Genomic DNA, 71,666 nt, shown 5'->3' with positions numbered 1-71,666 from the left:
AATAAATAAATAACCACAACCACAAGAACAGTCTTTTATTGCAAAGTAAAAAAATGCTTTAATGACTAGAGCATTTAGCACATCGGGGGTTTTCATTGTTTTCAATTATGTGCCATTCTGAAAGGAGAGCACAAATTCTGAGCCTGAATGGAGAATTGTGGGGCTTCGGATTTGTGCTGTTTTAAACATTTGCTTTACTACTTTAAGAAGAGAACTGTAAAATAGAAATAATGATATATTATTACAAGTAAATTACACTGTGGAGTAGCATTAATATTGCAGTTGAAACCTAGAATTTGAAATAAAGATGGAAATATTCATTTGTACATAGTTTTTGTTCTTAGAAAAATGATTTAGCATGAGTCAAGAAGCTTCCTTCTGCGTGTGCACATCCGGCGGGGACTGAGGCTCCCTGGCCCGGGCACCCCTGGACCGCTCTGCCAGGATCCCAGTGGTGAGCCCTGGGGTCCCCACAGGAACCAGGAACCTGGAGTTCTCAGCACCAGGGCTGGCACAGGCTGGGGTCCTTCATGTGACCCCCAGCAAGGGCTTGAAGCCAATCCACTGTGATGCCCCCTCCTCTCTCTTACTTTCTGGCAATCTAGAAATGGAGAAAGGGGCAGAGGGATGGAGAAAGGGGCAGAGGAGACCCAAGAATGGCAGGCATTATAGGGGGACTGATATGGGGGGAAGCAGATCTTTCAAGAAGATCAATCTAGATTGGTATGGGAATTGGATGTTTAGGGTTTCTCTCTCTCTCTGGTCATTTTTTTTTTTTCCAGATTACAGAAGTAATATACATTAGTGGCAAAAAGAAAATTAATGTATTACAGAAACATGTGATTTAGAAAGGGGTAGTCCCTGCAATCTAGTCTAGGGTGGTGGTAAGGGTATTAGGTGCTTGTGGACAGAGGCTGCATAAGGAGATGGTGACAACAGGTGACAGAAGAGCTTTATTCTGCAATCAATACCTCCCTTCTCTCTTTATTTTTTTCTTTGTGTGCCTCTACCTGAAAAATATCACTCTTCTCAAAGGCCGGCCCTATTCTGTCAGGCCTAATCCGCTAGCCAGCCTTCTTCCTCCCCGTCTGGGAAGAAGGTGGTGAGAAAGGCCACAGAAAAATTTAGGGTCCATGGCTTCCTTCTATTTATCCATTCCAGTGTTGTTGTTGTTTTAAACCAGTATAATACAGCTGAGCTCCACCAACTGCATTTTCTTAACCAAACATCAAAGCTTGTCATGGTCAGTAATAAGTGATCTTTGGAAATGCATTTTTTAGTGGCACCCCGTCATTCTAGACAAGGAACTACACTGCTCATGTGGGGCTCAACCCATTTCCTAACCTGGCCCTGCCCACTTCGCCAAACGCCCCCAGTCCAGTCACCTTCCTGACACCTGAACTACCCACTACCTTTGCCCCTGAGGGCCCTCATTGCAGGTTAGGCTCCTCTTCCATCACCTGTGCAGGCCACCAAGCTCACGATCCTAGACTCTGCCCCATAGCCCAGCCTCTATGAAGTCTTGTTGGGCAACTCCTCACTCCTTAACACCCAGCGCTTATCTTTTGTTAGTAAAGAGTAACTTGACTCAGATTTGTATCCCTTGCTCCTTGTAAAGGAATAATAATAAATAGTTAATGAATGGATAAATTGGTGATTTGGGAGGTGGTACAAGGAAAGGAATATGAGGGAAGTACTATTTATTTAGCACATTTAAACAATCCTGCCGAGTAGGCATGATCTCTCTCACTTCACAGTTGAGGAAACTGAGGGTCAGAGAGGATTAATAACTTACCCAAAGTCACACAGCCAGGAAGGGGCAGAGCAAGGATTAGAATCCAGGTATGCTTTGACTCCCTGTGGTTTGAATGTTTGTCTACTAAATTCATGTTGAAATGTAATTGCTAACGATGGGACCTAATGACTAATGCAGTTATAAAAGGGCCAGTTTGGCCCCCTTTTGCCTTTTGCCCTTCTGCTCTCCACCATGTGATGATGCAGCAAGAAGGTGCTCACTGGCTGGTGCCTCGAAGTTGGACTTCCCAGCCCCCAGAACTGTGAGCGAATAAGGTTCTGCTCATTACAAATCACTTAGTCTCAGGTATTCTGTTATAGCACAAACAGACTAAGACATTGCCTTTTCACCTCTCAACATGGAATGAGCACTGGCTCAGAGAATCCCTAGCACGTACACTGGGCACCACCAAGAGACCATGTGTGGACTCCCTGGAATCCTCAAGGCAGGCCAACACATACCAAGGGTCTTTCCCATAGAGATTTGGTTAAATTCCTAAAATTCTCAATATCCACTCCCACCTTCCACCTTGGCAACCTTTTATCTGAAAAACTTTAAACTTAGAAAAATTGAAAAAGCCGGGCGTGGTGGCTCATGCCTGTAATCCCAGCAATTTGGGAGGCTGAGGCGGGTGGATCACCTGAGGTCGGGAGTTCGAGACCAGCCTGACCGACATGGAGAAACCACGTCTCTACTAAAAATACAAAAAAGTAGGTGGGCATGGTGGCACATGCCTGTAATCCCAGCTACTCGGGAGGCTGAAGCAGGAATCGCTTGAACCCAGGAGGCAGGGGTTGCGGTGAGCCGTGATCGTGCCATTGCACTCCAGCCTGGGCAACAAGAGTGAAACTCCGTCTCAAAACAAACCAAACAAACAAACAAACAAACAAAAAGAGTTCAATAAGGAAAAATTGAAAGAACAGGACAATGAATGTGAGTATATCCTTCACATTTCCAAACATATATACACACTTGTATGTGTATTTATATGTTAGAGTCTTTTTGTTTTGGTTTTGCTTTCCTGAACTATTTGAAAATAACTTGCAGATATCGTACACTTGACGCATAAATATTTCAGCATGTTTCTCTTAGAAGAAAGGGATTCTCTTCCATAAGCGTAATATCATTATCACACCCAACAAATTTAACATATACTTAATAGTTTAATATGCAGTCTATATTCAAATTGGTTTGAGAATGTCTTTTATAGCTCTTTTTGTTTTTTGATCCTGAATCTTTTTTTTTCTTTCTTTTTTTGAGATGGAGTTTTGCTCTTGTCACCCAGGCTGGAGTGCAGTGGCACAATCTAGGCGCACTGCAACCTCCGCCTCCCTGGTTCAAGCAATTTTCCTGCCTCAGTCTCCTGAGTAGCTGGGATTAAGGCACCTGCCAGCACGCCCAGCTAATTTTAAAAAATATTTTTAGTAGAGACGGGGTTTCACTGTGTTAGCCAGAATGGTCTTGATCTCCTGACCTCGTGATCCGCCTGCCTCAGCCTTCCAAAGTGCTGGGATTACAGGCATAAGCCACAGCACCCAGTGGATCCTGAATCTTTTTAAGGATCACAAATCTCATGATTTGTCATGTCTCTTTAGTCTTCTGTAACTTACAGCAATTATTTTATCTTTTTCATGATATTGACACTTTTTGAGAATTCAAACTGGTTCTCTTACAGAGTGTCCCACATTCTGGATTTGTCTGTTTGTTTCTTCTTTCCTTTTCCCCCAAGAATACTATATCTGTATCACTGTGTATTTCGCATTGTGGTGTATCAAGAGGGACATAATGTCAATTTGTTTCATTACTGGTGATGTGGTTATACTTGATTACTTGGTGTGAGTGCCCTCTAAGATGGCCCCCCCATTGGTCCCCACCTCCTGGTGTCTACCTTCTTGGGTTCCGCCTCCCCTTAGGTATGCGCTGGACTTAGTGACTTGCTTCTAAAGAATAGAATAAGTCAGAAGTTACAGACTGTCATTTCTGAGATGAGGTTATATAAAACACTACGGTTTTCATTTCGGGAGCTGTCACATGGCTTGCTCTAGGGGAAGCCAGCTGCCATGCTGTCAAGAAGCCCTATGGAAGGGCCCCCAAGACCTTGAGGCTAACCTCCTGAGGTCTGCATTATAATCTACTACAATAACTTATTTTTGATGTCAGATTGTCCCAAATATGGTTAGTGGAAGTTCCTCCAAGCTGATGTCAGTATCCTTTTGACATAACCCCATCCGTCTTTGAGCACTTCCTTACTTTGCGGCTCACTTCATATTTTCCCTGCTCCAGGTCTGGAATCAGCCATTTCTCCAAGGTTTCTTTTAGTGGAAAATGGCATTCAGAAATCAAGCTCTGGCCACGAGGTTTGCTCATTGCTCCTGGGATACCATTGCTTATAAACCCTTTCAGTGGACAGATCTAGGAAATGCATACTTTTAGAACACTAGTATTGTTTTTTTAAATTTCTTCCAATTAAAATCCAGCTCCACAGGATTCCTCCTCATCTTTCCATTCCATATTTGTATCTTTGCTTCCTCCACAATGGGAACTCTGACTTCCAACACCATCAATACATTCATTCATTTAGTTTATTTTGACACACCTGTTAGCAAAAAGGAAACATCAATATATTTAACCATTTGCTCTATCCTACAATACACCCCAAACACTTTTAGAATGACTGCTCCAATACCATTTCCTTTTTTTTTTTTTTTGAGACGGAGTTTTGCTCTTGTTGCCCAGGCTGGAGTGCAATGGTGCAATCTTGGCTTGCCACAACTTCCGTCTCCCGGATTCAAGTGATTCTCCCGCCTCAGCCTCCTGAGTAGCTTTGATTACAGGCATGCACCACAATGTTCAGCTAATTTTGTATTTTTTGTGGAGACGAGTTTCTCCATGTTGGTCAGGCTGGTCTCAAACTCCCGATCTCAGGTGATCCACCCTTCTTGGTCTCCCAAAGTGCTGGGATTTCAGGTGTGAGCCGTGGTGCCTGGCCTATCATTTCCTTTTTAAAATAAATTGGTGTTTATTTCTGTCAGCTTTCTTTTCATGGTGTTTAAAAGCCTGTAGACAAACAGCTTAAGCCCATTCAGTGGTTGCTCCTATACATTTAGTGGCCTAAGCAGTGGGAGCTGCAGACCAGTCTTCCGTGGCAAGCAGAGCACTCCAGTCTTCAGTAGGGAGCTGCTGAATAGCACAGAGGGCACCTGCCACCTTCAGACCAGTCTGCACCCTCAGGCTTATAGCAGTGGACTCAGGAGCTGCAGCAGTTCATTCCTCCTGAAATTCCTCTTGGTCACTGCCTCTCCAGCAGCAGCCTGCTCTTCTTTACAATCTCTTCAGGATCTCTGTAGAAGCAGAGATCTGGCATGACCTCCCTTTCACAGATGGTGCCAGGCATGTGCAGGACTTTCCAGGCCAGCATCCACCACGTCAAACCCCCTGAGTGAGCTCCCTTGTTGTTGCATGGAATGGCAATGTCCATATAGTGCAGAGGAGAATCTGTGTGACACAGAGCAATGGTAGGTATGTTAACGTAAGATGCTTCTGTGAGGGGCTGGTGATCAGCCCTGGGGTCAGTAACCACAAGAAGCCGTGACTCCCAGAAGGCTGCCGGGATCTGGTTAGAGAATGTTCTAGGAGTGAAGCGGCCAGCAACAAGAGTGGCTCCAGCGATAGCAGCAAATGACAGCATGGCTTTCTGGCCAGTTTTCCTGGAGGATATGACACTGACATCAGCAGGGTTTTCAATGGCAACAATGGCACGAGCTGCCAGCAGAAGCTTCTCCCAGGTCCTCCTCAGATTTATGATGTAGATGCCATCACTTTTCATTTTATAGATGTATTGTTCCATCTGGAAGTCAAGGTTGGTGCCACCTAAGTGGGTTCCTGCTGCAAGGAACTTAAGGACATCCTCCTCCTTCATTGGCAGAACATCAAGGGCTCTGGAAATTGTGAACATTTCCCTTTAAATTAAGACAGGAATCCAGAACAAGGCAGAATGGACCCCTCTCTGGGTAGTGCAAAAGCCCATTTCCAACATCAAGCCTAAGAAAATTTCAAGACTTCTTTGTAGTACTATTTGTTCTTAGAATACATCCAGTTAAGGGTATATAGTCAGAATACTGTATTCACAGGTCATGTCAACTTTTTCTTTTTTTTTTTTCTGTATGGTTCTATTATTAATTTTATATGCAGTTAAGTTAATTTGTTTATATTTGCATTTAATTTTAAGGTTTTCTTTTTGACAAATCTCTCAAAATTTAAAAAGTTTAAATATGGGCCAGGCATGGTGGCTCACACCTGTAATCCCAGCACTTTGGGAAGCCGAGGTGGGCAGATCACCTGAGGTCAAGAGTTTGAGCCCAGCTTGACCAACATGGCAAAACCCCATCTCTACTAAAAATACAAAAATTAGTCAGGTATGGTGGCACACACCTGTAATCCCAGCTACTCAGGAGGCTGAGACAGGAGAATCACTGGAACCCAGGAGTTGGAGGTTGCAGTGAGCTGAGATCATGCCACTGCACTCCAGCCTGGGTGACAGAGTGAGACTCTATCAAAAAAAAAAATAAATATGAAAAACTTTTATGAGGTTCAAAAGTCAAAACTATATATATGTATACATATAATTATATATGTAGTTATATATAACTGTATATCAAAAACTACACTCAGAATTTGATATGGTTTGGCTGTGTCCTCACCCAAATCTCTTCTTGAACTGTAGTTCCTATAATCCCTGTGAGTTGTACTAAGGGCCTGATGGGAGGTAATTGAATCATTGTGGTGGTTACACTCACGCTGCTGTTCTCATGATAGTGAGTGAGTTCTCACGAGATTGATGGTTTTATAAGGGGCTTTTCCCCCTTTTGCTTGGCATTTCTCCTTCCGGCCACCATGTGAAGAAGGACGTGTTTGCTTCCCCTTCCACCATGATTGTAAGTTTCCTGAGGCTTCCCCAACCATGCTGAATTATGAATCAATTAACCCTCTTTCCTTTATAAATTACTCAGTCTCGGGTATGTCTTTATTAGCAGTGTGAGAACAGACTAATACGAAAGGGTAAACTCACATCCTTATTACTTCCACTTTATTCCTGCCAATCGCCTCTAGGCAACTACTTGTTTTTGGTTTATTCTTCCTGTGTTTCTCTTTCTAATACAAAAAAAAAGTAGCATAATATATCCATTCTTTAGTACTTTAATTTTTTCACTTATCCTGGAAATTACTACATGTTAATTCAGAGAAATACTCCTCAACGCTTTTCAGCTGTGTGGTACTCCATTGTGTGACTGCATCACGGTTTATTCAATTACTATCCTAATTGAATGAAGCTGTTTCTAATATTTTGTTGTTTAAGTAATGTCTCCGTGAACAACGTTATAAATATGTTGAAAGTAGAAGTGTACTTTCAGGATAAATTCCTGGAGTTAGTATTACTGAGTCAAAGGGTAAATGCATATATGGTTTTGCAAGATATTTCCAAATTCCCTCCACAGGCGTTGTATCATTTTGCATTCCCACCAATGATTATGAGAATCATTACAGCCTTGCCAATGGAGTGCACTGTCAAATATCTGAAATTCTGTCAATTTTATAAAGATTGGTATCTCAATGTGGTTCTAATATATATTTATAACATAATGAGTGAACCTGAACATCTTTCTGTATTTTAAGGTCCATCTATATATTTTTGTATCTGTGTGTGTGAACTGTTTGTTCATGCCTTTTGCCTAATTTTCTATCAAGTTTTGGCCTTTTCCCCTCAATATTTAAATGTTCGTTATATTCCTAATATTACAGATTAACCTGTTTCTGTGAAAATGTTGCAAATATTTCTCACAATGTGCCAATTTTCTTGCTATGCAGCAGGTTTTTTTAAAGTTGTTGAATTTATTAATACTTTCTTTTATTTCATTGAAATATTTGATTTTTCATTAGAAAAGCATTCATTTTGGTGTCAGGCTGAGCTTGGACTGGGTTTCCATTCCTCTCTTAAAATTTTTATTTGAAAAAAAAAAAAAACTTTTTTTTTTTTTTTCTTTTTTGAGACAAGGTCTCCCACTGTTACCCAGGCTAGAGTGCAGTGGTGTGATCTTGGCTCACTGCAGCCTCGACATCCTGGGCTCAAATGATTCTCACAGGGGTACAGTGCTGCACCCGGCTAATTTTTAATACTTTTATTTTACTTTTTGTAGAGACAGAGTCTCGATATTTTGCCCAGGCCGGTCTCAAACTCCTGGGCTCAAAGGATCCTCCTGCCTGTCCTTCCAAAGTGCTGGGATTACAGGTAGGAGCCACTGTGCCCGGCTCCATGCCTCTTGATATCTTGAGTGTCTTCCTTTTTGTGAGGCACAGCAGTGAGACCTCTTTTCCTGTCTGTCCAGAAGGCAAAGGGGGCAGTGGGCCCAGCCAGTTTAATTGTTTTTTAAATCTGTTTCCCTCCCCTTGATCCCAGGAGCCCAGGCTGGGGACAGTCACTTAGCTCTAATGGGGTAGGGCAGATGCCACACGGAGGAGAAGATTGCCCGCACATCGCCTTTCCTCCCCAACTCCTCTCTCAGCTGGAGGAGCAAGCACTCAGAGGCCCTTTGGTTTGCATCTGGGATTTGAATCACAGACAGACTTCCCACACCCAGGGTATAAAGAAGTCCACCGATGTGTCTTCTAATACTTGTTTGTTTTCATTTTTTACGTTTGGATTTCTGATCCATTTGAGATTATCTTGCTGCATGGTGAGGGGTATGGGTCCAGTTTTCTAACAGGCAAGGTAGCCTATAAAGTGGGGGCGGGGTAGCAGGTGGAGAAGGAGCCACGATCTTGAAGGTTTGGGCCACTAGGTGGCGTTCTTCCAGGTTTCTCCCCTTTCAGGACGGTAGGAGAAAAATGCTGTATGTTTTCAGAAGAAAAAGGAAATGAGTCATTAGGTTTAATTGGCCAAGAGGAAGCCCTAGTAAAAAGTTCCCCTCTGTCTACGCAACCTTGATTTCTGAAGGCAGGCCCTGTGCTTCTTTCCCTGTGTTAGAAAACATCATTTCCTCTGTGTCTGTGTTTCCCACCGGGAGGCTGATGCGGGCCAAGTGTGCATGCACAAAGACTGCCTTTGCCGTGAGCGCCCCCAGGTTCTGCCTAAGGCCATGGGAGAGAGCAATCAAAGAGAAGTGCAGACGGCATTGCCTCTTGGGGAGCCTGGGCCTCGGAGTGACAAGACCTTGGTTCCTGTCCCAGTGCTGCTGCCACCCGGCCCTGTCATTGCAGGCATGCCACCTAGCCCTCTCTTCTTCAGTGTCCTCATCTATAAAATGGGACAATGTCTTCCCTAACCATATGCCAAGGATTTCAATGGGATAGAATGATATATGTGTGCTGCCAAGTAAAAACACTGTAAATATGTTTTTACCATTATTATAGTTATATTTTATATGTGGATACATCTCTATGGAAGATCTATTCTTTTTTTTTTTTTTTTTCCAGGAAACGGAGTCTCACTCTGTCGCCCAGGCTAGAGTGCAATGGCACAATCTCGGCTCACTGCAACCTCCGTTTCCTGGGTTCAAGTGATTCTCCGGCCTCAGCCTCCTCAGTAGCTGGGATTACAGGCACACACCACCACGCCCGGCTAATTTTTGTTTTTTTAGTAGAGATGGGGTTTCACCATGTTGGTCAGGCTGGTCTCAAACCCCTGACCTCGTGATCCTCCCACCTCAGCTTCCCAAAGCGCTGGGATTACAGGCGTGAGCCACCACACCTGGCCAATCTATTCTATATCTTACAAGACTTTGAATTTATAGGCTGTATTAATAGGTTGATTTGCTGTTTATAAGGTGTTTTTTTTTTCCACATATACTCTCTTCTGTGAAAAGGACACAGCCTTAATGAGAAAATGAAGCGGCTTAGAAAGAACTGCCAAAGTAGCGACCTTAGGAGAGGGTCTACAATGTGCTTTCTCTGAAGTTGTGTACAAAATTATGTGTATGCGTATTTTTTCCAGCTTGCATCAGATTGCTAAAGGAGTTCATAGCTCAAAGGTGGTTAAGAACCACATTCTTGAAAAAAGGAGCCAGACTGGCCTCAGGACCCCCTCCCCATTTGGCTTCTGGGAGGACTGAACTGGTTCCAGTCCTTTCTTAAGTCCTACATTGGGTCTTAAGGTACTGATCTCACTCCTTGCTGTAGCTGGTCTGGAGAGAAAGAGAAAAGAGAAACGGGAAGGGCTTGTAGTGTCTAGAAACCAGAGGTGAAACTCTAAGTTAGTAAGACTTCAATGGCAGCTCTGCAAGAGGTCAGAAAACAATTTAGTCTTGCAAAACTCTTTTTGTCATGCCACGGTGGTCCTCTTTCTGTTCCTCAAATGTGCCAAGGTTGATGCTACCTTGGGGCATTTTGCAGAGGCTCTTTTATTTACCTAGAATATTGTTGCCCTGGCTTCTCCTGGACTGGCCCCTTCTTTCTATCCAGCTCTGATGTCATTTTCTCTGAAAATTCCTCCCTGATCACACAATTCCCCCGGCCCAAATTATTTTCCAAGAGCGTCTGTCACCATGGGAAATCATCTTTTTTATTTGTTTACTTTGTTGTCTACATTGCCTGTCTTTCACTCAACAGAATTAAAACTCCCTTGGGGTAGTAGCCACATGTCATTTCTAGAGTCTACAGCAATATCTGCCACAAAGTAAGCACTCAGTACACTCCTATGGAATGGAAACGCGTATCATGAAAGGAGCTGCATTCTTGTTAGAAGGTGCTGCATGGCATCTGTGACTCATCTTTCCCTTGGTGCCAACTCTATGTCACCAAATCTTCAGTGGGTTCTACTTCTGAAGAATGTCTTATACCTGAACTGTCCCCTCCTATTTCCCACTTTCCCAGGGTCACTACTCTGATACCTAGGTAGTGACAGCCCTGTACCTTTCTCCCTGCTGCCCACGCTTCCTAAAAAGCAAGTGGCGCTGCCCCTGCTCTGCTTCACCCCTTGCTTCTATTCACACCCCACTCCTGGGACAGCCAATCCCTCTTGGTATTCTCCTGCCATTCTTGGGCTGAATCAAAGCATCTTCCCCGCAGTACCCCGAGGTCCTGCCTTCCAGCTGGCAGACCTTGCTCATCTCAGTAGCAGAGCCCAGCATGGAAAGGGAGGGAGTTCCTTGGGAATCTCTTAAGAAGACTTGAGCTCCACTGTGGGTTCGTGGGGCTCCTGAAGGCAGCAGGGGGGTGTGAAGAGGGGCTGCGCAATAGCCAGAGGGAGCTTTCTGAAGATGGCTCAGGAGGAAGTTGAAAAGGGCCCTGCACAGGCAGATCCGGGGTCCTAGACAGCTCATGGGGAGCCTTGGGTAAAGGACTCTGGGGCTGCCCCACCCCAAATCAGTCAAGGCCTTGGAAGAGCTGGAGTGGAGATGCTCGCAGGCAGTGAGGTAACCCTCCCCGTTCCTGCCTGTTATGCAGCCATATGCCTGTCCAAGGGTGAGCCGGTGGGCTGTGTAGGAAATTAAGAGGGGATCAAGCTCACCCAGGGAGACAGGACATCTGGCATTGCTGAGGGAACTGCCCACAGCTGATGTGGCCCTTCTCTTCCCATCAAAAGCTGTTGCCAGGTGTGGGTGGGCAGGGGCTGGCAATGGCTTGTACCTTGTATATTAGAAATTTATTGTGGTCTGTTCAGGTAACAATGTCTAGAGACCTTTCTTATGAAAGGTGCTATATTCCCTGTGAGTCATTAAGACTATTTATTTATTTTTAATACCAAATGTCTAAATTCATCTACCCTCTAGGGATCATTTCATATTGTACTGTGTGCTGTCTCAGCAGAAAAAATGCTTTCCCCAAATGTGTCAGTTCTATTTTTAAAAAGGTTCAGTGACCTATTTCTGTAATTCTCACAGACACTGGAAGAACAGCAGAGTCTATTTAGGCTCAGCTCTGTCACCAAAAAGTTACCCTGGCTTCCAGGTGTTGCCTAGAGAGATGCCACCTTGCTTTGCAATGGAGAAGCATAAATAAGAGGAGTACATCTGCCCCCCTCCTGGGGGGGATTCACCCCAAGACCCTCAGTATTTGCCTGAAACTACAGATAGTACTGAACCCTACATAGACTATGTTTTTTCCTATATATACCTACTTATGATAGAGCTTAATAAATAAGTTAGACACAGTAAGAGATTAACAACAGTAACTAATAATAAGATAGAACAATTAAGTAAAGTAAGAGTTACTGGAACACAGGCATAGTGATACTGCCAAGAGGGCTATGGAGCAACCACGGGCAGGGAGCATCTATGGCGCCAAGATGCTGGACAAAGGGGTAAGTCACCTCCAGGAGGGACAGAGTGGGGCACTGTGGGATTTAATCATGCTACCCAAAACAGTGTGCAACTGAAAACTTAGGAATTATTTATTTCTGGTGTTTCCATTTAATATTTTCAGACCAAAGTTGATCATGGGTAACTGAAACCACAGAAAGTAAAACTTTGGATGGGGGGACTACTACATTGTCAGGATGAGATCATGAGAGCAAAAAACATGCACACATATACACACATACGACATGCTTCTCCAGTTTCAAACAATGTCACGATGACTACACTCCACCTTTAGCCAAACTCGACATTGGGAAATTGCTTAAGAATCAACTGTTTCCTAGACAAAGAGCTTAAAAAGACAATTTACAAAAGAGGAACTAAAGCTCATCCACTAAGATGTGGCAGGCGGTTAGCTCCGCTAGTAATTCAGGAAATGAAAATTAGAACAATGCCACTTTCCAAAACTAGCCTGTGGTGGGAGAAGTCAGAACAACGATGACCCTTGGGTGGAGTGGAGGACGGGGAACAGGGCCACAACAGTGGCCTCCAGGGTTCTGTTTCTTGATCTGGGTGCCGGTTACTCAGGAGTGTTCACTTTGTAAAAATTCACTCGTGATTTGTGTACTTTTCTGAATGCAATGATAAAATTCACTATAAAGTTTACCTTAAAAAATCAAGCTCACTTTTTACCTATTAAATTAGCAAAAACAATTTTTTTTTAGTAATACTAGCCAGTGTGGTTTAAGCCATTGCAAAGCTCACATTTTTACGCATTGCTAATCACAGTATACATTAATATAGTGCCCTTTGGGGAGGAATTTGGCAGTATGAATGTAAAACTCTGAGAAGTGTTCATATTTGTTAACTCTATAACTTCACTTCTGAGACTCTGTCTTAAGAAATAACCCTAAATGCCAAAAAATGGTTTATGTGCACATATGCATTATAATACCATTTATAATAACAAAAATCAATAACAGCAAAACATTGAAAGTAATCTAAATGTCCAACTCTAGGGCAATGGTTAAATAAACTTTGACAAATTCACACGATGACATTTTATGCACTCACTACAATAAACTAAAGTGAGTAATGACAGAAGAAAACACAATATAGTAAGTAGGAAAAGCAGGATATGAAATTGTAGACATGATTACAGCTAAGATTTAAAAAACAAAACAAAACAAAACAAAAACCCTACACAGAGAAAATCTCCAGAAGATCTTAAAAAGTGAGTAATACTAGTGTTTGGATAACAGGACTATGACTGGGATATTTTCTTTAATTAACTTTCCTGTGTTTTCCAAATGTTATTTAATGAGCCCGTATCGCTTTGTTGAAAGAGGGAATGTTCAGAGTCATCCTTGCGTGTGACTCTTCTGTTTCAGAAGGCTCTGCCTATGGTTCTCTCGGGTCCCCCATGCCCCAGCAGTCTGTGCTTTGATGTCTGATGTCGCCATTCCAGGCTGAATGGAGCCAGTGATATTTAGGAGCAAACTGATTGTCTGTCTCCTTTCTGTAGGGCTGACTAAAAACTGTCAACCCTGAGAGCCCTCCTGAAGCAAGGTGTAGGGAGTTCAGGATGGAGCTCTGTGTTCTGTGGTTTGTAAGGAAGACTCAGTTGGAAAGTGTTCTGCTGGGTCACTAGGTAACCGCAGTGCCCAGTTCATTCATTCATCCTCCCCTGTCTGCTGGCTCTTTTGGTTCAGGGAGAAATGTTCAACCCTGCTTCCCTCTCTAGACATCACCTTCACTCTCCTTTCCTTCCAGCCAAACAACTTGAAAGGCAAGTCTTTGATACACTTCTTCTACATCCATCGTTTGCCCACCCCCCAACCTGCACCCCATTGCTCTGTTCTGGCTCATGTAGGACTTGGTGGGGAGTGGTACCCGGCTTAGGGAGAGGGATGTTGGTGAGTTTTCAGCTCTCATCCTGATTCCTGCTCTACTTGGTTGCCTTTGAATATTCCCACAAACCTCAGTTGGAGCCCTGCTAATTTTGCTCCAATTTGCCAAATGGACATCCAGTGCCACTGTGGCAGCCCCTCACAATGATGGCTCTGCCACCCTCCTTCTGGCATCCCAGAGGTATCCAGGACCCAACCCTGTCCAGGTCTCCCCTTCCTTCTCAAGTTGCTGCTCCTCCACCGACTCTCCTAAAATACTGGGTGTTCCTTCAGAATCATCTCTTGTCTCCATACACTTTAACCTTTACTTGTATTCCCAAGACTTTGGGCACCTCCTAATTCCTCCCATCTCCCAGATTAAGTGGCTCAGAGTTTGGGCAGAGTGCCCCCACCTACATCTGTGTGTGGCCTTGAGCAAGTTCCTTTCACCTCCCTGCAGCTCAGTCTCATCTGTAATGTGGAGATGGTAGCAGCACCTACCCCAAAGGGCTGTTGAGAGGACAAAGTGTTTAGTGCAGGGGCTGGCCCTTCCTAAGCCAAGAGCATGTGTTAGCCACTGTTAATATCATGATTACCACTCACCCTGGCTCTGCTCATCCCCAGACCCATCCATCTAAAGTCCCCTGGATGTCTCCATTTGGGGGTCCTTCAGGCAAACTGGTTGCCTGTCTTGGAGTTAATGTGCCCCACCCCAAATTAACCATTTCTCTTCCCTCCATTTGTTTCTCCTTCATTGTGTCTTTGGGGAATGGGTCCACTAGTCACCCAGACTCTCAGAGTCGCCCTGAAGTCCTCTCTGCACAACTCTGATTTTTCACTAAGTCTTATCCTAAATGTGTCTCTCCTAAATGTCTCTTTAATACCACCTGTCCTGCCCGTCCTCTCCATCCTGGTGGATGTTGGCTTGGTTCTGATGGCCTAGTTATCCAGGAACCTGCCTAAGCTCATCGCCAGGACTACAAACTTGCCAGGGTCCTACTAAAACACTTGAAACCCGGCAGCAAGGGGTGGTGTGGAGGTGGGGGGTGGGAGTGGAGTAGCTCCAAAAGAAGAAAAGTGTAAAATTAAAATTAACAAATATTTCAATGGCTACAAAATGTACATTATGTCAGCTCTCTTGTTAACTTTTGATGTCATAAAAATTTCAGTACATTTGACAGCAATTTGTGGGGTAGGTTTTTCTCCTGTACAAGGGTTTCTGACTATTCATGGCCTTGAGAGAAGTCATAGGCAACGCATATTAAATTAGCGGAGGTTGGGGGGTTGTAGCCAGAAAGATAACTTTAAAAAGCAAAGTTATCAGAGATCTCTCAGAAACAGTAATACAAAACAACTGTTTGATGTGGGACAGGCATGCATTTAATGGTCTCCACACGTAAGAGTGCCTGGGGCCCAGAGAGGTCTGTAAGCCACCTGTCCTTATTTCTTTCCTGAGGCAATAAGCAACTGAGTCTTCCAAAATAAGAATGCATTCAGGGCCATTCCTGCTGACTTCTTGCCTAGGTTCCTCAAGCCCTCTTAGAGAAGTCCCCTGAACCCCTAGGCCAGGTAGGCCCCTCTGTTGCCACTCACCTAAGGCCTATGTTTCCTTTTGTCAAGCCACCTTCTTCTTTGAATTGTAATTACTGCCTCTGTCTGTTGCCCTGGGAGATCCCTGAGGGTAGGGACCACATCCCAGAGATCTTTGTTTAACTTTACAGACATTCCAGAGTGTTGATGATTAAAAGAATGAATGACAGGCTGGGAGGGAGGGGCGGTAATGATATACAGGGATCAGGAAGAGGAGGTGAGGGTGGGGCAGAGATGAGGTCAGCCTAGACAGACTTGGATTGAGTGCTGCTCGGCACGCACGAAGTGGATCCATCAGTCTGGAACTCGGGCTAGGGGCTGGGATAGAGAAAGTGGGGGTGGTGGCCACTAGTATAAATGGGGGTGGTTGAAGCCCTGACTGTGGCTGTGAAGAGGCCAGGTAGGGCCGGGCGCGGTGGCTCAAGCCTGTAATCCCAGCACTTTGGGAGGCCGAGACGGGCGGATCACGAGGTCAGGAGATCGAGACCATCCTGGCTAACACGGTGAAACCCCGTCTCTAATAAAAAATACAAAAATAAACTAGCCGGGCGAGGTGGCGGGTGCCTGTAGTCCCAGCTACTCGGGAGGCTGAGGCAGGAGAATGGCGTGAAACCGGGAGGCGGAGCTTGCAGTGAGCCGAGATCTGGCCATTGCACTCCAGCCTGGGTGACACAGCAAGACTCCGTCTCAAAAAAAAAAAAAAAAAAAAAAAAAAAAAAAAAAAAAAAGAGGCCAGGTAGGAAGTGTGGGCAGGGAGAGAAGCCACAGTTCTGGGAAACCTTGCTGTCACTTACGGAATGGGCAGAAAGGTGGGAGGGAGCAGAGGCTGCAAGCACAAGCAGCAAGAGAGGAAGGCGTGGTGGCTCACGCCTGTAATCCCAGCACTTTGGGAGGCCGAGGTGGGCGGATCACGAGGTCAGGAGTTTGAGACCAGCTTGGCCAACATGGTGAAACTCTGTCTCTACTAAAATACAAAAAATTAGCCGGGTGTGGTGGCAGGTGCCTGTAGTCCCAGCTACTCAAGAGGCTGAAACAGGAGAATTGCTTGAATCCAAGAGGTGGAGGTTGCAGTGAGCTGAGATTGCGCCATTGCACTCCAGCCCGGGTGACAGAGCAAGACTCTGTCTAAAAAAAAAAAAAAAAAAAAAAAGAGGAAGAAGGCTCCGATAGGAGGCCTGAAACCCAGGAGTCAGAGTCAGAGTGGCAACCCGATCACTCTTTGCGGTTGATGGTGGGCCAGGCCCTAGGCCCAGTGCTTTGCATGGAGTGAGCCACAGAAGGATGTTAAGATAAACCCCATTTAATGGATAAGTGAATCAAGGCCCAAACTGGCTGAGTAACTCACCCAAGGTCACACAGGGAGGAAGTGAAGGAGCAGAGACTCAGCTCCATAATCCACATTAAGGCAAGATGACCTGCACATAAGGATGGGGCTGGGACTCTGTCCAGGGAGATGGACATTAGAAAGCTTTGGTGAAGTCTCAGTGATGAGGGCGGAAACCCAGCCGCAGGGCAATGGGTGAGTCAGCAGGAGGGAGGAACTGAGCCGGGAGGAGCTGTTTCAAGGAGCAAAGGGGTGTTGGCTATTTCCCAAGTGTAGTTGGCATTTTTTCCCCCGCATCAAGAGGCAATAGCCGGGTAATACTATTATAAATTTGATGTTTAAAAAAATTACCTTTGAACAATAAAAACCTGAGCACTTCTCCATTACTGTTCTAACTTCTCTGCCTTAATGCCACAACAAACATTAGAGGCCTTTCCCTTCAGTGTCAACCTTATGGATCTTCTTCTATCTTCTTTGTCCACAGGAGTCTTTTCCAGAGACCTGCTGCCTGCAGAAAAGTGAGGAGAAGGGAGAGAAGGCGGGGTGCTCCATCCCTCTTGAGGACGGGGCAACTCTGTGTGGACAGAGAACATCCTTACTCTAGATGTTCCCTCTGCCCAGAACTCTCCTCCCCCAGGCATCGGCTCAGCTGTCTTCTCAGCTCCCCAGAATCTTCCACCTCAGTGAGATGGGCCCGACCATGTTTATTAATACTGCAACCGGTCTCTGCCCCCTGATGCCCAAGCTCCTGGTCTCCCTTTCCCTGATCTGTTTTGTTCTTTTTTCCATAGCAACCTCAGCTACTAAGTCATCCTGCTGATGAACTGCGTTTAGCATTTAGTATCAGAGTCCCGCCTTCTGCAATAGTGCAAGCTCCCCAAAGGCAGGCAGCTTTGTCTGGTTTGTCCTCTGTCCTATCCCAGGTGCCCAGAGCAGTTCTGGGCACTTAGTAGGCTCTCAATTCATATTTCTGGAATAAATAAAAGGAGTGATCTCAGCGGGCTGTGACTCCATCTTAAGGAAGATGGGTGGCCTTTCCATAGGAGAGGGAAACGGGGAAGGCATTTCAGGCAGGGGAGCGACATGAGTGGGTGCTTGAAGACAGGAACAAGTAAGTCACTCTGTGGGCAGTGAACAGAAGACTCATTTGGTGGTGTTCAGGATGTGGGCATCGAATGCCAGGATGGAGAGTGTGGATTTTCATTTGTAGGCAATGGGAGGGAAAAGGAGGGCTATTGAAAGATTTCGAGCAGAGAAGAGACTCCATGTGAGTGATATTTGGAGAAGATTAAGTTGGAGGCAGGGAATCCATTGGGTGGAAGTGTCCTTCTGGGATATATTCCTCAATCCCCATTCTCTCCTCCCCTTCCTCGTGAGAACTCCATCTCACTCTGGGTGTTTCCTGTGACCCCTTTCTCTGTGCTCTCCCTCCTCCAAGTTAAGCCAGAATCAGAGTCTGCAGGTGTGCTGTGCACCTTAGATTTGAAGGGAATTTGTAGATTTTCTTTCTCTGGGTAAAGTCAGGGGAGGCATCATCCATGGCCTCTGGTTAGAAAAGGCATTCAGCACTTGGAATGCTTCCTCTTGCTTCTCTATCTTCAAATTTGTGCAGTGGCAACCCTGAAATTCCAAAGGAGTAAAAAGCACAAAGACCTCTGCCTGGTACATCAAGAATGTGGACAAATTTAGAACTGGAGCCTTGTGTTACAATTGCAAGTCAAACTCCAAGAGGGGGTAACCAGCCCATTAGTGCAGGAACCTGGAAACTGACTTTTCTGCTATCTCTCCAAACACACACACACACACACACACATGCGTGCACACTCTCACATACACACATTCATTGGGCCCTTGAAAGATCAAGGCCAACTGCAAAGCACCCATTCCCCAAGACTCCTAATTTATATTGGGAACTAGCTATAAAGCTCCCCTTGGCCCCCAATCTTCCCTTGCAATGATAAAGAGCATGTCACATCACACTAAATGTGACACTTAATCAAAACCCATCTTCTTTAACAAACCCTTAACCTCCAGCACACGAGAGTCACCAAGGCCAAGGGACGAGACGGGGAGCCGACTCAGGTGGCACATGCTTTGATTAAGATGATACAGATTTCCTTTTATTTCACTTTTATCAGAGTTGTAAAATTCCGAATCTGTCCCCTTTTTGATTTGACAACAGCACATTTCAATAGAGGTTGACACCAAAAAAAGACCACGACTTGTTCTCTCTTCAACCGGGAGTAGGCGATAATTTCTCTGAATCCTCTTCAGTAATGATCATCAGAGCTTCTGATCTTCCCATAAGCAAGTTTTGCAAGGAACATGGTTAAACCGAAGCACAAACCTGGCTGGCATCTGGTCCCTTTCTTAACTGGTATCTAAATACCCTTAATCTATAGGCCCTGAAAAAGACCTCCCCTTCTCTGCCTCTTACCTTGGGTCTTTATTTCTGAGACTTAAATCCTCAAGTGATTTCTTTTGCCAGATTTCTGGGGCAGGAAATTTACTTCCCTGCCACACAGTTACTTTAGGCCTTCTAGGGGCTCCAGAAATTGTCCATTTCTATCGCATGGGCCATCGCTTTCCTCATGACCTATTTAGGACTTTGTTTCTAAATTATTTAATCATTGGCTAAATTAGATAACTTACTATAGAGTGATTGAATCCTAGTTGTGAATGAGATACATGTAATAGGAGGGAAGACTTATTTCTGCTTTCAAAAACTTTTGGTCTTGAAATAAAATACAATAATGGTAATACAAGGTAGAACGGGACAAGTGGCTACAACAACTCCAAAGCATAGGCAGTTGCTGCTTTCAGTAAGTATTGAGCATCTACTATGAGCCAGCCCCTGTTCTAGACACTGGGATACAGCAATGTACAGAATGGACAATGTTCCTGCCTGCAAGGTGCTTACATTCTGTGTGGGGCTGGACAACATTTTCAACTTCTATATATTTGGCTTGTGAACAACCCACGTTTTCAAACTTTGTACTTTAACCCTCTTCAATCACCTTCTGTAGGTTGAATTTGGACTTTCGAGTGCCCATGGACAAGCAAAACTTCTCAGTTGTCTCGTGACATCACACCAGTGCGACTATGCTTGGTTGCTGCAGTGTCAGCCCCCTGTCTGTTCTGTGGTGTCAATAGCCTTGTTGCTCACCAAAAAACGAGCAGAAATTTTAAAACTGAAAGTGTGGATGCTATTGGCAAGACTTGTAGTTCTTGTTAACTTCTTACAATTGAAACAAAGATAGAAATAATTAGAAAGGGGAAAAAAAAAGCAAAATTAGAGAGCCCATTTAAAATACTGTAGGGATATTAAATATTGAGCCAAACAGATGAAGTATAATTAGGATTTTTAAAAATGATTTTTCATTTATGAAAGAGCAGTCTTTTCTTATGACATATATTGGCAATCACTCTGTTAGATTCTCAGCAATGGCATTCTGTACCTCTATGCGTGAGGCCTTCCTTTCCATGCTGGAGGGCTGGGTGCTGTGGTCAGTACCAAGAAAGGGCCAAGACATTACCCAGTACATCAGGAACTTACCTTTTACTCATGGACACAAAGGAAAATAGAATAGCCAGCATATTTCAATGCAGAAGGGGAAAAGGGGCTTTCTGGAAAAAAAAAAAAAAAAAAAGCCTACGTTACTGGCCAGAAAGAGGAGATAAGAAAACAACAAAGAAGTTCATCCTTCTCAAGATCAGGATAAGCCTAAAGGTCACAGACCGACCTAGAATGGGGAGGTGAAAGTTGGGGCCAGGGCCAGGCCCTGCTTTAACTCTTCTAACAGGAGGCTTCTCCATTGCCCCAATGGATAGTCTTTACCCTGCCCTTCTGTGTACCTGGTGTTTAGCAAGGGGACTGGCATAGGATTATTTCTGGATTCAAGTCCTGAATAAGTCAGGGCAGGATGACAGTGGCACACTGATGGGACAATGTAGAAATGTGGGAGTGAGGGCAGCAGGAGAAATCCAAAGCTATGATAATAGGAACTTTACTGAGTCCTGACTCCGTGGCATATGGTCTGTGTCCTACTTTCCTTCACACAGGCCCCTGAACCACTCCTGCAGCAATGCAGCCTGTGCAGGAGGAAGCCACAGCCCTAACAGCTGCTGAGATCTGGGATTCTGTGAGAAGCTCCCTTCCCACTTCTTGCCAGGCAGAGGGGCTCAGGGTGTACTGCAATCCCTTGTCAAAGCTTGTAGGATTAGCTGGCAAGTAGGGTAAAAATAAATACATACATAAATAGATAAATAAGTAGATATCAAAAAAAATTTTTTAAGCTTCCAGGAGTCATTGTTGACTGCCCTTCCTTGTGACTTTCCTGCTATACCTGGGAGCTGACCCCTGGGAAGATTAAGGACCTAAATACAGAATTGAGTAACCAATGTGTAAATTTACAGGTGCATGCAGTCCCAGCTACTTGGGAGGCTGAGGCAGGAGAATGGCGTAAACCCGGGAGGTAGAGCTTGCAGTGAGCTGAGATCCGGCCACTGCACTCCAGCCTGGGCGACAGAGCGAGACTACGTCTCAAAAACAAAACAAAACAAACAGGTGCGTAAGTGTGTATTTGGTTCTCCTCTATGAGTTTTTGTGATGAAATTGTCTATTTTATTTACTTATTTACTGCTCCTTGCACAGCCAGGCTACTCCACAGGCAATGTGCCCAGAGGAACCTATATTTTAAACTCTTTAATATAAAAAAATTTTCAATGTGCATAAAAGTGGAGGGAATTGGCCAGGTGCAGTGGCTCACACTTGTAATCCCAGAACTTTGGTAGGCAGAGGTGGGTGGATCACCTGAGGTCAGGAGTTCGAGACCAGCCTGGCCAACATGGTGAAACCCTGTCTCTACCAAAAATACAAAAATTAGCCGAGCATGGTGGCAGGCACCTGTAGTCCTAGCTACTCAGGAGCATGAGGCAGGAGAATCACTTGAACCCAGGAGGTGGAGGTTGCAGTGAGCTGAGATCGCACCACTGCACTCCAGCCTGGGTGACAGAGCAAAACTCTGTCTCAAAAAAAAAAAAAAAAAAAGGAGAGAATAGTATAAAAGAATCCCATATAGCCATCATCTAGATTTAACCATTAACACCTTGGCATGTTTGGTTCATCTTTTTTTTCTTTGTATTTGAAAACAAACTCCAGACATCGTATTTCACCCTTAAATACTTCAACAAACACCATTTAAAAGATAAGGATGTTTTCTTCTATAACCACCACACCATTATCGCACATATCAAAATTAACAATAATTCTTTGCTGTTTTCTACTACGCAGTCCCAATTCAAATCTTCCTGATTGTCCCCAAATCTCCTCTTACAGTTGGTTTGTTTGAATCAGGATCCAAACACGGCCAAAACATTGCATTTGGTTGTTACATGGCTTTGGTCTCTTTAAGCTAGAGGGCCATTTTGAAGTATTAAGGAAGGGGTTGCTCTCACCCACCCATCCCTCTGACCTGAGCCCCAGTGAATTTCTCCAGGTGCACCCTGAGGCCCCTCCCTAGCAGTCCAGGCAGCCAGAGCAGCGTGACTAAGGTCTGGAGGAATGAGCCTTGCCATGGAAAAACCAGAAACTCACAGATTTTCAAAATTCCAGGCAAGATAGCATGATGCACGGGAAAATGTATGATGTAGTTTCTGTCCTCTGGCCCCCGACAAGAATAAAGCTCCCACCAGGCTGGAGGGAGAGAGAGGAGGGCCCACAGGACAGAGGGAGCTAGAAGGGACGCACTCCACACGCGCTGGGCCAAGGCAAACAGGCTCCATTGAAGAAGCACAGACTTGTGCTGAGGAGCTGGGCGTCGCCCTCACCAGGGTCCTCTGGTGAGCCTCTCCTCTTGACGGTCTCCTTCTGTTTGTCCAGTGGGAAGGATGCCTATCTCTGCCCAGAAAACGTTGCAGTCAGGGGCCCACTTTGCCCCCTGGGAAGGCCCCTTCATGAGAGTTAGGCCCTGGCTGCCCACAGGGTTGGTGGTGCATGGAAAGAAGCCTCTGCAACCCACCTCAGCCTGGCCAGCAGCGTCTGCGTGCATCAGGGCAGGCGCTCACCAGCACTCCGTGCTCCCTGAACGAGAGTTCAGCCACGTGCTCGGCTGGTTTCCCCACATTAGAAACGTTGATCAAAGAACAGCATTTCTTCCGCGACAAGAGGGAGTGCCTGGGGCCTGGGCTGTGTCCCCTACACGTTACTCCGGCTCACACTGTGCCCTGGGCCTCTAGGCTCAGAAGGCGCCGTGTTCGTGACCCCGGAAGAGCGGCCTCCCGGGCCCTGGCTGCGGAGGCGACAGGCTGAGCCGGCGCTTGGAGGCCGCTGCGCTCTGGGCCTCGCCTTCCGGAGCCTGGCCGGCGTTCCTGTTGCATCTGCGTGGAAACTTGTCCCCGAGGAGCACTTTTGGGGAGACATTCATCTTCCTTGAAGGCTCAGTCAGTGCTCTTTGGGCTTTTGTCCTCTCTTACTGGCTTTGGTGGCGGCGGTGCGGAGAGAGGCCTCCTGCGACCCCCGAGGCGCTGGTGCCCCACGCTGGTGGGGCCTCCACAGGCGCACGCGGCCCCGGCAGCTGGCAATCCGGCCTGCATCTGATCAATTTTATCTGCAAAGCATTCAGAAAATTTCTTCCCCGAAGAACACGTTGACCCTCTGAAGCGGAGAATGCAATGTGGGTCGCCTGCTGGAGGACGCCCTCGATTTTGATGAGGCTTGTGCGGGGACCCGCGATAAGCTTCAGAAGGCGAGCCAAGCGGGTGGGGACAAGGCTCCTCCGGGGAGCTCCGCATCGTCCCCGGCCTTCCATGCGCCGTGTTTACCAATTGTGCAAGCAAATCCAGCTGTTGGGAGGAATTGCTTCCAGATGACATGATGGGAAAGGAAAACACACTTTATAAAAAAGCTGCTGAATAAAAACCAGAACATGTCCGCTCTGTGGGCCAGGACTGCACAGGGGCTGTTTCCTGAGGTTGTGCAATAGGCCAGCTCCCTGGGTAAGGAACAAGAACAGTGCAAATGTTCCCCCTGCCAGAGTCAGGAGACCAGAGCTGGGACTGGACTTGGCAGAACTTGAGGAAAATTAGTTGACCTTGCTGGGCCACCGTATTTTCTCCTTCCCAAGAACCGCTTCCCACCTTCACTGAAGATCCCTGTGAAGGTTTTCTGTGTGTTGAACTGCGTGGGTCAGAGAAACCACGAGAAAGCAAGGACATCTTCTTCTGAAAATGGAATGCATTTCTCAGCCCCCCAGCGCAGAATTTGCTGTGTTGGCTTTCTCAACGATTTTAGAAGCTCTCTAACGAGCTGGAATTAAAGTGTCCCTTTACTAATTTGGTTTTACAGGTCACTGGATAAACCTGCTTAGGCGGTTTGGAAGAGGATTAGGACATTTCTGGCTCTTCCAAGTTGACTTTCCAGGCAGGGTCAGTCAGCAGCTGGAGACTCCCCTGGCTCGGGGCCAGAGCTCTTATAAGCTGCAAGTTTTTGAAGGCCTGGTGAGCACAGTTATCCAAGAAAGAGAAAGTTTGCAGGGAAATTAAAATGCAAATTTCCCAAAGCAAGGCACACATTCTTGAGCTTGCCTGCCCAGAGAGAAGCCAGAAAACTCAGCAGCCCAGTCCCCTAGGGTGAGGGAAACAGCTAAAGTGATTTAGTTACTTTCCCTGCCTCAGCCTTGAGCAACTCTCTTAACCCCTTTTGGGGCGGAACAGACTTGAATAGCTAGGAAATTGCCTAAGTGCAGGAGATCCCCTTAGAGAGGAGACTGAAGCCATTAGCCACAGGTAGCTCTGTAGATTATCATTTAAAATTCAGTGTTTCAGTCTCACCAGCCACATTTCGTGCTAGTGACTGCCATATGAGACACTGCGGATCAGCATTCACTCATTCATCTCACAAGTATTTATGGAGTGCCACGGTAGTGACAATGAGTGAAGCATAGAAAATCTCTGCCCTCGTGGAGTTTCTGTTCTAAAGGGGAAGATGAACACTAAAGAAACACCATAAGTGAGTCAACCTTTTTTTCTGTCCATTGCAGTCCCGGGGGGGAACCGATGACGTACTCAATTGAGTAACTGAGAAGTGTTTAATAATGGGAGGATTTACTAAGATGTGGGCAGAGATCAGGGAAACAAGGCATGGTGCAGTCCTCACTGCAGGAACCATCGCGGTGGCCAGGCCTGCAGGGGCAAGCACAGCTCCAGTTCCCAGCCAGGGCACCAGTGAGAAGAGCCAGGGAGGGGCTGCCTGACCGGAGCAACGCCCCTGCAAGAGAGGCGGCCCTGGAGGCAAACTGGTGGGGGAGGGGCCTAAGTGCTCTCATCCCACTTCCCTCCCTGGCCTCCCACTGGCCCAGCCCCAGGGAAGCCAGAGGCCGGGTGGAGAGGAGTGGAGGTACGTGGCAAAATCATGCAGTCTAGGAAACCCAGCAGGGTGGGAGTAGAGTTTGGGGTAGAGGGGTCCTGTGGGAAGGGCAACTAGCAAAAGAAATGGCCTGAAGCACAGGGGCTCTCTCACTGCCATCCCCCCGACCCCTCCTTTTCCTGTCTTCCTATAACATTCTGTCCCCTTCCCCAGGCCCTTCTGTCATCTCTGTGGCTCTGCTTTCTGCCACATGTCACATTCTCTCTCTCTGGGCACTCTCACAAGTGCCTTAGAGCCAAACCAGGGCCACTCTGCTGAACCTGAGTCTCTGTGCTCTGTTCACCTTAGGAGCATAGACAGGAATGTTTTTTGTTTTTTATGTTAAATAGACTTTATTTTTTAGAATAGTTTTAATTTTACAGAAAAACTGAAAACATTGCAGAGAGAGTTCCTATATACCTCACCCCGGCTTCCCCTGTTATTATTATTGTTTTTTAGACAGAGTCTCACTCTGTTGCCCAGGCTGGAGTGCAATGGCATGATCTCAGCTCAATGCAACCTCCGCCTCCTGGGTTCAGGCAATTCTCCTGTCTCAGTCTCCCGAGTAGACAGGAATACAGGCACCTGCCACCACACCTGGCTAATTTTTTGTATTTTTAGTAGAGACAGGGTTTTTGCCATGTTGGCCAGGCTGGTCTTGAACTCCTGACCTCAAGTGATCCATCTGCCTCAGCCTCCCAAAGTGCTGGTATTACAGGGGTGAGCCACCATACCTGGCCCAGCTTCCCCTATAACTAATATCTCACATGAGCATGGTATGTGTGTTGCAGTCAATGAACAAATAATGACGTTTATTACCTAAAATCCATATTTTATTCTGATTTTCTTAGTTTATACCATCAACTGAACCTGTCTCCTTGCCTACTCTGCCACTTCCTAACTCTGCTGCCTGTTTTCTCTAATTCTCTTCCAGGTCTTCAGAAACTAATAGAGAAAAATCACAGAACTGTGGTGAGTGAGTCCAGACTAGTGAGGGAAAAAAGGAAGCACTGCATAGTTACAAAGCAATCAACAAAGGCAAGGTGGTTTCAGCAGCCTCCTACCTAAAGCACAGGGGCTTAGGTAGGAGGTTGTGCTTTAGGTAGGAGGCTGCTGAAAATTTTGTTTTGAGAGAAGATCTCATTCTGCCTCTCAGGTTGGAGTGCAGTGATATGATCATAGCTCACTGCAGCCTCCGGAGCTCAAGTGATCCTCCCACCTCAGCTCCAAGTAGCTGGGACTACAAGTGCATGCCACCATGCCTGGCTAATTTTTTATTTTTATTTTTATTTTTATTTTTATTTTTATTTAGAGATGGGTCTCACTTTGTTGCCCAGGCTGCTTTTGAACTCCTGAGCTCAAGTGATCCTCCTGCCACAGCCTCCCACAGTGTTGCGATTAGAGGCATGAGCCACTGAGCCTCACCTCTGGTCTCTCAACTTCTGGGCATTTCCCTCCACAAAGCCACCCCAGAGCACTCCCTTATACCCTTCACCCAGCTTCACCTAAAGGTAGTATCTTACATAACCATGGTACAGTTATCAAAACTGAGAGATTAACATTAATACAGAACTATTAGCTAAACTACAGATTTCATTCAGAGTTCACCAATTTCCTCACTCATATCCTTTTTTTCTGTCCTAGAATCCAATCCAGGGTCCCACATTGTATTGAGTTGTCACGTCTCCTTAGTCTTCACCAATATGCAACAGTTTTAAAGGCTTTCTTTGTTTTTCATGACCTTGACACTTTTAAAAGTTATGGTCAGGTATACTGTAGAATGTCTTTCAGTTTGAGATTGACTGATGTTTTCTTATGAATTTTGGGGAAGAATATCACTAGGGGAAGTGCCTTTCTCATGACATCATATTGGGGGACATGGTATCAGCCTGAAAGATTACAGGTGATGTTAAGCTTGATCACTTGGTTAAGGAGGTGTCCGCCAGGTTTTGCCACTGAGAAGTTACTAATTTTCTTTTTCAATACTCCATTTGTCAGAAGTAAGTCACTAAGTCCAGCCCATACTCAAGGGGAAAGGAATTAAGCTCCTTTTCTAGAGGAAGGAGTATCAAAGAATTTGTGGACATATGTTAAAACCACCACAGTGACTAATTAATGTTTTTGGGTAGATACTTTGAGGCTATACAAAGATTCTATTTCTGCTTAAAGTTTCACCCACTAATTTTAGCATTCATCAGTGAATCTTTGCTGCAGCAGTTACTACTATGGTGTTCAAATGGTGATTTTCTACTTCCCTCGTGCCTTCTACCTTTATCATTTGGAATCCTGTAAGGACAGTTTCTCTCTTCTACTTGTTTATTTGTTCATTCAATCATTTCTTTATATCAGTATGCACTATGGAGATGTATTTTATTCTTTGGGTTAGAATCCGGTACTGTTTTTTTATTGCTCAATTGGTTTCTGTTTATGACTCTGCAAGCTTTTTGGGCTTGCTCCTGTGTCCTTTTTGACATGGCTTCCTCCTTTTTTGCATTTTGCTCTGGTTGGTGTTTGTTTTGAGCACTCCTTTACTTTCTGTCAAATGCACCAGGCTCACTGTGTATTTTCTGCCCCAGCTGCCCCAGCCCTATAATCCACCCTTTCTCAGAGGGCCTCTCAGTGCATTGCAGACTTCCCTGCTGATATACTAGTGATTTTAGTTAGGGCCTGCTGCTCTGCCAGGATTAGAATCCTTTCCTTACCAGCACAGCTCTCACAGTGGTAAAGAGTCTGACAGGCCCATTGTCCCTGCCCTGGCACATAGGAGGTATGTGACTTTGGGCAAGTTATTCTATGTCAGTCTAAGTGTTCTTGTCTGTAAAACGGAAAATGGCAATACTCCTTCCTTATGGGGTTCTTGCGAGGATTAAGTGCATGCGAAGCAGGTCACATGCCCGTCATAAGTATCTAATACGTGTTGACGATAATGAAGATACAACTGCTTCTGGTCCAGGTGATTGGTTTTAAGGGCCTGGACTCTGGAGGCAGACTGCTTGGTTCTGCAATCTTAGTAAAACTCCCTGTGCCTGTTTCTCATCTGTAAAATGGGGATGATCACATAGAGTTTTTGGAGGATTAAATGAGTCAATATACACAAAGCACTTGGAACAGGGTCTAGCGTATAGGAAGCACTTGTTAACTGTTACCTGTTACTGTTTTTGTAATTATTATTATTGAGATGGAGTCTCACTCTGTTGCCCAGGCTGAGTGCAGTGGCATGATCTCACCTCACTGCAACCTCTGCCTCCCAGGTTCAAGTGATCCTCCTACCTCAGCCTCTGAAGTAGCTGGGATTATAAGCATGCACCACCACACATGGCTAATTTTTGTATTTTTAGTAGAGATGAAGTTTCACTATGGTGGCCAGGCTGGTCTTGGACTTCTGTCCTCGAGTGATCCGCCCACATCAGCTTCCTAAAGTGCTGGGATTACAGGTGTGAGCCACCATATCAGGCCTGTGATTATTATTCTTGCAGGCTAAATCTCTGGCTCCTTTGGTGTTATCCTACCCTTGGTTGGTGGACCAAGCAGTATAGTAGAATATGTATGTGGTTTTAAAAGGGAACTATGAAATGTAAAGGTAATAGATGGTTCAGATCATACATCCTTTCTCCTGAGGAGGAAGGAGAACAGCCAAATTCAAATTCATAACTAGTTTGATTGCCATCATGTGCTGCTGACATTTTCTCCTCGGAGGTGTTGACAAATGGCTGTGACGGAATTACTCAATTCACATTTGTCTCACACTGATGCATGAGGCCCAAACGGCCAGCAGCTTTGGGGAAACTCTTTGTAAATCCATCAAATTTGGCCATTAAAAAATGATAACTATGATCAGCCAATGCTGAGGGACCCATTTTGTGGAAAAAAGAAATGGAACCAACACAGTTAGTGACACAATAATTAGGACGCAGGGGAGACTGCTGACAATTTGGAGATGTTTTCTTGGAGAAAATATCAAATGACTTACAATTTGCAGGACATTAATAGGTAATTAAGTCAGCAATTTGTTGCCTCAGGGTGACAGTTGTGGCCTCTCCTCTGTGCACAAAGAGTCAAGCATCCAAAGGCAATTCCTGCTCTCTCTTAATTGCAGGAGAGAGTGTCATGAAAACTCTTTCCCTCCCACTGAAAGCCCCAATGAGTTTTCTTGTTGGGAATGTTGGGATTTTCTTTTTCTTTTCCTTTTTTTTTTTTTTGGAGACAGAGTCTTGCTCTGTCACTCAGACTGGAGTGAAGTGGTACAACCATGGCTCACCACAGCCTCGACTTCCTGGGCTCACGCAATCCCCCTACCTCAGCCTCATGAGTAGTTGGGACCACACCTGGCTTTTTTTTTTAAATTGCACATACAGAGTCTCCCTATGTTGCCCAGACTGGTCTTGAACTCCTGGGCTCACGCAATCCTCCTGCCTCAGCCTCCCAAAGTACTGGGATTACCAGTGCAAGCCACTGTGCCTGACTGGGATTTTCTTATTATTGGGGTGAAAATGCAGCCAAAGCTGCCCTCAAGGAGGAGTGTAGGGGGGAACTGAGGTGAGGGAAGGTCCTCCGGGCTCAGGAGTAGAGTCCCTTTCCCTTTCATCTCACTCTTTTCTGCCTTCCTCATCCCCACTGTGCCCTGCCCCCTTGAAGCTGATTTGAGCAGTTCATTTGACAAACATTTCCACAAATGCAGTCATTTGTGAACAACCCTCAGGTTTTGCTTTATCCACAAACCCTATGGGTTATTATTTGTTTAACATTTTTCTTTTAATAAATTCACTTCAAAACATGAATGCCCAATTTCACCTCCTCCTAACCAATGATATCCATGGAGCCACAGGGCTCTGATGACACTGAGAAATGCCACTTGACCTCTGCCAATGGCTGCGTGGGGTCTCCTCTCTCTATTTGGAAAAATCTACTGTGACCTGGCTGGGAACAGGAACAGAATGGACAATGTGGGCCTACAGGAGAAAACCAGGCTCTTGGTTTCCTCCAAAATAAGACAATGACACTGGTGGCAAGGCCTTCTAACACCAAGGGGCATGTCTGTTCCCACTGACAAACATTAGGATTCCCGATGTCCAAGAGGATAGAAGTCAAGGTGGCTGGGGAAAGAAGGGATGGAGGTTGTTAAATGACTCAAGAGTCTGTGGGGTGGAGGCAGGCAAGTGGAGGCAGGAGGCCAGTGATGTTACTACTGACTGCATGGTCCAGTTGAGGGATGAACTAAACCAAAGTAGTTTGTGGAAGCAAAGAGGAGATAATGGACTACCTAGATCAAACTTGATGGCTGACCCCATGTGGGGGATGTAAGAAGAAGAGGAGCTTATGACTCCTGGGTTTCTAACACAAGTGACAGATATCATAAACAAAGATAGGAATGGGGAGGAAGAGTGGATTTGGAGTCAAGCTGATGCATTCTGCTATTCACATGAAGAGTTGGAGGGATCTGTGGGATACCCTTTTGGAGATGTCTAGTCTTTGAAGACCATGACCTAGAGTTCAGGACAGATAGATGGGCTTGAGAAACTGATCTGAGTCTTAGTGTCCATATGATAAAAAGAAGCTGTGGGCACTTGTAATCCCAGCACTTTGGGAGGCCTAGGCGGGCAGATCACTTGAGGTCAGAAGTTTGAGACCAGCCTGGCCAACATGGTGAAACCCTGACTCTACTACAAATACAAAAATGGCTGGGCATGGTGATTTACGCCTGCAGTCTCAGCTACTCAGGAGGCCAAGGCTGTAGAATTGCTTGGACCTGGGAGGCAGTTGCAGTGAGCCGAGATCACGCCACTGCACTCCAGTCTGGGTGACAGAATGAGACTGTCTGAAAAAAAAATAAATAAAAGAAGAAGCACCAGCAGCTGTGGGTATGGATGACCTCATCCAGGAAGAAGAGACAGAAAGCAAGGATTAGTTTGTTTTTTTTTTTCCCCAACAAAACAAGGTGCATTTTTATTGTGGTAAAATCCATATACTATAAAATTCAACATTCTAATAATTTTAAAGTATACAATTCAGTGGCATTTAGCACATTCCCAATGATGTACAATCATCATCACTGTATAATCTGTGAACACTTTAATCACCCCTACAGAAACCTCTGCACCAGTTAAACATCCCCTCTGCACCCACAGACCCTAGCAATTAGTAGTCTGCTTTCTGTCTATAAGGATTTGCCTTTTTTTGACATTTCACATATATGGAATGATACAACATGTGGCCTTTTGTGTCTGACATCTTTCATTTAGCATAATGTTTTTAAGGTTCACCCATGTTGTAGCATATATTTTTACTTCATTCCTTTTTATGGCTGAAGAATATTCCATTATATAGATATAACACAATTTGTTTATCCATTCATCAGCTGATGGATAATTAGGTTGTTTCCAAGGGATTCACTTTTTTATAGATGCATAATAGATGTATATTGTTTCGAAGTGAAACAACTTATTACATGTGATAATTTATTACATTCATATAATTTGTAAAGATTGAATCCATGTACTTGGGGATATCCATCACCTTAAATATTTCCCTTTTCTTTCTGCTAGCACTTTATGTCTTTTTCTTTTTTTTTTTTTTGAGACGGAGTTTTTTTTTTTTTGTTCTTGTTGCCCAGGCTGGAGTGCAGTGGCACGGTCTTGGGGTCTCGGCTCACTGCAACCTCCGCCTCCCAGGTTCAAGCAATTCTCCTGCCTCAGCCTCCCAAGTAGCTGGGATTACAGGCATGTGCCACCACGCCCGGCTAATTTTGTATTTTTAGTAGAGACAGGGTTTCTCCATGTTAGTTAGGCTGGTCTTAAATCCCCGACCTCAGGTGATCCGCCCGCCTCGGCCTCCCAAAGTGCTGGGATTACAGGTGTGAGCCAACATGCTGGCCTTTTTTTTTTTTTAGATGGAGTTTCGCTCTTGTCGCCCAGGCTGGAGTGCAGTGGCATGATCTCGGCTCACTGCAACCTCTGCCTCCTGGGTTCAAGTGATTCTCCTGCCTCAGCCTCCCGAGTAGCTGGGATTACAGGCGCGCACCACCACGCCCAGCTAATTTTTGTATTTTTAGTAGAGTTTCACATGTTTTTAGTAGGGTTTCACATGTTAGGCTGGTCTTGAACTGCTGACCTCAGGTGATCCACCTGCCTCAGCCTCCCAAAGTGCTGGGATTATAGGCGTGAGCCACCGTGCCTGGCCTGTGTCTTTTCTTTATGCTTGTGATTTTGAATTCTTTTCTTATCCATTTTGAAAAACTATAGTCACCAAGATGTAAACTTTTAATAAAGCAAGGAAGGAGAAAGAGGTGACTAAGGAGACTGAGAAAGGGAAGTCAGAGACATAGAAGACACACAGACTCTAAGGGAGGATGTTTCAGAAATGGAGGGTTTGGTAAGCAGTGTCGGATAATTCAGAAAAATTCTGAGAGTCAACCGTTGAGGGTTTGGCCAAAGAGAAGACTGGTGACCTTATAATAGGAGTTTTTCTGTGGAAAGGTGAGGGCAGAAGCTGGATGGTGAACAAGAGATGTGGTTTGGGGCAGGGAAGGCACTACTTTTATAAGAGACATGAAAGAGTAGGAGAGGATGAGATATGAATATGGGATAGTAGGAAGCATGTTTACTTGCTGGTCGGGAGAAGCCAGAGAGGAAATTCCAAAGGGGAGAGGCAATGAAAGGCTCTGGGATGCACATTAGAAGCACCTGGGAATCCCACCCAATTCAATTCAGATCCCTGGGGGTGGGACCCAGGCATCATTAGTGTTTTCTAAAAATGTCCCCAGGTGAAGATATCAGAGAGTTGGGGCTGAGAACCACTGAGAAAGACTTGCTGAGGATGACCTTAGAAGGAAGGACACCGTTATGCTAAGACTAGAGGGAGAATGGCTACAATGTAGGTGAGTTTACAGTGAAAGCCAGAAAGCTGTGGGATTTAAAATTAATTTTCTCAATGAAGCAGGCCAGGTTATCTGCTGAGAGACAACGATGGGGGTAAGTCTTATACGTATTTTACACCATCTGTCTGTGAAACTAGGATACTAGTACTTTTCATAGCCTGCATGAGTAGGGGCTGTATTAGGGCTTTTTTTCCTCTCCTTCCTTTCCCAAAAAATTCAGCACCAGCCCTCAACAACATTAAAATTAAAATAATTTATTTTTAGTCTTAACCAAACAAATCAATTCCCTACTTTTTCCTCCTTGATATAATCTGAGCCACGTTGCTAGTCAAGCTGCCTGGATAGTATTTGGGTCCCTCTCTGGCATGCCTTCAGCAACTTTACTTTCAATCCCTTAAAAAACAAAACCAAACTATAATTTAGTGACATGTTTGGCAAAACAAATACAAAGCGTATTGGGCAGCAATTTAAAAAAACAGATTGGCAGATATAAATATAATATGTGTGCACCCCAGGCTTCCTCCCTAAAACTCAATTCTTCTGAGAACCCAAAGGGATGGGATCATAAAACAGTATTTTAGCTTCAGCAAACATGTATTAATAGGTTCTTCTCACCATTCCTATTCATTTGCTTTGGAAAATTTAGAATGTTTTGCTACTTAGGTGGAGCCAAGTTTTTTGCTTTTGTTTTTTATGGATAACCTGGGGTACAGCAGTCTGATGACTTAGTCACATGTTACTGTAACTGAAACAGTAAGACCCATTCATAGAGATGTCAGCACATATTAAACCCATAATAAATATTTTTGGATAATTATGAATCTTAGAAATTATTTACTTGGCATTTATGCCTCCTTTAGTGATAGCCACTATAGAGGGGTATTTCTCATTCTTTTTGGGTTCTTATCCTATTTTTGAATCATTTTTGATGACACAGGGAGGGTAGAAGTTATAAACTGGCAGCTCACAGAATGTGTTCTGATGGTCCTCTTCTAAAAGTTTGGATCAGGTGACATTTAAAAATTAGGTGATTTCACACAAGAATTCAGATTGCTGGCTTCTCTTGAAAAAGTGGGCGATGTGGTAACTTGGCTAGGCACGCCAACGATGGGTGCATGCTTCATGGGGCTCCCCCTTCAGACCAGGCCTACCTTCCCCAGTTCCCCACCGCCCCTGCCCCTCACCTTTGTGTCTGGTTTCTGGAAGCACTTGAATTTGAGACCAGACCCCTATGTGAGGCCAACTGCCAGCTGCTCATGGTGAATGGCTAATTATATTGTCATGGTCACTGTGTTTGTTTCCTCCAGTGACACTAGGGCTGGAGTATTACTTGTTTTGTGTGCTTGTGTGTCTATAGCCCTGTGCCTGGCACAAAAACACTCAAGAAAATTTGATGAATGAATCTAGGAGGCTCAATTCTTTGCAAGCATTTGGCTACCTATGAAGAAACTGAAGTCACAGTGTCAGATCCTCGGGTAGAGAGTATAGAAATCCAGAGTAAGAGATTAGTCCAACCTGCTTGTGAGGATAGGCTGGTGTTCACGTGCATTTCTTGGCAGATTAGTCCTGAAATGCTGATGCAATGGCTCTTTTGAGTCACAATATGCATACCAAAGGCTATGAGGAATTCTGGAGTAAAACAGGAGCAAAGAACTTGTTTTATTTAGTCTAACCGAATGCTTCCTAAATCTTCATCTACCATTTCACTATTTTGACACCCAATCTTTGATTTTCTGACATCTGTTCCCAGATGTACTCAATGGCAAGTTATTTTTTTTAATGATGGTGAAATTAAAGTGTCCTGGTTAAGGCAATTTTGTAAGAATTTTGTGGCAGTCCCATAGGCCCCTGGGATCTTCCCTAGGGTATTGCTAAAACAGCATTGGGAAACATGGTTCACTGTAGTCTTATTGAAAGTCAGGGTTAAACTATTTTTCTTCTTTGGCTGGCCATACATCTCTGCAGATACAATAGCTTACATTTGTATGACATTTTATAGTTTAGATTATCACATGCATTATCTCAGTTTCTCCTCAAAACAACGGGAACTGTAGGCATCATTACTCCATTTGCTTGCTTAAGGCCCTAAGCTAGCCAGAGGCAATGTCTAGATCTAAACTCTTTCTTCTAGATCTGCTGCTCTGCTGGTACCTCCAACGGATTTTTCCTTGAACACATTATTTAGCTTTTGGGCCAAATCACAGTGTTGGCTGGAAATTTCTGTGATTTGGTGGGGTGGGGGTGGGGGCGCGGGTTGTAATCTCTCCCGGCAAAGTAAAATACTGATTGCTGTTCTGTAGTGAAGCATCAGAGATCACCAGGGGAAGGCGCTCAGATTGGACCTCCAGGGCTTGGAAGGCACACAGCGACGTCAGATCCCCTTGAAGAGTCCAGAACACAGGCGAGCTGGGGCTGACCTGGGCCTTTTGCTCCTTCACCTACAATCTTTCCCAGTCTCCACTGTGCCTCGGGGCCTCAAATACCATCTGCGTCCAAACGTTTTCTCTAAGGAGTTGCAATCTTGCCTCTTACTTCCCTGTCCTACAGGAGGAGCCACTCAAGTGAAAAGCTCACGAGCGGAAAGGGCCTCCTCCAAGCCCGTGTGGGAACCTTTAACGGGCTGGGCAGGGGCCACTTGCTCAGCTTTTGCAGATCCTGGGTCCAGAAGCGCCAGGACACTGGCGGGTAGCGCTGCGGGGATCCGAGTTCCACAGCTTCCAGCTCCGGGGAAGGGGAGGAGAGGAGCCTTCACCTCTACCGGTGTCCCCCTTCCCTGAGGGTCCCCCTTGCCTGAGGGGAGAGGACGAGAAGAGACAGAGGGAGAGGGAAGAGAGGGGGAGAAGGAGGACTGGAGAGGGAAGGGGAGATGAGGGAGAGAAAGGGAGGAGGAAGCGAAAGAAAAGGGGACAGGAGGAGGGGCGAGGCGGGGGTTGGGAGAGCGGGAGGTTGGGACGGAGCCGGGAAGAGGCGAAGGCCTGGGTGCGGGAGGAGAGAGGTCGCGGGAGGGGAGTAGGTCGGGCCGGGCCCTGGGAAGTCGCTGGTCTAGGCCGCCGGCAGTTTCTAACGTCGAAGGGCAGCGTGAACCTCAGCTTCTTACTGCGCAGCCGGAGGCACCCAGGGCCGGGAGCGGAAGTCCAAGGGGACCCCAAAGGCGGAGGAGCAGCCGAGCCCGGGCCCCGCGGGAGAGAGAGGCTGGAGCCTCTCACACGTGGGTTCGGGACTTCGGAGCGTGGCCGGGCCGCGCTTTCTGTAGACAGCAGAGGCCCAGAGTGCGTCCCGGTTCTGAGCTTAGACCCAGAAAGCGGGGTTCAGTGTGACTCATCAGACTCTTCAGCCACCCGCTCCAGGGGGCTCCGGACCTGAAAACAGGGTCTTCATTTCTGTGGGCCCCAAGTTAGAAACTTGCAGAGGAAGGGGAGGGAGCTCACTTCTCCCAGGGTGGAAGGGGTGTGAACGCGAGCCAGCGCCCGTGAAGGGTGAAGGTCCCCGGTTCAGGAAGCCGTCTCCCCAAACCTCCAGCGAGTGGTGGGGTGAAGGTTTAGGCCTATCTGAAAGATAGGGGGCAGCTTGTCGAAGTTCAGTGGAGCAGGTGGCCCCCAGGGAAGCCCTGTCTTTCAGTAGAACAAGTGCTGAGCATCTTAAAGAATGCACAAGAGTTTGGTGCATTAGCTCACACCTGTAATCTCAGCGCTTTGGGAGGCCGAGGTGGGTGGATCTCTTGAGCCCAGGAGTTCGAGACCAGCCTGGGCAACATGGAGAAACCCCGTCTCTACAAAAAATAATTTAAAAATTAGCTGGACGTGGTGGCGCGCGCCTGTGGTCCCAGCTACTCTGGAAGCTGAAGTGGGAGGATCGCTTGAGCTCTGGAGGTCGAGGCTGTAGTGAGATGTTGCCCCTTGCACTCCAGCCTGGGCAGCAGAGTGAGAGCCTGTCTCAAAATAATAAAAAAACTCATACTTTTGTTTCTATTAACAGTTGATCGGCAGATTCCTCTTACTGTGACTATTCAGTCTCCCCTAGGCCTTTGGACATCTGGAAGGCAGTGTTAAGAGCCCAACTCTGGAGATGGACTTTGGCTCCACCACCAATTATTAATAGCTCTGTGACTTGGGGCAAGTTACTTAACCTCCCTACACCACAGTTTCCACTGCTGTAAATTGGGGATGATGATAATAATAGCCACCTCACAAGGTTGCCTGGAGAATTGATTAAATGAAATAATTATCGTGGAGTTTATCTAGTCTTATCTGTCAGAGCCAAGAGCCTCCTTTCTCCTAAGCTGACCTTGGTATCTCCCCCCGTCCGCCTCCTTTACTTTGCATCCTAACTCATTAAACATGGGATTGCTTGACAGTATGTTTTCTTTGTGTACAGATAGCTTGTTTCTTCAACCTACATTTTAAGTTCTTTCAACAGTCACTTTTATTTCTATGTATACTTAAAGGCACCAACTTAGTGCATTGCACACAGCTAGTATTCAATAAATGTTTGTTGATTGAGTGATAAATAAAACTTCAGTGATACCTAGAAAGAGACTTTTCTAGAGAATTTGAAGGTATGGAAAAGAAAAACTCTTCGTAGGGCAGGAGGAGTAGAATAAAACTTGAGATATGAAGTCAACTTTGTGAGTTTAGAACCATAAAAATGTATCATGTAGAGTAATCTCAACTATGTAAAGAAAACTGCAAAACAAAACTGGAAGTAAACATGCCAGATTTTATAGCTGATGTCTTAGTGTAGGAGGAGTATGAGTGATTTTTTCCCCCTCCTGTTTTATACTTTTTTTTTTTTTTTTTTTTTTGAGACGGAGTCTCGCTGTGTCGCCCAGGCTGGAGTGCAGTGGCCGGATCTCAGCTCACTGCAAGCTCCGCCTCCGGGGTTTACGCCATTCTCCTGCCTCAGCCTCCCAAGTAGCTGGGACTACAGGCGCCCGCCATCTCGCCTGGCTAGTTTTTTGTATTTTTTTAGTAGAGATGGGGTTTCACCGTGTTGGCCAGGATGGTCTCGATCTCCTGACCTCGTGATCCACCCGTCTCGGCCTCCCAAAGTGCTGGGATTACAGGCTTGAGCCACCGCGCCCGGCTGTTTTATACTTTTTAGTCCTTTCCAGCTTTTCTATGGTCAATATGTGTTTCTGAGTTGCTCAGGAAAAGTACTTCAATTATCCATATAATTTAGCCAATAAAAATGATCACATTTTGGATGTTTAGAGATGTGATGACCTTGGAGGAAAAAAAAAATCGTGAGAACAAAACAATAGCTTTCCTCTAAGTTTTCCTTCATTTTTTTCCCCAGAGCAGCCACCCTTTACTGATTTGTGCCAGAAAATCAATTTGTCAGTTTGAAATGTAGAGATATTTCCTTTTCAGGGACCAGAATATTTGTCTTTCCTATCTAGGGGACTTCCTTTGAAGTGTCAAGATTCCAGGCAGGGAATCAAAATTGTGGAAGGGTCTTGTGCTAAATTCAGAGCCAAGGCAAAGTGAGGCAAATGATCATAATGATTATTTCAGCTAGCTTAGTGAACTTTCACCTTTTCAGTGATTTTTTTTTTTTTTTTTTTTTCCGAGACAGGGACTTGCTCTGTGCAGGCTAGAGTGCAGTGGTGCAATCATAGCTCACTGAAGCCTTGAACCTCTGGTCTCAAACGATCCTCCTGCCTCAGCTTTCCAAGTAGCTGGGACTACAGGCATGCATCACCACGCCCAGCTAATATTTTACGTTTTTGGTAGAGATGGGGTCTTGCCCAGGCTGGCCAACTCCTGGTCTCAAGCAATCCTCCTGCCTTGGCCTCCCAAAGCTCTGGGATTACAGACATGAGCCACCGTGCTGGCCTCCTGTGATTGACTGATTGATTGATTGATTTTTTCTTACAACGCTTTAGGATGTAACAGTGATCTTCTGTTTGTATTACTATAACATTAAAAAACATGCACACAACAATTTACAAAGTTATAATTCACTCAACTAGAGTTACCTTCCACTTTTACTGAAAATTAGGACAACACTTCAATTTATCTGTGCATAGAGTCATTCATTCAGCAAAAATTTACTAAGTGCCAGGCCCTGTGCTGATGCTGGAAACAAGAAATAAGACCTGATCCTTACCTTTCAGAAGCTTAGGGTCTAGTTGATGAACACTCATATATAAACAGTGATATGTAGAAAATTGTCTCAAGGGCTTCGGTAGATCCAGGTAGACAGACTTACAGCAGCTAGTGGGACAAAAAGAAGAAGCCAGTTCTAGTGGGGCAGGGAGACAGCAAAGAGGAGGGAGCAGAACAGAACTTCAGAGACAACCAGTTATCTGGACTGATTATGAATCTTTGGCTTATAAGTGGGTAGTCTTTCCCGACGTGAGGCTGTTGTTTTTTTTCTGTACTTTGTCCTAATCATGTTGTCATATATACTATCTATCTGATAACTTTCTCTGCTACATTAAGGGTATGCTTCATGATTCTTTCCATCATTGAGAAATGCAATGAGTTTATAACATTTAAATCCTATTCCATCATATTCTAAGAACTGACCAAATTTTAAAAATATATCAATCATTTTATCAAGTAAGATAGAAATTTGTAAAATATATAAACCCTAAACTTTTTAGTTTTACTTAAAGCATATAATTGTACATTCATTCCTCAATGATTAGATGTTGGGCTCAGTGTTGGAATCCTCTGATTGAAATTACTCATTGTTTTTCTTACATTAACCCTACCCGTGATACACTGGGTTTATGGTTTCCAGCCTTTGTTTTTCTATAGAGAGGAGTGAGCTTAGACACTTAAAAAACAGTTTCAGTGTGGAGTCTTTTAGGCTTTACAATTTCTTTTCCTAATCTTTTAGTTTTCTAGCCCATCACTAATTTGACAACAATTTTTACTGTTTTTTTTTTTTTTTTTTTTGTAAACTGCCTTTAGTCTTTTCAAAATATTGAACTTGCTTTTCATAATTTGTTTTTTGTTTGTTTGTTTCATGGTGGGTTTTTTTGTACTCATATTTCATTCTTTTATGTAATAGGCATGAAGAAGTTTCAGACAAATCACTAACTGTAAACGTACAACTCAACTGATCTGTGCTGTTTCATTTTAAAAATGCTGGTCATGATCCAATGAATGTATTTCACCTAGTAAATTGGTATGAAGACCTGTGATTTGAAAAATGCTGTGTTAAAGAGTAGTGTAGTGTTCAGTGCACACTGGCATCAGTGTCAGAGAGGGATAGAGAGTGTCTGTTAATGCACTGAATTGTTTAGGTAGTGTTCCATTAAGAGAGCTTCTGCTGTATTAAAATTCTGTTGGATTAGATTTCTGGGTCAACCACTAGGCTTTGGAAATCTCATTGCACTCAAGCTTTGGCTGTTATAGTTTGAGTTTTCCAGATACTGGGCCTGGGCCTAAAGCCCTCAAGCTTAGAGTCAGTGCTAATTGCCTATGAAGTTCACATTACATATGTAACCGACCATAACTGAGCCATTTTAAGGCCATTTGATTATATCCTTTTCTAAAGACAAAACAAGGAGATTGATTGATTAAATGTGCATGCTAATCTAAGAAAACACTTTTCCTAGTTTATGACAATGTCTAAGGCTTTTAAGAACCTCCACTTAAGTTCTTACTTAGCTCTGTTTTCTCTGCAAGGACATGGGACTTGAAAGATATTTGATGGAGCCAGAGAAGGATATGGCAAGCAAGAATATTTGTTTAAGTTGAAATCGAGATCTTCCTCCTCCTTGGTAGAGGCTCCCAGATCAAAAGATACTGGGGGCTATCCTGCCAGAAAGCATAGTCAAATCAGGTGAGTATTTTCCTGAGTTGATAGCTTTATTTACCCTGGTCTGTAGGGATAGCACTCAGGAATTTACCCCTTTTCAAAATACCTGTCATTCAGGAAAGAAGGGGCCAGAGAGAGGGTAGATTATCTGTTGCAAAATGTCTGGGAATCCCTACCTACAACTCAGGTACCTATATCCCTTTTTAATGAGGGCACACACTCTGAATTCTTTCATTTTTGAGGATGGCAGCCCTGGACCCTTAGGTTTGATGTGGAGATGGCTGGGAAGCAGGGCTGGTGAGAGATGTGCACTTAGGCACATTTCTTGGCTCCTCTAGCTGTTTTTCTGAATCTTCTAAGGTGGAGCTCCCTCTTGCAGTTACAAAGATGACCCAATAATATCATAGAGAGAAGACAACCAGTTCTGCAAACGTGCCCTAATGGGGGAGTCATCACAGTTTTGTAGTCCCCAAAACTCATGTCGTCAATGTGACCAGAATGACCAGACCCTCAGGGATGGTTTCATCTAGCCAGACTTGCTGAAGACTCATGAGTGAACAGAACTCCAGTTTATGATGGAGACATTTGTCTCTGGTGACCAAAAAGCTCCATGATTGTTCTCCAGGACCCCCATGGCTACGTCCTGGGTACCTGGGGAATCATGCTAGTAACCAGAAAGTTGTTTGGTGATCACAAAATCACGAAAGAGAAATGGCTAGTGTTATGGGTTGAACTGTGTCCCTTCCAAATTCATATGTTAACGTCCTAACCCCTAGTACCTCAGAACGTGACCTTATTTGGAAATAGACTTGTAGCAGATATAATTACAGCTGACCCTTGAACAGTGTGGGCGTTAGACATGCCAACCTGCATAGTTAAAAATGCATGTATAACTTCTACTCCCCAAAAACTTAGCTACAAATAGCCTACTGTGGAACCACAGCCTTATCAGATAATAACAGAAACAGTTGATTAACACATATTTTGTATATTGTATGTATTACATACAATGATCTTACAATAAAGTAAGTTAGGAAAAGTGTTAAGAAAATAAGGAAAATACATTTATAGTACTGTACTGTATTTATTGATACTGTAAGTTCGCATCACCTGTCTACAAGGTGAATTGTGTGTCTGAATTGGCAGCAACAGCAACTGCAGACCTCAATCTATAGTGCATATCAAGCAATTCAGCTTTTTGTTGTAAACTCATGACTTTTCTCTGCTTCTCGGGAGCACTTTGAACATCACTGGTGGCACTTCGCATGGGTCCCATGGTGTTATTCAAGGTTTATAGTATTGCACTAAACCCATTGAAAAATATGTGAGAACTGACAGAGATCACTTCTTACTGCAATATGCAATTTATTGGAGAGATGAACTGCTCATGCGGAGATGATGAGCATCACACGGCATTTTAAGTGGATACTCGCAACACTTGAGCTTGCCACCATAACAACAGGAAGTGGCTATGGAATTATTACAGTAGTGCAATATTACTGCAGCTAATTTTACGCAGTTATGATGTAATACTGCATCTTTACATTTGTTTACATTTCTCTCAACTTTGAATGGCTCCCCATACAATCTGTGTTTGTGTAAGTTTTAATACATTTTAGCTTTTTATAATTTGTGTATATTTTGTGGTAGTGATAAAATAGACTATTATCTACATATATTTTATACATACACTTGTCACACATTTCCAAAAAATTTTCCAATGTATTTGTTGGAAAAAAAAAATCTGGCCAGGCCCAGTGGCTCACTGGCTGTAATCCCAGCACTTTGGGAGGCTGAGGCGGGTGGATCATGAGGGCAGGAGATTGAGACTAGCCTGGCCAACATAGTGAAACCCTGTCTCAACTAAAAATACAGAAATTAGCTGGGTGTGGTGGCACGCACCTATAGTCCCAGCTACTTGGGAAGTTGAGGAAGGAGAATCGCTTGAACCTGGGAGGCAGAGGTTGCAGTGAGCCAAGACTGTGCCGTTGCACTCCAGCCTGGGTGACAGAGTGAGACTCCGTCTCAAAAACAAACAAATGAACAAACAAACAAAACAAAACAAAAGAAATCTGTGTATAAGTGGAGGCCATGTAGTTCAAATCTGTGTTGTTCAAGGGTCAACTGTAGTTAAAATGAGGCCATAGTGGAGTAGGGTGGGCCTTTAATCCAATATGACTGGTATCTTTGTAAAAAGGGAAAATCTGGACACAGACACCTGCAGAGGGAGAACACCATGGGAAGATGAAGACAAAGACTGGGATGATGTGTCCATAAGCCAAGGAATGTCAAAGACAGCAGCAAAGCACTGGAATCTAGGGGAGAGGTATTATGGGGCAGATTCTTCCTTATAGGCCTCAGCAGGAACCAGTCCTGCTGCCACCTTCAGCTCACACTTCTGGCTTCCGGAACTGTGAGACAATAAATTGTTTAAACTACCCAGCTTATGGTATTTTGTTACATCAGCCTTAGCAAACTAATACAGATGGTTTTGAGGACTAGTTCACATTATGGAGCTCGACAAATTACCTTATAACCCTGACTTGTGACCCAATTATTTGTAATCTCTAGATCTAAGTCTTTTTTTTTTTTCCTCAGACAGGAGTGGAAAAACACTCCACAGCCGGGCGTGGTGGCTCACGCCTGGAATCCCAGCACTTTGGGATCTCAAGATTGCTTGAGATCAGGAGTTCAAGACCAGCTGGCCAACATAATGAAACCCTGTCTCTACTAAAAATACAAAAAATTAGCTAGGAGTGGTGGCAGGCACCTTTAATCCCAGCCACTTGGGAGGCTGAGACAGGAGAATCACTTGAACCCGGGAGGCAGAGGTTGCAGTGAGCCAAGATTGTGCCACTGTACTCCAGCCTAGGCAATAAGAGTGAAACTTCGTCTCAAAACAAAACGAAACAAAAAAAACACTCCTCAAATTTTGGTCTCTGGATTTCCTTTTCCTAAATCCAAGATCTTCCTTTTTCTGTATCTACATCCTTTTTTCTGATGTGCAAACGTTTTTGTGTGTGTGTGTGTGTGTGTGGAGAATGGGGCCTTGCTATGTTGCCCAGGCTGGTCTCAAACTCCTGGGCTCAAGAAATCCTCTCTCCTCTGTCTTCCTAAGTGCTGGGATTATGAGCATGAACCACAGCTCCTGGCCTCTTCTGATGTGCTAGTACCATTTAGTTTATCTCAGTTCTCTTAGTCATGCTCCAGTTATGTCTCACAGCACATCTGTGTCACTCCTGCCAAGGCTTTGCATACAGTCCGGGACTGTTTTCAGTTTTAGTGACTAGAAGAATCACCTGGGGGCTGCTGGTTATAGAAAAGGAAGAAAAGCAGACTTATGACTCCTATCTCTAGAGATTTTGATTTGTAGGCCTGTGGTATCCAAGATATCGAAGATATCTTGGTATCTTGGATACCTGTGGTATCTTGTGTGATCCAAGACTGATCACATTAACTAAGCACCACAGGTACTGTTAACCTCCTGGATTATCTGTTGATTCTTACCAGTTTTTTTTCTTGAGCAGAATCCAAATTCCAAGCTCTGGACACATCAAGCTTGGTCTTACTTTGGAAATACTCCCAGCATTTAGGATTTAGGCATTTCCTCCCTAAGCATACAGAAATAGAGTGGGTGTCCTGAGCCAGTCGCATTCATTCATTCGACAAAACTTTTTGAGTATCTGCTATGAACAAAATACTGTTGTAGAGTCTAGGGAAATGTCAATAAAACAGACAAAAATCCCTGAATTCTAGCTGGGAAAAATAGTGAGTTAAATCCATAAACATACTAGGTAAGCAGTACTGTGGGGAAAAAATAAGCAAGATAGAAGATGTGAGTGTGGGGGACTGCAGGTGTCACAGTTGTTTTATTTTTTAATTTCTTTTTGTAAAGTTGAGGTCTTCCTTTGTTGCCAAGGCTGGTCTGGAACTCCTGGCCTCCAGTGATCCTTCTCAGCCTCCCAAAGTACGGGGATTTCAGATGTGAGCCACCACCCTGGGCCGGGTTGCAATTTTAAATGGAGTGTTCTAAGTAGGCCTCACTGAAAAAGTGACTGAAAAGTGAGCAGTGCGGCTCTCTAGAAAAGTGTCTCATGCAAATCAGACAACCAGTATAAAGTCCCCAGTCGGAAGGTGAACACACCTGGTGTGTTTCCCAGGAACAATTTAGAGGCCAAGATGGTTGAATTGGAGTGAAAGAGGGAGAGGGTGGCCGACCTAAATTCAGAAAGGTTACAAGGGAGCCAGATCATGCCCTTGGTGGCCATTGCAAGGTCACTGGCTTTTCCTCTGAGTGAGATGGGGAGCCACTCCAGGGTTTGAGCAGTAACATGCTCTGACCGACTTTTTTTTTTTTTTAAGATTCAGAGCGTACCTGTACAGGTTTGTTACATGGATATATTGTATAATATTGTGGTCTGGCTTCTAGTGAAACTGTCACCTAGTGAACATTGTATCCAATAGATAATTTTTCAACCTCACCACCCCCCACCCTCCTCACTAATGGGGTCCCCAGTGTCTATGGCTTCCAATCTTTGTCTGGCTTACATTTTTGAAGTATTACTCAGGCTGCTGTAAGGGGAACAGGAGTGGAAGCAGGGAGACTGTTTAGGAGGTGACCCACTAAGCCGGGTGGGAGACATTGGTAGCTGGCAATAGGCTAGTAGCAGCCGAAGATGGTGAGAGGTGGTGATGCTGGATGTATTGTGAAGGTGGAGCCAACAACTTTCCAACAGACTGGATGTTGAATGTGAGAGAAGAGAGATGTCAAGGAGGATTCTCTGCAGGATAAATCTTGGAATTCTGGCTTGGAATGCTGAGCAGAAGCATCCCCAAATGATAGAGCATGTGGCCTGCAGGTTTCTGGCCACCATCCTGCACCCAGAAGCAGAGCCAGCCTGACGGTGGAGCCAGTGCTGCGTGTGGCAGGGCAGAGTGGCAGAAACTGGTCCTGAGGACAGCGCTGAGCCGCTGGATCAACACCTGAAGCCTGATCTACCTCTGCACTTTCAATTACATCCCTAAGGAGCTCCCTTGGTTATTTTCTATTACTTGCATCCAAAAGCATGCTTACTGCTATTCTGATCCGGAGTCACAGAAGTCTCTCAGATGCAGTTTGCCAGAGAAACTTTTGGAAAGACTTTACTCCTACATACACAGTCTTGATGGACTTGGGCAGATAATTAGGAGAATTCCCTAGGTTACCAGGCAGTGTGTCTTGCTCTCTGCCTTCCCTTTCCTTCAGTCAGGAGTCTTTCTCTGTACTGGCCTACCCAGTGTTGGAGGTGGGTGACACAGGTACTCCTGTAGCCACCACAATTGGAACTGTGCTGAGTTGCATCTGAAGCCCTGAAGACCAGCACAATATTGGGGCTCATCCAAGGGCCATGGCCAATCTGCATGACTGCCACTTGTGGTTATTCAAGGCCAAAGGCCTTGTCACCCAGGCAGGAGTGCAGTGGCATGATCTTGGCTCACTGCAACCTCTGCCTCCCAGGTTCAAGCGATTCTCTTGCCTCAGCCTCCTGAGTAGCTGGGATTACAGGTGTGCATCACCACACACAGCTAATTTTTGTATTTTTAGTAGAGGGGGTTTCACCATGTTGGCCAGGTTGGTCTTGAACTCCTCACCTCAAGCAATCAACCCGCCTCAGCCTCCCAAAGTGTTGGGATTACAGGCGTGAGCCACCGTGCCTGGCTAAGACTTTTTAAAGAGCAGTTTAGGTTCATAGCAAAATTAAGAGGACAGTACAGATTTTCTATATATCCCCTGCCTCCACACATGCACATCCTCCCTAACTATCAACATCCCCCACCAGAGTGGTATCTGTTACAACTGATAAACCTACATTGACACATCACTGCCATCCAAAGTGCATAGTTTACATTAGGGCTCACTTACAGTGTTGTACATTCTAGTGGTTTGGACAAGTGTATAATTATATATACTTTGTATATTATGATACAATAGTATCATACAGAGTATTTTTACTGTCCTAAAGATCCTCTGTGTTCCCACCTATTATTCCTTCTTCCCTCCAAATCCTAGCAACCACTGATCTTTCTACTGTCTACAAGTTTTGCCTGTTCCAGAATATCATATAGTTGGAATCATACAGCATATAGCCTTTTCAAATTGGCTTCTTTCACTTGTTAATATGCATTTAAGGTTCCTCTATGTCTTTTCATGGCTCAATAGTTAATTTCTTTTTAGTGCTGAATAACATTCCATTGTCTGGATATACCACAACTTATTTATTCATTCACCTACTGAAGGACATGTTGGTGGCTTCTAAGTTTTGGCAGTTACGAATAAAGCTGCTATAAACATCTGTGCATAGGTTTTTGTGTGGACATACGTTTTCAACTCCCTTGGGTAGATATCATGGAGTGTGATTGCTGGATCATATGTTAAGAGTATGTTTAGTTTTGTAAGAAACTGCCAAAGTGTCTTCCAAAGTGATTGTACCATTTTGCATTCTCACCAGCAATGAACAAGAGTTCCTGTTGTTCCACATCCTTGCTAGCATTTTATTTTTTCAGTGTTCAAGAGTTTGACCATTCAAATAGATGTGTAGTGGTATCTCTGTTGTTTTACTTTGCATTTCCCTGATGACATATGTGGAGCATCTTTTTGTGTACTTGTTTGCCATCTGTGTATTTTCCTTGGTGGGTGTCAAAGTCTTTGGTCCATTTTTTAATTTGGTCATTTGTTTCCTTATTGTTGCATTTTGTGAATTCTTTTTATATTTTGGATAACAATCCTTTATCAGATGTGTCTTTTGCAAATATTTTCTCTTTGTGGCTTGTTTTGTCATTCTTATTTTTTTGTAAAATTATTGTAATAGAGATGGGGTCTCATTATGTTGCACAGGCTGGTCCTGAACTCCTGGCCTCAAATAATCCTCTCACTGTGGCCTCCCAAAGTACTAGGATTAAAGGCGTGAGCCACTATGCCTGGCTTATTCTGTTGATAGTGTCTTTCACCGAGCAGAAGTTTTAAATTTTGAAGAAGTCCAATTTAGCAATTAGTTGTTTCATGGATCATGACTTTGGTGTTGTTTCTAAAGAGTCATTGTCATACCCGAGGTCATGTAGGTTTTCTCCTATATTATCTTCTGGGAGTTTTATAGTTTTGCATTTTACATTGAGGTCTATGATCCCTATTGAGTTAATTTTTGGTAGGAGTGTAAAGTCTGTATCTAGATTAATTTTTTTGCATGTGGATGTTCAGTTGTTCTAGCACCACCTAAAGAAGATTTTCACAGTTCCACCCCCACTAAACCTCAGACCTCAGGGACGACTTTTCCAAAACATTCTTTCTTATGCCTCTCCCATCTCACTGAATTGGTCTCTTGGCAAATTGCAAACTCTTTAGAGCACTGTATCAGGAGCAGGGCCAGACCAGCTCAGCATGGCAGAAAGCCTGAAATTATTAGCACAACATCCCCATGTGAGAGGTAGTAGTTTGTTGCCTGTATTCCGCAAAGTTGAGAACAGAGATTAAGGGACTTACTCAGGATCAGAAAAGTCTTCTATTTCAAACCTAAGATTAGTCTGTCTGATTAACTAATTGCAATCCATCTGTCACGTAGAAGAGAGTAGAGCTTTTCAGGAGGAGACCATGTGGCTGGCTGCTTCACTGATTGGCAATTTGTTGATACAGACACCACAGATCTGATCCTCAGCTTTACAGATCCAATAACTACTGGGCCCTGTGCTCAAGGAGATTAAACTAGAAAGGATCAATTCATCATAGCCAAACTTATAAGAGACTGATGTGTAAATCAGTTTGTCAGATGATTTATAATAGGAAGTATTTCTCACACGTGAGAACCCGTAAACTCTTGAATATGTCCCAATTTGAGAAACACTGCATTCAAACTTCCATTAGGAGACTTTAGTTTAGGTCACTTGATCAAAACAGTTATGAATGAAAATGCAGCATGGGCATTGATATTATGTGGCAGTACTCTGTAAAAAGGTGGCAACACTTGTGTTAAAAATTTTATATTATCACGGCCGGGCGCGGTGGCTCAAGCCTGTAATCCTAGCACTTTGGGAGGCCGAGACGGGCGGATCACAAGGTCAGCAGATCGAGACCATCCTGGTTAACACGGTGAAACCCTGTCTCTACTAAAAAATACAAAAAACTAGCCGGGCGAGGTGGCAGGCGCCTGTAGTCCCAGCTACTCGGGAGGCTGAGCCAGGAGAATGGCGTAAACCCGGGAGGCGGAGCTTGCAGTGAGCTGAGATCTGGCCACTGCACTCCAGCCTGGGCGACAGAGCTAGACTCCGTCTCAAAAAAAAAAAAAAAAATTTTATATTATCTTTATTTTTTTAATTATACTTTAAGGTCTAGGGTACATGTGCACAACGTGCAGGTTTGTTACATATGTATACATGTGCCATGTTGGTGTGCTACACCCATTAACTCGTCATTTACATTAGGTATATCTCCTAATGCTATCCCTCCCCCTTCCCCCCACCCCACGACAGGCCCTGGTGTGTCATGTTCCCCTTCCTGTGTCCAAGTGTTCTCATTGTTCAATTCCCACCTATGAGTGAGAACATGCAGTGTTTGGTTTTCTGTCCTTGTGATAGTTTGCTGAGAATGATAGTTACCAGCTTCATCCATGTCCCTACAAAGGACATGAACTCATCCTTTTTCATAGCTGCATAGTATTCCATGGTGTATATGTGCCACATTTTCTTAGTCCAGTCTATCATTGATGGACATTTGGGTTGGTTCCAAGTCTTTGCTATTGTGAATAGTGCTGCAATAAACATACATGTGTGTGTCTTTATAGAAGCATGATTTATAATCCTTTGGGTATATACCCAGTAATGGGATAGCTGGGTCAAATGGTATTTCTAGTTCTAGATCCTTGAGGAATCACTACACTGTCTTCCACAATGGTTGAACTAGTTTACAGTCCCACCAACAGTGTAAAAGTGTTCCTATTTCTCCACATCCTCTCCAGCACCTATTGTTTCCTGACTTTGTAATGGTTGCCATTCTAACTGGTGTGAGATGGTATCTCATTGTGGTTTTGATTTGCATTTCTCTGATGGCCAGTGATGATAAGCATTTTTTCATGTGTCTGTTGGTTGCATAAATGTCTTCTTTTGAGAAGTGTCTGTTCATATTCTTTGCCCACTTTTTGATGGGATTGTTTGTTTTTTTCTTGTAAATTTGTTTGAGTTATTTGTAGATTCTGGATAGTAGCCCTTTGTCAGATGAGTAGATTACAAAAATTTTCTCCCATTCTGTAGGTTGCCTGTTCACTCTGATGGTAGTTTCTTTTGCTGTGCAGAAGCTCTTTAGTTTAATTAGATCCCATTTGTCAATTTTGGCTTTTGTTGCCATTGCTTTTGCTGTTTTAGACATGAAGTCCTTGCCCATGCCTATGTCCTGAATGGTATTGCCTAGGTCTTCTTCTAGGGTTTTTATGGTTTTAGGTCTAACATTTAAGTCTTTAATCTATCTTGAATTAATTTTTGTATAAGGTGTAAGGGAGGGATCCAGTTTCAGTTTTCTACATAAGGCTAACCAGGTTTCCCAGCACCATTTATTAAATAGGGAATCCTTTCCCCATTTCTTGTTTTTGTCAGGTTTGTCAAAGATCAGATGGTTGTAGATGTGTGGTATTATTTCTGAGGGCTCTGTTCTGTTCCATTGGTCTATATTTCTGCTTTGGTACCAGTACCATGCTGTTTTTGTTACTGTAGCCTTGTAGTATAGTTTGAAGTCAGGTAGCATGATGCCTCCAGCTTTGTTCTTTTGGTTTAGGATTGTCTTGGCAATGTGGGCTCTTTTTTGGTTCCATATGAACTTTAGTTTTTTCCAGTTCTGTGAAGAAAGTCATTGGTAGCTTGATGGGGATGGCATTGAATCTATAAATTACCTTGGGCAGTATGGCCATTTTCACGATATTGATTCTTCCTATCCATGAGCATGGAATGTTCTTCCATTTGTTTGTGTCCTCTTTTATTTCGTTGAGCAGTGGTTTGTAGTTCTCCTTGAAGAGGTCCTTCACATCCCTTGTAAGTTGGATTCCTAGGTATTTTATCCTCTTTGAAGCAATTGTGAAGCAACTGTTTGTCTGTTATTGGTGTATAAGAATGCTTGTGATTTTTACACATTGATTTTGTATCCTGAGACTTTGCTGAAGTTGCTTATCAGCTTAAGGAGATTTTGGGCTGAGACGATGGGGTTATATTATCTTTAAAATGAAAATGCCACGTTTAAAAATTCTTCTAAAGCATTCGTGGACCTCTGAAAATATTATTTAAGAATCCAATTTTAAAAACAATGCAATAAGACCAAGGCTTTCTTGAAAACTGTGGCTGTTTATAGATAAGGATGCTCTAAAGCAAGTCCACTCAGGAAACTGAGTTGCAGATTAGAAGGTGGGTTGGTGGGAGTAGAAAAAGAACAAAGGGAGTTTGCTGTTCCCAGTGAATGTGGTGCTCAGACAAGGGCAGTTACTTATCCTGTCTGCATTTGTGGACAAGTATTTCTGTTTAAGATTCTACCAGTTGGGCCAGGCATGGTGGTGCACACCTGTAATCTCAGCACTTTGGGAGGCCTAGGTGGGTGGATCACTTGAGCTCAAGAATTTGAGAGCAGCCTGGGCAACATGGCAAAACCCTGTCTCTACAAAAAATACAAAAATTAGTTGGGTGTGGCGGCACATGCCTGTCATCCCAGTTACTTGAGAGGCAGAGGTAGGAGGATTGCTTGAGCCTAGAAGGTTGAGGCTGCAGTGAGCTGAGATCATGCTACTGCACTCCAGCCTGGGTGACAGAGTGAGACCCTGTCACAAAACAAAAAACAAAACCAACCAATCAAACAAAGATTCTACCCATCATGAAGAACAGAGCACCATCTTTCTTGCATCATGGTAGAGAAGCACCAACAAATTATTACTCACTAACTTCCTTTTTCCTAGACTTCATTCTGAAGCTGTGAACTCTCCCTGCCATTGCATAATTTCTTGGTAAATAGGATGCCCTTTCCACTTGACAAGGAAGAGACTTGGACCAGATCAGTGAACTCCAGAGCCCCTGGTTTTTCCAGTTAGCATGTTGCTAGTTTCTCTTATTGAACTAAATCATGAGGGATCTTTAAATACTATAGAAGATGGGAAAAGCAACCTTTTATCTCTTTCTCCATTTTATCTACAACAGTCTGAGAATCACTCATTATTCTCAAACGACTTCTTCCAGTGTTCTCGACTTACCCCTTTTTTGGCATCTACCTTTGACCAACCCTCCCTTTCCCCACCTACAGGCTCAATGGAGTCAGTGCTAGGAACTAGGGAGCACCCACCGCCCACTGCCACATACTCCATCCTGGCTCAGGAGCCAGATTGGACTACAGCCAGACCCAGCACTGGGCTGCCTCCAAGCAGCCTGAGAGAATGCCTACTGTTCCCAGGCAGTGATTCTGGGCACAGCCTTCAATCGCCAATTCTTCCCAGGCCCCTCAGAGCCCAGAAAGGGCATGTAATCCCTCACACTGCTTGGCAAGTGCGTGTTTGTTCTCTAGCATGGTCAGAACCAGGGAGAAGGGTGCCTGGATAGTTGTAGAAATGAGAGGGCTGCCTGGGAGTGCTGCTGGGGAGCTTGTGGTCAGTGGACCACTCTGTTACCTGTCTGCTATACCTACTCAGTGCTGACACCTGTGCAGGTGCACCAGCGTGCTCTTCAGTCTAGCCGGGCTGGACAGCTGCTGTCACCTTTATCTGCTCTATCACTTCCTACCTGTGAATGCGGCTTATCTTCTTCCCGCAGCCTGGACTGCTTGTCTATTTTAGCTCCTCCTCACCAAATCCTCCCCACCCTTGAAGAGCCACAGCTGAAACGAGCCCTCCAGGAAGCCTTCTGTGATCCATAACCAGAAAGAATCCTTTTTTTTTTTTTTTTTCCAACTGCCATACCCATTTTCCTGGACCTATCTTTAAAAACAAACAACATTCTATTATAGCTCTTTCAATTATGGCTATATTTCAATTACAGCTATAATCTATTTCAATTATAGCTATTGATGTACATTTCTTATGTATTATACCAGGAAATAAAGTGGACATAAGGGCATGTCTTATTGACTTTGTTTTTCCCATAAGGTTCTAAACATTGTAGGTACTTAATCAATACTTGCTGAGTGAATAATAAACAAGAAGCATTGTGCATATGGTGCAAAAATGACAGAAGCCTGGGCCCTTTACAATTTTCCCTTCTGAAACTGCCTCTAAGCAGGGCTTCCGGGGATTCCTCTGACTTCCTCACACACTTGCAGCTAAGGGGATCCATTGCAGGGGGGGAAGGGAGCCTCCAGCTCCTCGATCCAGCAGGAAACCAGTGTTCCTTCTGATTGGTCAGTGCCTAGGCCACCCAAGTTGTGAAATATTTTGTATATCAGCCCTGCATGCAAGGGAAGGCAGCACTCAACCAGATGACTTTAAAGAGACACTGGATACAAATGCGTGTTATGGCAGTAAAACATTCTCGTTGAAGGAGGTGAGAGAAGATGGAGAAGCCAGGTGTTGGAACCTGGAAAGCAGGGAAAATCATTTCACCTTTTGTTAATTACTTGCGTAACTTTGGACAAAAGGGTACTAGCCTGGAGCCAGAGACCTGAGTTCTAGTCTGGTACTGACACCTGTACTTGGGTCTTGGGCAAAGTCACTTCATCTTGTTACAGTTAATTTGCCTACACAGTAAAAGAGGATGGTTAAGGTTATGGTGAGATACAGGGCTGCTTGGTGAATGTAGAAAGTCATGAAGCCTGGAGAATGGACAGGTCAAAGGGAAAGTGTTTATATGTTGAACTTTCCTATGAAAGAAAGTGTCCATTTTGTGTGTGTGTGCTGTACTTGAACAGGATACATTGGCTCTCAACCAAGCCTTGGAATTCAGCATCTGCCAAAAGAGGGAGAAAATAAACAGGAGTATTCAGTGTTAACCTGACATTTCAATACCTAATGTGCCTAGTGGTCCAAAGTATTTTCGCCTGAAACAAGAAGTACTTCTTGTCAGTTCAAATCACAGTGAAACTATGCTCTTTTTGTTTGTAAAGACAGTTTTTAAAAAATTAAGTTCTTTATCATTTCTCTTCTGAAAGGGCTCACAACACATTGCCAAGTGTGTACTCTGAGCACAGAGTAGGTTCTGTAAAAGTTTGTCATCATTTAGTTTATTATCATTGCTTTTATGTGTTTGCTGAAGAAAATCACTTCTTGATTATATTTTTCTGTGCAAACAGAATTGCTTAACAGGAGAAAAGGAAATAAAGCAACTGTCAGCAAATTACCCAAAAGCAGAAGTTGAGTTTCTTTCACATGAGTGTTCGAGTGTTTCAGCCACACACTCTAGTCTTGGCAGCTCATGATTGGCAAAGGCCAGAGCTGTGTTGAGCAAAGTCAGAAGTGCAGACAGCTGAGCAGCCAGAGGCATGCAGGCAGGAGGTAGACACGTGGGGTGGTGTTGGGGATGAATCTTCATTTGTTTGTTAAGACAGGATCTGGCTCTGTTGTCCAGGCTGGTGTGCAGTGGTACGATCTCAGCTCACTGCAGTCTCCACCTCACAGACTCAAGCCATCCTCCCACCTCACTACAGGTACACACCACCATGCCTGGCTAATTTTTTGTATTTTTTATAGAGATAGGGTTTCACCATGTTTCCCAGGCTGGTTTTGAACTCCTGAGCTCAAGCAATCTGCTCACCTTGGCCTCCCAAAATGTTGGGATTACAGGCATGAGCCACCACATGAGGCCTGGGGAAGAATCTTTGAGCAAGGCCACTTAGTAGCAGTCAACACCAACCACTCACAAACTCAGTTGTAATCCATGTAACAGAAACTTGCTGTGGACTTTCTACTTTCTCAGACATGTGTTGTATTTCAGGAATCTTGAAAGCTCCCCATGGGAACTTTCTCTAAACTGGTTCTGTTCAAGATCAAACCCTGACCTGCTGACTTGTAAGATAATTTTCTACATTTGAGAAACACTGGAATCTGAAAGTCTTAAAAATAAGTACATGATAATAGCTTAGAATCTGGAATAGAGATTTATAGTTTCAACAATATGCACTTAAGCTTGAATTGTTCCCAGCTTCTTTTTTTTCTAGATAGGAGCCATAAATATAGTACCTAGTAGGAAATAAACGCTGATAGGTGAGCAGTGAGACAGCTGATTGTTTTTCTGGCAAAGAGAATGTTCATAACTTATTCATACACTACTGGATTAATGCTTAGACTCGCTGTTGGCTATTTATCACCTACAAAAATTTGGTTTCTGTTCTTAATCTTGATAAGAGAGCAGTTGTTATTGTCTTCAGAGAAAGAATGGTACCTGAGAGAGAGTGGCACCAACAAGTAGGGCCAGAGTTTTAATAGGGGGAACTTTGTTATACCAAAAGGATTTGGGGGATGGTATTTTAACACATTCTGCCTCAGAAAATTAGGTTTTCTAATTGCTTTTGTTATTAAATGCAAATGGATAAAACATGTCTGATTAGTTTCATGATAAGAGGGCAAGTCCCCAATTCTGCTTATACCAGATATAAGCTGATGCATTGGTTTTGCCTTAAGTCTGATGTTTTAGGAAGGACTTTAAATGTAAGTATAAGTAGCAACATAGACAATGGTCTCCTTCGGGTCTTTCATCAATGTCACATCTTAATCAGTGCCTGCTTTGACCATCTTATTTAAAATTGTGGTATCACACCCAGCCTCTACACTCTGTTGCTTTTCTTCATTGCACATATCACTTTCTAACCTATGAATTTACTTATTTGTTATGTTTATTAGCTATTATCTGTCTCCTTCTACTAGAAGGTAACCTCCACAAAGGCAGGATTGCCTGTGTTATTCACTGACATATTTTTAGTGCCATAAACAGTGCCTGGTTTGTAGTAGGCACACAGTAAACATTCGTTGAATGATTGGATGGACAGCTAAATATATGCAGTTTCAAATCCTCTTCAGATCATAGAACACTACCAACATCCAACAACCGTAAGGTGCATTTCTTTTTATTATTATTATTGTTTTAGGTGTATTTATTAAAGACAAAATCCCTGTGGGTGTATGTGATCAAAGTATAGTCTGAGTACTGATGTTGGAACACAAATGTTTGGAGTTCCAGTCATTCTTTGAGCATTTATGGAAGCAGCTAAGTGTCAACTTGGTTTAGGACATAAGGAGGAAGCTCTCTCAGTTACTAGTAAGTCAAGGCAGCATATATTTGTGAACCACTCATTTCTGTGTACCTGGTGTGAACTCATTGTGATACTTCCTGAAAAGGAGTGTGCTCTGCCATTGTTCTCACCAAAGTTTGCCATGTGGCTGGGGAAGTTTTCATGTAAGGGCTGCCTTACGGATCTTGACTCTTACTAGCAAGAGGATGCACCTAAGTTTGAGGAAGGAACTGCTCTAATTTGAGGGTTTTTTTTCTCTAGGCCAATGAAGATCATTAAAAGCATTTGTAATCATTTTATTAGACCAGTGACTGATTCCTTTGGCCTCATGACCAAGAACTTTTAAAGTAATTATTATTTGTGTAGTGAGACTGAGCTGAATATTTTCAAATCTCTAGATCTCTGTATCTAGGTGCTCTTGTGAGGAAGATAGCTTGTATGTTTCCCTGCTGTCCTCTACTTGCTGTAAATGATTCAGTCATAATTGGATGCCCAACTCTCTTGTCTCTTTAATGAAGACACAAGTCTGTGTTTGACTCTTACCCTAGCTTCCCAATCAGAGCCCCCAGGTCCTCCCAGGCATGTTCCGCTGTGCTCTCACCTGATCAATACGCTCATTGTCTGGTCCCATGGTCTCTGGTCCCTCCACTTCTAGCCCCCACTGCATGTCAGAACCAGATTAATCCTTCTAAGTCATGGCTTTCACCTTATTGGGCATCTCTTTAGAAATTAACTTGACAACAATCCATAGAACGAAATCCAGACTTCTCACCCTTCCATCAAGTGATCCATCAGGTTTAGGTGACCTGAGCTCCTACTCCCAACCAGAATGAACACTGTGCTTCAAACTGGTCTCTTGACTTCTCTTTCCATTCCAGGTTCTCATTTTCCCTTTCTCAGCCCTTGCTCTCCATTCTGGTCCCATTTCCATGACTCTGACCCCATCTCTATGACTCTATTGATGCTTCTTCTCATCCATCCACCCATTCATTCGTTCAATAGATATTGAGCTTCTACCATATACTAGGCAGTGTTCCAAGCTCTGGGGATATAATCTAGACAGTTTGAATGACACTGCCTCTCCTTTCACCTCAAGCCAAGGTGATCCAAACCATAGACTGCCTTCAAGAGCCAATTCAAACCTCAACTTCTCAATGGTTCCCTGACTCTGCAAGGCAGCCAAGTGTACTGGTTAAGAGTAAAGACTTAGGAGATAAATTAGTGTGAGAATTTTGCTCTGCCACCGAATACTTGTGGAATATTGGGCAATGTACCCAATCTTTCTAAACCTCCCATTACCTCATCTGTAAAATCGGGATCATAGGTACCTCATGGATTTGTTGTGAGGATAAAGAGAGATAATAATCAATAGTGATGTTGCTGTTATTAACTTTTCTTTCTCTAAAAACTTATAGCAGAATAAATGATGCCTGGTCAGTTAAGAATGAGTGAATTTTGCTTGTGATGTATTTGTGTGTCTCTTGAAACTCCTTCCTTGCTCCGTAGTACTTAACAAATGCATGGTGAATGCATGCCCAGTAAGAGGACACTTCGCTGTCTCATCTCTACTATTGGATCCCCAATTCCTCAGGGACACTAGCTTCTGACTGTTCTTTCCATACCCTCTCCCAGGCCAGACGAACTCATTCTGTGGACTGAAAGCCATTAAGATAGAAAAGGAGATGCCTCTGTCTGATCTGAGGCTAATGGGAGAGGAAAACTTTTACAAACTGGAGGGGGCCTGAATTTCCAGCTAGCGTTAAGTGGCCATATCAAAGTATAACGCACGGCTTCAATTTGGTCTGTCAAAGATGGAATTAAAAGTAAATTTGAAGTTTCACAACATAGTTCTCTCTATTATGGGTGCTTCTGTGCATTAAAATCATCTGTATGAGGCTCACTGGGATGGGCAGAGATTCAATCACTGCTAATGGCTTAAGGAAATGGGGTGGTGAGAATTAGGGTCATCTATCCCAATTGGGGCAAGAAGGAGAGCTAGAAAATGTGTTTTTCAATCTTGACATCTCGCCAGCTGGAGCTGAAGGGAAATGTTTTTCTGAACTCATTGAGCAGCCTACTCACAAATCACAGAGATAGCTGCATTCCATGAGAATAGATATAATTTTTATGTGTTCTAGTTAAAGACTTGTACCACCCACTCAGAGTTGTACAGAGTACTCCTTAGGGACCCTTGAAACTACACCACATCACGAGGTAGAAGCCCACTTTACCAAATGCCATGATCATGGGTTTTATGCAGTGAGGCTATTTGCATATCCCCAGTAACAGTTTGGAATATTACAAGAAAAATACAGCATGACAGATGCACCCATCAGATTCTGCATATTTAGTCATCAGTAGATAACTAAGATATTGTCCACAGGTATAATATTTAGGTGTGGTACCTGTTTTGAAATACCTATTTGGTGTTAAGTAGTCTTAATAAGAATAAATATTGTAAATAGGTTACAAATAAACTTTTATCTTTTCAAAAAAACTTCGATCATACAATCTCATCCAGTTCTTTTTTAAAAAAATTTTGTATTATACTTTAAGTTCTAGGGTACATGTGCACAACATGCAGGTTTGTTACATATGTATACATGTGCCATGTTGGTGTGCTGCACCCATTAACTCGTCATTTACATTAGGTATATCTCCTAATGCTATCCCTCTCCCCTACCCACTCCCCACAATAGGACCTGGTGTGTGATGCTCCGCTTCCTGTGTCCAAGTGATCTCATTGTTCAATTCCCACCTATGAGTGAGAGCATGCGGTATTTGGTTTTCTGTTCTTGTGATAGTTTGCTGAGAATGATGGTTTCTAGTTGCATCCATGTCCCTACAAAGCACACGAACTCATCCTTTTTTATGGCTGCATAGCATTCCATGGTGTATATGTGCCACATTTTCTTAATCTAGTCTGTCACTGATGGACATTTGGGTTGATTCTTTTTTTTTTTTTGAGATGGAGTTTCGCTCTTGTTTTTCAGGCTGGAGTGCAGTGGCGCGATCTCGGCTCACTGCAACCTCCGCCTCCCAGTTTCAAGTGATTCTCCTGCCTCAGCCTCCCATGTAACTGGGATTACAGGCATCCGCCACCACGCCTGGCTAATTTTTTGTATTTTTAGTAGAGATGAGGTTTCACCATGTTGGCCAGGCTGGCCTCGAACTCCTCAGGTGATCCACCCGAAGTGGCCCCCCAAAGTCCTGGGACTACAGGCGTGAGGCACTGTGCCTGGCTTCATCCTGCTCTTAAGACCAGCCTGGGACAAGGGCAGAATAGATAATTATGACCGTGTTACAATGTTACAGGTGAACAAAGAGAAAACGTAAATGACTTGCCCAAGGTCACAAAGCCTATAAAGAGCAGAAGTAGGACAAGAATCCTAGTGGCCATTACTATTATTGTAACGATTATTCTATTGACTCCATGACATACTTCTCTGATTTCTCTGCTCTGCTGTCCTGTATAAAGAGATTTCAGTAATGCATGTGCTCCAGAGCTGCTTTAGTCTACCCTGGGCTGAGGAGTGGGGTGGCACCGATTGGGTCCTTACCTTTGGTGCAGACAGGGGCTGAAAACCTGGCCTTACCTTCCTGGCCCATTTCTTAGTTTTGCCTGTGGCCAGGTATGAGTAAGATGGTTAGAACTGGGGCCCTTTTTACATGTCACGTTTTTCTGGTTTCTAAAAATGAAAATGGCAAGAAATCCCTGCAGCAAGAGTATTTGTTCTAGGCAGGGTATTTCCTGTCAGTTTCCTCCAGGAGGAAGATTTACCTTTAGGGCAGTCACGCTCCCCATCCTACGTATGTGATTGCTCTGACACCTTTTGAAGCTACATCAGATTCAGCCTTTCAGGTGTGTCCTGGTCTGACTATTGGATTAGAGTGCAAATGCAGTAGATTGCATGAATTAATTTTATTTAAAAAAAAAAAACCAAACCTCTTTTTAAAGCTGGGAGGTGCACACATTTGCCAATATTATCCTGAAGCTTTAAGGGCCCTCCCAGCCCCAGGGGAGTTGGGCTGGCTGGCTTGACCACAGGAAGAAGCAGTGGTGACCAGCACGGACTGACGCATGCTGGTTTGATGGTGGGACAGCATCTGTCATGAGCCTTGGCAGTTCATTATCTGAGATCACTCACTCGCATTTGGTCTTTGCTTGAATTTGTTTTGGAAAAAAAGAAGAGAAACACACCCCAAATTCCAGGTAATGGAACATCATTAAATTGGAGGCACCAAGGTTGCAGGAATGGGGAGGATTTTCACTGGACAAGAAAATGTAAAACACCCTTGCTCCTCCATAGCTGGAACTCAGCCATATTGCACATTTGCATTATTCTGGCTGCTGATGGTTGTTTTGAGGGCAAGGACCTGAGTTTTGGATGCTCACAAATCAGAGAACAGTGCCAGGGGAAACCCAGAGTTGCATTTAGCAACTCTACCCGGAGAATGCAAAATACACCTTCCTGTTCAGTCCCCTTTACACACTGCTTAGACATGGTGGACTCCCAAAGCTGCAGGGGAAGGCATGACTTCGAAAGTCTCTAACAGGCTGTACGAACATGCTTTCCCACATAAACACTGAGACATCTGGGGAGAGAGAGGGGGAAAAAAGAGGGGTGGAGGCAGGGAGACCTCTAGACAGAAAAAGCCAAGAGCGCAACAGCAGCTGTGAACGTGCCAGAGGCAGGCAGGCAGATAGCCAGGATTCTCTGAGCAAAAGCTGAGCAGCAGGGCAAGCCACTCTCCCAGCAGAGTCACTGGCCTGGAAGTGTTGGATGGTGCCCACCAGTTGCCTAAGCAACCCGGGGGTGTCTAGAATTTCTGGGGGTTCGTTTAAGCTCTGGACCCCAAGAAGGGACTTCTTTATTATTTCCTAACTGCACAGGGAACAGTTGGAGGGTCTGAAGGGACCATGTGGGTTGGGCTCTGAGAGCTGCTTCCTCCCTGGCTAGCAGAGTCTCTGGCCATTGTGGATGCGTCACCGCAGAAGCTGTGTGGCTCTCAAGCTGGGTTCTGCATGGAAAATCATATCGTTACTGTATCCTAATTCTTTGGCATGGGTGGGACTTAATTTTCTAGTTGTTGAGACAAGGTCTCTGTTGCACAGGCTGGAGTGCAGTGGTTCAATCACACCTCCCTGCAGCCACCAACTCCTGGGCTCAAGCAATCCTCCCACCTCGGTCTCCCAAGTAGCTGTGACTACAGGTGTGCACTACCTTGCCTGGCTGATTTTTGTATTGTTTGTAGAGATGAGGTCTTGCTATGTTAGTTGCAAACTCCTGGCCTCAAGCAATCCTCCTGCCTTGGCCTCCCAAAGTGCTGGGATTACAGGTTTGAGCCACCACACCCGGCTTAATTTCTAAATTGTTCTTGCTGGCTGGGGATCATGTTCTTCTCCCCAGAGTCTCTGCATCACAGTTCTCAAGTCTCCAGCATCCTCCAGCACTTATGATTTCTCTTCTCCCACCCCAGCAGGAAAGTAACTGAACATGCTGACACTTATAGTATCTCATCCTCAAATCCTCGGAGGCCCAGTCCTCGAGAGAGGGGGTAGCTTTATCTACACCAGCTGTGTGCAGCTCATGTCCACAGAGGGGTAGGGAGAGAGTCACAAGCACAGCCTCCTCCACTCTGTGGCACCCCCTCTCTTTTCAACCCTCTTCCTTTCTAAAACTAACTGCATTCCCTAGGCCGCCTTACTTTTATTTCCTGGCTCCCAGAAATCTTTAGTGTGAGAACAGGCAGAGGAATCTCCTGGGGTGTATTTGGAAGGAAGGGAGTAAGCTTGGGGTTGGATAACTTCCACGAACGGAATCTCAATCAGTGGTTCTTAACCCTGCTGCACAATAGAATCATCTGGGAACTGTTAAAAAAAATTGCAACGCTCAGGCCGAGGCCCAGAGATATTGTTCAATGGGTCTAAATAAAGGTTTTGTTAAAAAAAATTTTTTTTTACAAAGATATTTTTAAAAACAACTACCAGTGACGAGAAGCACCGACCTAAAGGTGAGTAACTTGGGCATAAGCACAGGAAAGGTTCCTGTGTGCTGTGTGATGGGTCTAAACCTGATTCATCTGCAGGAAGCCTCCCAGTTTGGGCTGGTCAAGCAGCCGCGCTTGTTGGCAGAGGCAGCTTGCTTCTTCCCTTTATCTACCAGATACACCCTCTTCCTTGGCCTAAACTTGAGGGAGGTGGTGTTGGGTACAAAGACCCCAATTCTGTGGCATCATTATAACAAGAAAGTTTTTGAGCAGTCGGCAGAGGAGAAATACGACTTCAGAGCACTGGGAGGGAGGAGGGTGGCTGACTTTTTTTGTAGGTCTAAAATAAAACCCAGAGGATGGGCGGGATGAAGACAAAAGGAGGGATGAAACAGAAGTGAAACAGCAGATAGAATCATGAACGAAAATGAGAGCATCCAGAATGACTAAAAATTCTCATACACCTGTTCTTTGAATATCTCAGAAAGTTGGTCTTTTGACTCAAACAATTAAAATTACAAGTGGCCTTCCTTGGAAATCTGTCTCAAATCTCTGAATAGCTATAGCTCTGGCAGCTGCATTGGGACAGTTATTTCAGTGTCCCAGAGGAAAGATATTTTGGGGTTTAGTCCTTGCCAGAAATAAGAAGCCAAGGGAAAAGGAGAAACATTACAGAATTTCCAAAAATATTTTGATAGCAATGCAAAACTTTGTGGAGCCTTGAAGAGAAACTAGAGTACACTCTTATTTTAAGGACGCCTAGTGGACTGGTTCTGTATTTTGGCCAGTAGATTATTATGTTTGTCAGATCTTCGGAAGGGCCTGTAAGTTCATGGATATACACATGTGAGTGTGTGTATATACTGTGTGTGTGCGTATTTGTATGTATGCATGCATTTGTTTATAATACATATTCTCGGTCACTGTGATTTGTATATATGGATTAGATTAGTTTTATTTACCTTTTACAATAATATAGGCCTTTTCCTATTTAGGAAAATGAGGGCCATAACATCAGGTAAGTCTGGTGGGAAAGTTAAACAGGGAGGTCTTCAGTTAGAGATTTAAAGTTGGACTATACCACTTAAGTATCAAATATGACCTGACGCATCTGCAGTCATCAAGGCAGTTCTGGCTCATTACCATACTCGAGAACTTTTTGTAGGCCTGGCTGGGAAATCATTTGCTCCTAAGAAAGCTTGCTGTTTTCCTCCTCCAGCCTTTCTTCCCTGTACCAGCTCCTATGTCCCTTGCATTGCTTAAGAAAAGTCTCTCTCTTTCCTTTCCTTTTTTTTTTTTTTAAGAGATGGGGTCTAGCTCTGTCACCCAGGCTGAAGTGCAGTGGCACAATCATAGCTCACTGCAGCCTCCAACTCCTGGCTCCTGGGCTCAAACTATCCTCCCACCTCAGCCTCCCGCACAGCTGAGACTGCATGCATGCGCCATCCTACCTTGCTTGGAAGAGTTTGTTTCTACTCTGTCCCAGTCTTAGTGGTTAAAGGACTTTGCTTCTCCCCAGCAGTTTGGCAATAAGACTGTTTTGTGGGTTCTCATTTTTATTAGTGAACACTATTACTGTTCTGTAATATTTTATTTGTTACAATGTGTTGATTTTCTCCACTAACACCCAAGGGCGATATTGCACAGGGTACAGTTTTGAAAATAAAAAATAAAATAAAATAATGTTAATTATGCCCTAAAGGTTGGCAGATGTGGATTTAAGAATTATTGCATCATATACAGGTATCCCTCAGTCCTGTGCATGTTAATAAATATCTTTCCATCAGTCAACTTGTCTGGGCAGCCAAATCTGTAGAATCAGTTTTTGATTAAAGCTACCAAAAGTGGCAAAGCTTTGCTTATCTCAGCAAAGAAGGTTTTCTGCAATTTGGGACAGAGGAATAAACATTTCCGTGGTAAAAAATAAAAGTACAGGGTTTGAAGGAAGAAGATAGTTTCTCAGTCATCCAAGTGTGAGGCCTTCTGAAGGATAGGCAGTTAATACTGAGTAGAATTCAGATTGGAGTTCTCCTCTAGAACTCAGCAATTGAGTAAACAATACCTTATCTGTTCCATAAAGTGTGTAAAATGAACTCACCCTAGTGGCTCTCTTTTTAACTTTCTCTGTGATAAGGAAAATAAATTGTATATTTATTTAAAAAGAATGAATGAATGAATGAAAGACTATTTTCATTCACATGATTATACCTGAAGGAATTTGTTTTGTTTCTTTGAATTTTAAAGTATTGACATTGGGGCTGGGCATGGCGGTTCATGCCTCTAATCCCAGCACTTTGGGAGGCCGAGGTCAGGAATTTGAGATCAGCCTGGCCAACACAGTGAAACCCCATCTCTACTAAAAATACAAAAACTAGCTGGGCATGGTGGTGGGCACCTGTAATCCCAGCTACTTGGGAGGCTGAGGCAGAAGAATTGCTTGGATCCAGGAGGTGGAGGTTGCAGCAAGCCAAGATCGTGCCATTGCACTCCAGCCTGGGCAACAGAGCAAGACTCCATCTCAAAAAAAAAAAAAAATTGACATTGGTAACATGTAAGCCCCCCAAAGCAAAGTTTCAAGTTCATATTGTTACTAAATTTAAAATTTTAAATTGAGCTTAATTAAGAACATTTTATAGTTAAATGCTAATTGATAATGATAATTAAATTTTTACAGTGCTGTACAGTTTATAAAAAGTGTTCATATGCTTGCTCATTTAATTTTCACAACCTAGAGAGGAAGATCAGAGAGGATTTATTATCTCCACTTCATGGGTAGAAAAGCCTCAGGAAAGTTAAAGAACTTGCCCCAAGCCATAAAATTGGTACCCTGAAGAAATTAAATCTAACACGAAGCCCATGGTGTTGTTTAATTGCTAATGGATTCGTTGGTAAGGACGGTTAAAAGCTAATGAGTGTTGGTATCTTGGATCATACAGTTTCTTATTAAAGTTTTAAATTTTGTTAGGGTTTTCTCAGATGGTAAGCAAGCTCAAGCTTCTCATGGTTTCAGTTCTTTCTGTCCCATATTCATCAGAACTGTTGGCTCAGGCAGCTGTTGTTCCTGGTCCCAGTATTGAATGAGATCTAGAAAAATTCTTTCCTCTTAGCATAGTCCAGCCCAGCTGTGACAACATTGGACCCTTTCAAAATTGGCTCATCCTAGTAAACTGGGTAAACAATTACGGAAACATATAAATGGATGAGTTGATGGAACAAAGATTTTTAAATTATAACTTAACTATTGACTGGCCTATATCTGCAGTAGCTTTCAGGACACCCAACACCAGCTTCTTTGCCTTGATTTCATCCTGTTTGGGGTGATGAAGAAGATATGATACCAAAGTACTCAAGATTTTACATCTAACAAGAAATCAGTCCTCTCTAGTTATTCTTAAGCATAAGCTCTATCTGATCACGCATCCTGCTATAGTCACCTCTGTTCTCCAGCCACCTTTGCCGCTTTTGTTAGACCTCACAGGGCATGTCATTTAATGTGACAGAAAAACACTAGGCTGAGAGGAAGGAAGCAGGGGACACATCTAGGTCCCTCCATGTGACACTTGCAAGTCACTTTGCTTTTCTGGTCTCAGTTTCTTCATCTAGGAAGTAAGTTGGTTAAGCTGGACCCACTCATATTTTCTTACCCTCTGTCCTAGAAGCCTCTGGGAGTACTCAGGGATCCCTGAGGGCCAGAGCCTAACAAGCCCCCAATGGCCAGGGCCTAAGAGCTTAAGAAGCCCCTAAGGTAGTAAGGAAAGGGGCCTCTTTAACACATAAGAGAGGATTGGGTTGGACCTGGGGCCCAGAAATGCAGAGACCCTACTTCTGCAAATACCCGAGGTGCTGAAAACAAACTCATCTGGGGCCCAGAGATACAAATACTAGGGGCAAGCAAGGTAATAACCTCCAAAAATTGAGACTTAGAGAAAATGCAAAACTACCACAGGATTGACAGATGATGCCCAGATGGGACTCTTCTCTGTTGGAATGTAAACTTCATTCTAATAGGTAGGACTTTTGTTCCATTTAATGATGGTTTCCACACATAAGCACTCCATACATGCTTGTTGCATGACAAACTTGTGATAAGCTACATGAGCAATGTGAGATTATCTGACTTATCTAACTGCATTCCCTCTAAAATCACCCTGAGTCCTAGGGCTGATCTCTGTGTAGTTGTGGTGTATTTAAAATCACTAGCTAAGCTACTATCCATGTAGCCACTAAATGGTGTAGCCTTGTACCACTTGCATTGACCCTTGCCTGTGGAATGGTTGGCCTGACATTTATGGCTGCCCATTATCAGTTAATCAACATCTTGCGTATAATCATGCTGTAACACAATTCAGTCAGTAAGCCGAAATGGTCGCCAAGATCACACTGACCTTTGGAGACACTGACTGTACAGAATTAAGGGTGTGTTGACATCTGAGTGGATATGTAAGTAACAAATAGTAAACTGTGAAGAAAAGGAGACAAAGAGAAGAAAGCCACCCTATCTTTGTGCCTCTGCTGCTTTGATAATCAGGAATGTGCTCGGATCAGTTTAAAAATACTCTGTGTTCTACTTTGAAAACAGAGTATATAAAATGATTTTCTTAGCATTTTACATGTAATAGCTGCAGTCAGGTCTTTCTGAACACAGGAAAAGCCTGACACAAATATGGAACAAACCAAATACGGTAATAGGGTTAGAAAAAACCTGGCAGCTCCTGCAAAACCTGCATGCGGCTAGTTCCAAAGCTCTGAACTGTTGCTGAGCTCTACCCCCTGAGGCTGCGTTGCCTTGTCGGCCCTCTTCTTCAGACAGGTTCAGGCTTCTCTTCATTTGGTTTATCTGCAATCCAATTCCATAACCTGATGATTTGCTTCTTTTGCTTAATTCCTACATTAGCAGTTGTTTTTTGTTGTTGTTGTTGTTCCTACCAGCCTCTGTTCTGTCTGTGTTTTATGAAACATTTCCTCATGGTGTATCTGTACTGTGAGGCACATACACCAGAATACCGGACATGTTGGTTAGCCCTGTGCATTCTTCCCAAGAGGCATGTAGGTTTCCGTAGTGTGGGTTATATGGGATCCTGTTCCTCCAAGCAGTGTGCAACCAAGTAAACAGATAAGGCAGGTAAACATTGGATGATGTGTAAATAAGTAAATAAATGGGCTAGGACAATGGAGATTATAAGGAATATATTTAAAATACATAATTTACAAGGAAATAAGATTTGTTGTTTTTAGGCCAGGCACAGTAGCTCATGCCTATAATCCTAGCACTTTGGGAGACTGAGGTGGGTGGATTGTCTGAGCTCAGAGGTTTGAGACGAGCCTGGACAACATGGCAAAACCCTGACTCTATTAAAAATACAAAAAAATATGAAAAATAAAAAATTAGCTAGGCATGGTGGTGCACACCTGTAGTCCCAGCTACTCAGGAGGCTGAGAAAGGAGAATTGCTTGAACCGGAAGGCGGAAGTTGCAGTAAGCTGAGATCTGGGTGACAGAGTGAGACCCTGTCTCAAAAAATAAAAAAATAAAAATAAATAAATAATAAATAAAAAAGATTGGTTGTTTTTAGTAGAGAGAGTAAAAAGATCTGGCAGATGGATGGATTTATGACTTGTTCATTCCTCATCCAATGATAACTAAGTAAATGTGCTACACTGGACACTGTAAGATAGAAAGAAAATGGATAAAACATAATTCCTACTCTCAAGGGTTATACTTTGGCCAGGCATGGTGGCTCCTATCTGTAATCCCAGTACTTTGGGAGGCTGAGGTGGGAAAATTGCTTGAGCTCAGGAATTTGACACCAGCCTGGGCAACATAGTGAAACCCTGTTTCTTAAAATAAAATAAAATTAGCTAGGCATGGTGGCACATGCCTGTAGTCCCAGCTACTCAGGACACTGAGGCAGGAGGATTGCTTGAGCCCAGGAGTTTGAGGCTGTAGTGAGTCATGGTCATGTCATTATACTGAGTGACAGAGTAAAACCCTGTCTCAAAAAAAAAAGTTATAGTTTGTAAAAGAGATATGATATATGTACTCATGCTAGGTAAAAAGTGTTACTACAAAGGAGATACACAAGGTTTAGGTGAGGAGGCAATGATTTTGGCTAGGGAGGAGGTAGAAGCATTTAAAGTGGGCTTAAAGCGTGGGTAAGATGGGTGTGATTTCACACAACGAATGTTTTGCCAGGTCACTGATGCTTCGAGGTAAAAATAAGTCACATTAGATGAAAAAGCAACATTTTTCTGGTTTTGGCCAAGATTTACCATCATAGCATTCTCAGAATCTTACAAAATCTACTCTCCCCAGTATGTTTTTGGCAGTTGCCAGGGCAGTAGTTCTTAACCTTTTGAGGATTACATTATCTTTTGAGAATCTGACAAAACCTATAGAATCTCTTCCCAGAAACACAAACGTATACGCAGTAAGTTGATGCAATTTTCGGGAGTTCATGGACCCCTGCAGCCTATTCTTGAACTCCCAGTGGTCCATGGTTTCTAGTTTAAGCATCCTGATGCAGACTATACCTGAAGTACTGAAGCTATTGGTGTTTACAACCCTGTAGCAAGGTCATGCTGCTGGTGGCTTGGGAACACTTGCTATGGACAGAAGCCATGTTGTTTTCTCTGAGCTCTCAGGCCTCTAGTGCAGACTGATCTGTATAACTCTTAGGGCCAATTTTGGTGCTAAAGCAGGGTTCCTCACTAGAGTGTTCCCACATGTACGTACACACACAATCAGAATCAGGAGTGTAGTTTGCAGGGTACACACATTTTTAATGTTTTCCTGGTGATTCCGATACCTGTGATGCATCCCTCCACACCTACTGACTTAGGATGTTATTTTCTATGGGCCTCCTCCATCCCTCATGCTGAGATACTCCTGGCAAGCCCGTCAGACATGCCCAGACGAATCTGTATCCTGGCTTGGAGCCCGGCTTTGGCTCAGGCTAGGACATCCCTCCCACTCCTGTTCCGTGCTGCATTTACATTGAAACTGGATGGCAAAATAAGGTCACCAACAAGGAAACTCTGGAAAAAAGGCAGTTTACAAGTGTTAAAGAAAATATTTCTATAACACAGCTGCATTGAACAGGGCTAGGCTGCAGCCTTTTGGAATGAAGAATGTGACCTGGGGTTGCTGACTGAATGTTGAGTTGTTCTGATTTGTAGTTTTAGAATTAGACCAGCTTTTGGGAATAGTGAGGAGGTGGGGGTGAAAACCACGTCCCCGTTACTAGTTTTTATACCATTGAATATCAGAGTAGTAGCTCCCTCAGGACCAAAGCTCTATTACCCAGTAGAGAGAGGAAGCATGTGTTTAAGGCACCAGCTGCACCTCCTCCCATCATCATCTGCTCCCACCTTAATCAAGGCCATATGAGCTCTCTTCTCTGTCAAGACCCCCTTTCTCAACCGAAAAGCACAATCCAGGCAAAACTGTGGGTACTCTTTGTTTCCAGAGGATAATCTGTATCTCTGAAGACTTGAGGACAGACATCTAGTTCATACATCTCAGTACTTTCCAAGAATTATTGCAGTTACTCACACATACCCACTTCTACTGGATATTGTGTCAGACACTTGAGAAACAAAACACCTATAGTGAGTTTGTAGAAGGGAGATATTCTGGGGAAAATGTGAGAAGGCGACCTTCCTAAGATCCCTTGACTCATAATAGAAAAGTAAGCTATGTTCACACCTGTCAGAATGACTATTATTCAAAAAGGTGAAAGATAACAAGTGTTGGCAAGGATGTGGAGAAAAGGGAACCCTTGTATACTATTGATGAGAATATAAATTAGTACAGTCATTGTGGAAAACAGTATGGAGGTTCCACAAAAAACCATGTGATCCAGGAATTCCACTTCTGGGTATCTATCCAGTGGAAATGAAATCAGTGTGTCAAAGAGATACCTGCACTTCCATGTTCATTGCAACATTAGTAACAATAGCTAAGACTGGAATCAACCTAAGTTCAACCTAAGTGTCCATCAGTGGATGAATGGATAAAGAAAATGTGTGTGTGAGAGATATATATGCCACATTTTGCTGTGTGTGTATATAAATATACACACATACTGGAAAACTATTCTGCTTTAAAAAAGAAGAAAAGTCATTTGTGAAAACACAGATAAACCTGGAGGATATTATGTTAAATAAAATAAGCTGAGCTCAGAAGAACAAATACTGCATGATTTCACTTATATGTGCAATCTTAAAAAGTCTAACTTAAAAAAGTCTAGAAACAGAATAGAATGGTGGTTATCAGAAGCTTGGTGGTGGGGTGGGGGTTGATTGGGAAGATGTTGGTTAAAGAATACAAAATTTCAGTTCAACAGGAGGAATAAGTTCAAGAGATCTATTGTGCAACATGGTGACTAGTTAATAACAACATATTCTACACTTAAAATTGCCAAGAGAGTAGATTTTAAGTGTTCTCATCAGACATACACATATATCAAAATAAGTGTGTGTAGTAATGCATATGTTAATTAGCTGGATTTAGCCATTCCACAATGTATACAGATTTCAAAACATCATGTTTTGTATACCATAAATGCATAAAATTTTTGTCAATTATAAAAAATACTATACCATCTGTGAACTAGGCCTGCTTTTTGCCTCAAGTTTTTCTTATTTATTTATTTTTCCTTACTTAAATTTAATGTAAAGCTTTTGCTGTCTTAAATGTTTTCATTAAGAGGAGTGGGAGAAAGAGAAGGCATAAGGCTTTTTAATCTTTTAATGTTTCTGGTTCTTTCTCTTTCTTTTCTTTTTTTTTTTTTTTTGAGATGGAGTCTCGCTCTGTCACCCAGGCTAGAGCGCAGTGGTGTAATCTCGGCTCACTGCAACCTCCGCCTCCCAGGTTCAAGCGATTCTCCTGCCTCAGCCTCCCAAGTAGTTGGGATTTTAGGTGCCCGCCACCACACCTGGTTAATTTTTGTATTTTTAGCAGAGATGGGTTTCGCCATCTTGGCCTGGCTGGTCTCGAACTCCTAACCTCATGATCCACCTGCCTTGGCTTCCCAAAGTGTTGGGATTACAGGCATGAGATGCTGGTTCTTTCTCTTTTTTTTTTTTGCAGAAAATTATGAAACTTTATTGCAAGACATTATGAAAATCTAAATAAGACATATCCCATCTTCATGGCTAGAAATAATATAATAAAGATGTCCATTCTTCCAAAATTGATCTATAGATCCAATAACAATGCTAATGAAAATTCTACATTTTTCATGGAGCCTGACAACTGGCTCTAAAATGTACATCTAAGAGCAAATTTCCAGAAAAAACAAAAAACAAAAAAAGAAAAACCCAAAACAACAACAACAACAAAACAACAACAAAACACCCAAGACATTCCTGAATAAAAAGAGTAAGAGCTGGGTACAGTGGCTTATGCCTGTAATCCTAGCACTTTGGGAGGCAGAAGTGGGAGTATCACTTGAGCCTAGGAAGTCAGGGCTGCAGTTAGCTGTGATCATGTCACTGCACTCCAGCTTAAACAACAGAAAATGACTCTGTCTG

General features: G+C 43.7%; 1 protein-coding gene, 2 long non-coding RNA genes and 1 pseudogene across 3 annotated transcripts in view; 1 reads left to right on the top strand and 3 right to left on the bottom strand.

Moving 5' to 3' along the window:
• Positions 1-4,361: 4,361 nt before the first annotated feature.
• LOC100429720 (small ribosomal subunit protein uS2B pseudogene) lies at positions 4,362-5,864 on the bottom strand (annotated as a pseudogene).
• A 13,121-nt stretch (positions 5,865-18,985) lies between these two features.
• Positions 18,986-24,409, bottom strand: LOC106992650 (uncharacterized). The gene is made up of 2 exons (XM_077957217.1): positions 22,908-24,409; positions 18,986-20,514 (listed from the first exon to the last, which is right to left on the bottom strand). The coding sequence occupies exon 1, from the start codon at positions 23,758-23,760 to the stop codon at positions 23,326-23,328; it is 435 nt and encodes a 144-aa protein (XP_077813343.1). The 5' UTR covers positions 23,761-24,409; the 3' UTR covers positions 18,986-20,514; positions 22,908-23,325.
• Positions 24,410-25,014: 605 nt separating this feature from the next.
• On the top strand, positions 25,015-47,279 carry LOC144333417 (uncharacterized). Its single transcript, XR_013402048.1, has 4 exons — positions 25,015-25,282; positions 26,226-26,263; positions 40,805-40,961; positions 43,135-47,279. It is a non-coding gene; the product is annotated as an uncharacterized LOC144333417 (long non-coding RNA).
• A 23,923-nt stretch (positions 47,280-71,202) lies between these two features.
• The window catches only part of LOC144333416 (uncharacterized), a 2,728-nt gene continuing 2,264 nt past the window's right edge, over positions 71,203-71,666 (bottom strand). Inside the window, exon 2 of the long non-coding RNA XR_013402047.1 lies at positions 71,203-71,663. This is a non-coding gene — a long non-coding RNA (uncharacterized LOC144333416). The remainder of the gene's footprint in view (positions 71,664-71,666) is intronic.

This window comes from Macaca mulatta, chromosome 12 (genome assembly GCF_049350105.2).
Source record: "Macaca mulatta isolate MMU2019108-1 chromosome 12, T2T-MMU8v2.0, whole genome shotgun sequence".
Lineage (NCBI taxonomy): Eukaryota > Metazoa > Chordata > Mammalia > Primates > Cercopithecidae > Macaca > Macaca mulatta.
This window is presented reverse-complemented; position numbering and strand designations above follow the sequence as displayed.

What these genes read in the sequence shown, in the direction of transcription:
- LOC106992650 (XM_077957217.1), bottom strand. Translation starts at nt 23,760, where the DNA reads ATGTCATCTGGAAGCAATTCCTCCCAACAGCTGGATTTGCTTGCACAA.